The 72,089-nt window shown below is 42.4% G+C and overlaps 2 protein-coding genes across 2 annotated transcripts; both read right to left on the minus strand.

Annotated features, from left to right (window-relative positions):
• Positions 1-2,941: 2,941 nt before the first annotated feature.
• TMIGD3 (transmembrane and immunoglobulin domain containing 3) lies at positions 2,942-9,869 on the minus strand. Its single transcript, XM_068537563.1, has 5 exons — positions 9,749-9,869; positions 7,530-7,877; positions 5,653-5,719; positions 4,832-4,932; positions 2,942-3,033 (listed from the first exon to the last, which is right to left on the minus strand). Exons 1-5 carry the CDS (start codon positions 9,786-9,788, stop codon positions 2,942-2,944), a joined length of 648 nt encoding a protein of 215 aa, XP_068393664.1. The 5' UTR covers positions 9,789-9,869.
• A 17,311-nt stretch (positions 9,870-27,180) lies between these two features.
• Positions 27,181-29,862, minus strand: ADORA3 (adenosine A3 receptor). Its single transcript, XM_068538129.1, has 2 exons — positions 29,513-29,862; positions 27,181-27,787 (listed from the first exon to the last, which is right to left on the minus strand). The coding sequence occupies exons 1-2, from the start codon at positions 29,860-29,862 to the stop codon at positions 27,181-27,183; spliced, it is 957 nt and encodes a 318-aa protein (XP_068394230.1).
• Between the last annotated feature and the right edge of the window lie 42,227 nt (positions 29,863-72,089).

Genomic DNA, 72,089 nt, shown 5'->3' on the forward strand with positions numbered 1-72,089 from the left:
ACCAAGCTGTCCCAGAGTACGTATAGTGGCAGAGAAACTAGAAGGGTAAAGCCAGGGGACGTGTTCGAGAGAGCATGTTCACTCTGAGATGGAGCGGCTACTCCTGACAGCTGGATATGGAGGGGAAGATAGAGGAAGAGAGAGTTGATAAAGGAGCCCCCATCACCACCCACAGTGCAGCCAGCCGCACAAGGTCAGCAGAGCGCCAGGAATGCCCTTCTCCCCTGGCTGGCTGTGGCGTGCATCCTTGGGTAGGACTCTCTCAGTTTCAGCTGAAACTCTGAGCTGACATCAAGCAATTCTACCAACATTGAAGCTAGAAGCCACATCAGCTTTCCAGTTCAGGGCCCGTACCTTATGAGCAGCTACAAGAGGAGACATAAACATCGTCCTATGGCCACACAATACGTGAAATATCAGATTAATTGCTCCTCCGTCTGTTTTCTTGAAGCTTCCCAGTTTTAATAGCACAGCCTTGCATTTACAAAGTCTTGGTTTTTTGTCTCCTTATCATGAAAACTGGTGCGTGGCTAGCCTTGCTGGAAGATGAAATGAGTAATTAAATAATTGACCACAGATTCAACAAGTCTTTGCTTGGTATGGGAAGAAAAATGGTTGTGGATGCTGGATCATGGAACCAGAGCAAACCTGTAGGATTCTCAGGGGAAATAGTTTTCCAGATAGGTAAGTGTAAACCTTCCAAGGCATCTATGGATGTCTTCATCTGTTGTGGAAGATTGCTGTCTACTATCTTGCCTTGTGTAGTGGGATGTACAAGCCCACTTGTACATCCAGTGTACAAGGCCAGCCCGGGCTGCATTGCTATTTGCAGAACTGGTGGGCTAGTGGCTTCTTTATGCAAATTCAATACATGGCCACAGGGGAAGGATTGGGGTTGTTTTGTGGCTGAGGCGAGAGACAGCACTATTTTTTTTTTTAAAACATCCTTATTGGAGTAAATTGCTTTACAATGGTGTGTTAGTTTCTACTGTATAAAAAGTGAATCAGCTATACATATACATATATCCCCATATCTTCTCCCTCTTGCGTTTCCCTCCTACCCTCCCTATCCCACCCGTCTAGGTGGTCACAAAGCACTGAGCTGATTTCCCTGTGCTATGCGGCTGCTTCCCACTAGCTATCATTTTACATTTGGTAGTTTATATAAGTCCATGCCACTCTCTCACTTCATCCCAGCTTACCCTTCTCCCTCCCCATGTCCTCAAGTCCATTCTCTACATCTGTGTCTTTATTCCTGTCCTGCCTCTAGGTTCTTCAGAACCATTTTTTTAAAAAAATTTTTTTAGATTCCATATATATGTGTTAGCATACGGTATTTGTTTTTCTCTTTCTGACTTACTTCACTCTGTATGACAGACTCTAGGTTCGTCCACCTCACTACAAATAACTCAATTTCATTTCTTTTTATGGCTGCGTAAAATTCCATTGTATATATGTGCCACATCTTCTTTATCCATTCATCTGTCGATGGACACTTAGGTTACTTCCATGTCCTGGCTATTGTAAATAGTGCTGCAATGAACATTGTGGTGCGTGACTCTTTTTGAGTGATGGTTTTCTCAGGGTATATGCCCAGTAGTGGGATTGCTGGGTCGTATGGTAGTTCTCTTTTTAGTTTTTTAAGGAACCTCCATACTGTACTCCATAGTGGCTGTATCAATTTACATTCCCACCAACAGTACAAAAGAGTTCCCTTTTCTCCACACCCTCTCCGGCATTTATTGTTTGTAGATTTTTTGATGATGGCCATTCTGACCGGTGTGAGGTGATACCTCATTGTAGTTTTGATTTGCATTTGAGAGACAGCACTTTTGTTGTTGTTTGATCTGAGACTCTGAGAGGGAGGGGGACCAGCTGTGTGGGAACACGGAGGATGGCAAGAATGGAGTGGCATCCACACTCCCTCCTCTCCCCATCAGGGTGCTGAGTAGCTTTGAGTTCCCTACCTATGGAGAGAAGGTTTAGGGTGGAAGCTGAAGGAACTGTGCTCATAGAAGAGTCTGTGAGAGCCTGGACCTACACGTGCAGGGCATGTGCAGAACCCTCTCCCAGCCCTGCTCAGACCAGAGGGCCACTGAGTGTCCTGAGTGCAGAGACTGGCCAGCACCATATCAGAAGAGACTGGAAGAGCAGGGTTTTTATGAGAGCAACGGAGGCAGTGGTGGGGAGCTGCCAGGGTCTGAAATAGCAGGAGAGACACTCTATGGGAAGAGAGGGTGCAGACATTCAGGTAGGAGCTAAGAGTTTGGGTAATTCTGCCATTAATGACAATATCACCTCACCTGCACCCACAATTGCTGATGCCCCCGTATTGATTTGTGTTTGCTGAGGTGAATGAATATTTCTCTTAATTTATCACACCTTGGTTTCTCACTGATCAGAAGCAGTATCCATTCAGTCTGGTGGCAGTTTCCCATACAGGACTGTCTTTGCGCCAAGAGAATCTAAGAACTCCTGATTTAGCCTCTCTCCCTTTCTTTGGGTAGAACAGCATGTAATACTAATTCAGAAGTAAATTGGAATACTATACTTTAAAAGAAACTTTTCCAGAAATACTCTCCCAGTGATATCCTGAGAGAAGTTAGTCACACCTTGGAGTTCATTCAACACTGGGTCAGAAATTTATTGGCTAAGGAATACAACACAAGTGATCTCCTGGCCCCCTGACCAAGATCGGGCCCTCTTCTTCACTTCCGACAAGCTGAGTGCGTGAGAACTAAGATCTTGAGATGTTATCTGACCGTGGCCTTGCTTAGGCGTGGCCTAGCACAGCCCCTCTGGCTGCCACTGTTCTTATGTAACTGCAAATGATCGCTGGCAAGGTTAGAGGGACCTTCAGAATGCCTGAGATCAGAATCAGTCCTCAAGATGTGGGCCGGTTGTCATGGTGACTCTATTGTAGCATCATTTTATTTTTCAACTAAATAAAAGAAATCTTCAGTCCCATCTGTTCAGTATGAGCCATTGCCTTTGGAGTCAGGACATGAGAGAGGGGCTTCAAAGAGTCATCTACTTTGTTGGAAACAGAAAAGGAAAATTGAGTTGAGATTTGTTGCCTACCTCTGCTGGGTGTTTCTGCAGCAAAAGTGGCAAACTCTGTCATGGGTGCTTCATGGAGACCAAACACCAAAGTTTGTTTTCAGGGTGGAAATCAGACGTCATGACTTTAAAGGTCATCAGTCAGTCAGCAGGAAAGCTTGGTGCGTGGGGCCTGCGTTCACCTCTCACCAAGCTCTGGTGACGTGAATGCAGCTGGACTCCTTCAGAGCCCATAAAGGCCCCTGATCTCGGCTGTCACATTCCCATTGCCTAAGTGTGAGGAAGCAGGCCGTGGCTAAACCAGGTTGTACAACTCCTTGCTAAAAAAGAATAGGGTTGGGTTCCATTGTTTCAGCTTGCATAGCACCACGCATCTCTCCTTCAGAGTACTTACTCTAGTTGATGATCTCACGTGTGTTTGTGTGTGTGTGTGTGTGTGCCTGAGATGGTTTGCCTACTTCCCACTCTACATTATATGCTCCATGAAGACAGATGCTATTTCTTTGGCTCAGCTGCGTATCCCAGAATCTGGCATGGTACTTGTTTATTGAATGAATGAATGAATGAATGAATGAATTAGTAAAAAATCCTGGGGAGTATGGGGTCCTCAATTTATAGAGAAGAAAACAGGCCCAGAGAAGTAACAAGTTTCCCAAGGTCATGCCTTAAGGAAGTGACAATGGTTTTTGCAAAAACCTAGACTCAAATTGTGTCCCAAAGGGAGGGGTCTTGGGTAAAACCAAGCGAGATGTTGCTTTGTCTGCTTCCCCCACCTCCACAGTTCCCACAGCTCTTAAACGGCAAAAGACCAGAAATGCCATGGGAGCCACTGCTTTGATTTCTTAGGGCTTCCGCTCTGCCCCCAGGGCCAAATTATCACAGACAGAGAATGAGACCTCACAGCCTTAGCTTTGGATTTCAGATATGTCTGGCTGTAGACCCTTGTGTTTCATTAACAGGTGTTTCTGGTTTGTTTGTGTTCCCTCATTCTCTAAAATGTTGTTTTCTACATTTCCATACCCAGAGGAGGTTGGGGTCTGTTTTGTAATTATGCCTACAGTCTCTCCATTGCCCAGGGTATTTCTGTGGCTTCTGAGCATAAAAAGAAAAAAACAAAAAACCTAGTAGACAAACAGTGGCACTTGTCTGTGATGCTCTCTCTACCCTGTGTCCACTTGAGAGGTTAGCCAATTCACTACATGGTGGCCTTCTTCTATTTAGGAACAGGGTGCCCTACAGATCAGGGAGTGGTGGGCACAGGGCCCAGGATAGAAGAGTCAAGGAGGGAACCTACCAGAAGTGTGGGGATCACAGAGGAAGCTTGGCTTCTTTTCTGGCTTCTGGCTAGGCCTTTACCTGCAATCGCCCAAGGGCAGAAGGAGGCACAAAGCTGAAAGGCCACTCCTCCCATGGCTCAAGGCTGGGCCTGAGGCCCTTGGGCCTGTCCTCTTCCTTTCCTGACCCTTCTTCTCAAGGAGACCTTTCTATGCCTGCTTACCCAGGGGCCCCAGAAGCTCCTCTGACGTCTCAGCCTCCCTCCTCTCTGGTCTACACACACCTCCACTTATGAGGGCTACAGTGCTCTCTCTGCCACCTCTCAGGGAGCATTTGTCACTGTGAAACAGAATTGCCCCTAGCCCATGGGCAGGCTGCACAGGATTCCAGGGGTCCAGGCAAAAAGAAGAGGGTCACATTCACCCATTTGAAAGCTGTTCCTTGACCCCTTTCATTTTCCCCAATTCCCACCCACACCACCCCAACTGCTACCTACCCCTTCTACTCATTTGACCTCTCTTTCTTCTGGACAAATGACTGATTATAGAGATGATCCCCAAGCCCGTGATCAGCATGCAAATGATGAGAATGGTCATCCTGGAAGGAATCACAGACAGCATCCATGGCCCTTGGAAGACACCATCTTTTGGTTCTCTGCTCAGGATCCCCTTTTCTGGCACCCGTCCCCTCTCCCTGCCCCTGCTCTCGCCCAGTTCCAGCAGCATCTGGCAACCTGGATTCCTTCAGAGCACCCGTCTCCTCCAGACCACACTTGATTGGACCTGGGGTGGGTGTCTGACCAACCTGGGCCCAGCCCCCTCCTCGGGAACTAACATGGGACTGGGAGTGGGAGGATGCAGCCTCAGGCTGGCGAGTCTCTTGAACAGGAGAAAATTAAACTCGGCAGCTAGAAATGGATTATCTTCTCCTATGGCAAAAACGAAATATAAAAGGGCAGTGGGGAGAGAGAGGAAGCAAACACACATAAGCGTAGCAGATTAGAGATGGAGATAAATACTGATGGCGTTCCAGACCCTTTCTCAGGGCTACCACATCCCTGCCCTCGTATTTCATCAGACATTGCTCTCTCCTTATGAAGACTTTCCCTCTTTAACTAAAATAGCCAGAGAGCGTTCTTGCTGCTTGTGATCAAGAGTCCTAAACTATATTCTTTTGAAGGAAAGTAAATAGTCACACTGAAGACAGTTCAGGAAGAGAAACAATACACTGCTGTAAAGGAGCAGGTGCAAACCCACCGTCAAGTTGTGTTGTTACTGCCCGCCCAAAGTGTGCTTGTCTCCTAAAGTCATGACTCACCTGGAGTGATCTGCCTTGTGGACAACTTTGGAAGAATTGCAGCTTCTGTTCTTGTTGCCTGATAGGTCTGTGTCAGAAAGGATTTGTTGATAGTCAAATAAGGCCCATCCCCAGGCCCTTCCTTTGCTTTCTGTATCTCTGCACCTCTGCCTGTCATTCCCTCAGTCTCCAGAGAATTAGTGCCCTGGGTGACTGCTGGGTCAAGTCCAGCTGTTTATGTGTGCCCTGCACAGGGCAGAAGGCGGAGGGAACAAGCAGGGCTGTAATCCAGCCCATATACTCTGTTTGCCAAACCATGCACCTTGCCACTGGGATCCATGCACCTGGAGGAAGGGGCATCTTTTTCAGATTTGCACAAAGGCACTGTGTTGACTAGATATGGCCTGTGGTTAGAGAGTGCCAGGCTGAGTGCCAGTCCTATCCTTAAGGAACTGATCAGTAGGTAACATAATTGCCACATCGTGCGTCTGACAGCCACCAAAACCCAATGGGAGAAGGGCCACCATGGTCACCCAAATTGCCACCTGTGATAAGACTGGGGTGTGGGGGGTGTGTCTGTGTTTCATTTAAACTAAGGAGCACACTTAGGTGGGACTTCTCTCATCCTGAGCCTAAAACTCAGGACAGACTACACAGTTAAGTAAAAGCAGAACCACACAAAGTAGAAACACTGTAGGCGTGAAGGGTATCACACATTCAGTAAGATGCTTGCTGAACAAATAACCAGTTGGTCAAGTGTGAGCAAGGCCCTCTAGCACCAGGAGGAGGCTTCCCGGAGCTTCCCTTTAGTCCTCTGTTTTCCTACTGACATTGTGCTCTGGATTGCACTAGAAAAAGACATCCCTTCTAGAAATGGAAATAATGAGAAGCCACAGGAGCAAGAGAAGGAGAAAAGAAAGGTAGTACTTTCCATAAGCAGTGTGCCTGAGAGAGGTTTTCAGCATTGGACAGAAGGATTTGGGGGAGCGTCTGGAGACCCTATGCCTTCGCCCTGGCCCAAAGGAGCAACACACTGGCTTAGACAGACTCACCCCTCCAGGCTGCTCCACCCACACCCTTCTGGCAGCCTCTTGGTGCAAACTGTACTCCTTAAAAGAAAACACTGACCTCTTGGACCATATTTATCCCTGTAAATTATGAAATTATTTAAGTGGACACTTTTTTTTTAATAATACGTTTATTTTATTTTATTTTTTTAAATTAATTAATTAATTAATTTTATTTTTGGCTGTGTTGGGTCTTCGTTTCTGTGCGAGGGCTTTCTCCAGTTGCGGCGAGCGGGGGCCACTCTTCATCGCGGTGCGCGGGCCTCTCACTGTCGCGGCCTCTCCCGTTGCCGAACACAGGCTCCAGACGCGCAGGCTCAGTAGCTGTGGCTCACGGGCCTAGCCACTCCGCGGCATGTGGGATCTTCCCGGACCGGGGCACGAACCCGTGTCCCCTGCATTGGCAGGCGGATTCCTAACCACTGCGCCACCAGGGAAGCCCCCTAAGTGGACACTTTTTAAGGGTGCTTGTCTAGGTGCTTAGACCACTTTTTACAGCCTCAGTCACTCCTCAAGAAGTGAATCTTCAAGATTCTAGACCTGCAAGGCAATGCTCTCGCACCTGTCAGCCTCCCAAGTTCCATCAGCCAGATGGCTGTGAGGGGAGAGAGGTGCCAAGAGCACCCCAGGGCAATGGCACCTTCCTCTTCCCCGAATTCCAAGTCAATTGTCAGCATCATCAGCAGCTACCCTACTATGGAGGGAAGGAGAGGCCAGGTTACCCCAGAGAACCTAGGGGGAGCCCGAGTTGTTGCTCTCTGAGTATTTACCACACCAGCTAACATGCACTGCTGTGGGTTACCCCCAGCTGGACCCCCAACAGGCTCTTACCTCTCCCAGACCAAAAATTGTTGGCGAGGGCTCTTCTGTTGTCAGTGACAACCAGCTCTGTAAAATCCATGTCATCCCTGACAAAGTCCCGCTGGATGCCGCACCAGTACCAGCCCGTATCCTCCTTGGTCAGGCAGGACACAGTGACAATAAGCTGGTTTCCTATGTCCCTCAGGGCCACGCAGTCAGTGCTGTTGGGTGTGAAGGCAATGATGTTGCAATAGTCCTGGAAATAGCCTCGGCACCAGTATTTGGGGTGGTCCTTATAGTGGGCATCGTAGTTGCAGATGGCAGAAGCTGTGTCCAGCACAAAGCTTTCCTTGACCTTTTTGTCCATGACCATAGCAACTGTGAAAACACACATAGACAAACACTATTGTTCTTTTAAACACATTGCAGTTCCTGCACCCTGGAGGAAAATTAATTAAAACATTGGAGGCCGATTTTTGCCTGCATTGGGGTTGGCAACTGTTATGGGCCGAATAGTGCCCCCCTAAAATTTATACGTTGACGTGTTAGCCACCCAGTACTTTAGAATGTGACTACATTTGGATTTAGAGCCTTCAAAGAGGTAATTAACTTAAAATGGGGTCGTTGGAATGTGCCCTAATCCAGTCTGACTGGTGCCCTAATAAAAAAGGAGATTAGGATACAGACAACAGAGGGATGACCATGTGAGGACACAGTGAGAAGGCGGCCTTCTGCAAGCCAAGGAGAGAGACCTCAGGAGAAACCAAACCTGCCAACACCTTGATCTTGGACTTCTGGCCTCCATCACTGAAAGGAAACAAATTTCTATTGTGTAAGCCACACAGTCTGTGGTTGTTACAGGAGACCTAGCAAACTAATACAGCAACCCTGGAGAAGACTTCTTCCCTAGCCTAAGAGTGGGTAAAATATGTCTCCCCCTCTGCAAGAATTTAGGCGGCTTCTCATGTTGCTTGGGGGGGAGGGTAGAAGAACCTGAGGCTTACTGTTAGTAGATCCTCTGCCCCTAGCCCCCCACTCCACCTTGGCATCCTCAAAAAGAAAATAAGGAGGTTTGAAAGAGAAACAAACTCACAGACATAGAAAACAAACTTATGGTTACCAAAGTGAAAAGGGCAGGGGGAGGAATAAATTAGGAGTTTGGGGTTAACAGATACACACTACTATATATAAAACAGCTAAACAACAAAGACCTACTGTATAGCACAGGGAACTATATTCAGTATCTTATAATAATCTATAATGGAAAAAAACCTGAAAAAAGAATATATATATAAATAACTGAATCACTTTGCTGTACACCTGAAACTACACAACATTGTAAATCAAATATACTTCAATAAAATTTTAAAAAATAGAAAATAATTATAGAAAAAGAAAGTAAGGAGGTTTAGAGGCTTCTGATGGATGCATAGGGCTGAAAACAGAGATGTCTCGTTCTGTCTGTCCTCAGGGGCTAAGAGCTTCATGTTTCCTCCATACCAGACCAGTGTGGTCATATCAGTCATCTCAGGATGTTGCATAATAAGGAAGTCGTGTACTTCACATCCAGCTTGACGGTGGCTGGGGAAGTGTCTGACCAAGGAGACGAGATGGGCAACAGACACCACTCCTCCCTCAGCCTTCCAGATGTGCACTGGGGCCCCCTCAAATGCTGCCTCAAGTGTAGCTCACAGTGGGTGCGACCAGCCTACAAAACAGGCTCACATCCTTGATATCATTTGACATGGTATGATATTTTGTTCTCAGATGGACCCCATAAGAAAGATTGTGTGATACTCAGTTTACTGGCCTGAACACTGACCCAGAGAGAGGTGCAGTGACTCTCAAAGGTCACAAGGCTGGACAGTGGCAGAGCTGGGGCCAGCCCGGTCCTCTGAGTCTCATCTTCGGGGTCAGGCATGGGCAGAAAGTGGAAAGTCCCTTCCTCATATATCAGCACAAATGTTTTTAAGGGGAGAAGGGGGAAAGGAAGGGGGAACTTAAACTGAGAGAGAGAATCCAGAGCCCTCATTTTAGCTGAGGGCCTCAAATTCCCCCACAACCCCTTCATCAGATCAAAGAACAAGGACTAATTTGGACAAGATCTATTTCCACCTCCTTTTATTTTCCCATCCCACTCCTTAAGTGGTTTGAGCTAATAAGCAAGAACTCCAGGTAGGAAAGGAAAAGAAAATGCACAGTCTCTGGGAAGCTTGGAGGGCTGGAGATGTTCCTTCCCCATCTCCTACCTGAAAAGACAGTCAAGGAGAGCAGAATGAAGAGCCTCATGACTGGAAGGAAGTGAACCTTCAACTGGGATGACCAGATGGACCCAGGGGTCTTAGGAATCCTAGATCTGTTTTCAGGAAACAGACATCTTTGAGTTTAAGATGGTTTTATCCTGTTTGGAGCGACCAGGGAAAAGAAGGACCAACCAGCTAATCCAAGAAGTGCTACTATGTATAGGTACCCAGGTTGTGCACTGCACAAGGGTACCTCATCAGAGGGATGCCATTTGCGGACATAAACTTACTTATATAGTAATATGAGAAAATTCTGGGCTTCCCGGTAGAGCCCAGAACAGCAGTGAAGATCCCCCTCCTGGATAAATCCACTCTGGCACACAAGGCACACTCAGAAGGGCACATGCACACACACCATCACTGGCACACATTTGTCTGTGCTACAGTGCCCTGTTCTGCCAATGGTCCAGGTATCATACGAGGCCAGGCCTCTTGTCTGTTCACCACTCTTGGAAGTCCAATTCCTATTTAGCTGAGAGGAAGACTAGTAAGGAGATTCATAACTATCCTGCCTTCTGAGTGGACACTGCAGCTTCATCCAGGGAGCGGGGCTAGAGTGTGGAGCCTGAAGCAGATGTGCCTGGCATCCGGAGCATGTGAGCAGGTGAAAGTGTGGGTTTTTGGGCATCAGTAGACAGGCTGCAGCCTAAAGACATCTTGAAAGCTTTCCTGGGACAAAGCAAGGCTATCTGTCCATGCAGCAGAAGCTTCCCCTTATTCCTAATGGGACTCATATGGCCTGGCCACTGATTTTTAAAGTTTGAATTATGGAACCACCCTCAGTTGAATTTAAGCTGAATGCTTACTTATCACATCACAGAGCTAGCACTTCTCATCAAGGGCTGGATGTGGGTGATTGTCCAGGTTTTCAATAATGTCCTCTCTTGAGGAAGGAGAGCCTTTCTCTAATTCACACCAAATCAGCATATGGGCCAGCAGCAGGCCTGCATCATGGTACATGTTTTATCTGCATCATGGTAGGTGTTTTGCTTATACTGCCTCATTTATTCCTCATGAAACCTTTATGAGTTCAACAATTAAACTGCACGGGGAAAAAATGAAGCAGGAATCTATAGATTAAAAGGGCTTAAGAGACATACTGATAAAATTGCAATATATGGAATTTATTTGGATTCTGACTGAAGGAAACACTTGAGAAAATTTGGACAGTGACTAGATAGTTGATGATATTCAGAAATTATTGTTGGGGGACAGAGTCAAGATGGCGGTGTGGGAAGATGCTGAGTTAGGCTCTCCCCACAACTAGGGCACCTGCTGGCCGCTGGTGGGGGACCCTGATGCCCAAGTAGACAGGAGGAACCCCCAAGTGAACCAGTAGGACATGGGGGCATGGAGGGGGGAGGAGAATCGGAAGACAGACAGGATCGGTGCCCCTGAGGCTGGGGAGATCAGGAGAGGCAGGCGGGAGGGACTCTCTGAGAGGAGCAGGAGAGGAGCGGAGGATGATCGCCTGGCCCACTCAGGCCCAGGGAGGCTGCTGAGCTCCCAGGCCAGTCCCCTGCCCTGCAAGGCCCCCCAACCCCACTCCGGCCACATTGGTCCTGGGGTCATAGAAAGGAGGCTGAGGGGAGAATAGGAGAGACAGGCAGGAGGGGCCCTCCGGGACCAGGGGAGCAGGAGAGGAGAGGAGGGCATTTGCCCCACCCACTCAAGCCCAGGAAGCCTGCTGGGCTCCCAGGTGAGGTCCCCCATGCTCTGAGACCCAGGGTGGGGGACACTTCTGGGCCCCTTCTGTTCCTTGAGCCTAAGCCCCACGCCCACAGCCCCCAGGGCCTTTTCCAGCCCTGTGGGTCCTAAGCATAGGCCCCGCCCAGCACCCAAACCTCTCTCTTGCTTAGGCCCCGCCCTCCACAGCCAAGGCCTTCCCCTCCCCTTTTTTTTTTCTTTTCTCTCCTCCTCTTCTTTACTATTGTGATACTGATGTACCTTCCGGTTGTTCATTCATCTATATTTTTATTTTTATATTCTTTCTAACATATCTGTTAGTTTCCTAGTCTAATTTTATTTTTTACTTTGTTATTGTTCTCTTTTTTTGATTTTTTGCCACCCCATGCAGCGTATGGGATCTTGGTTCATGACCCGGGGGTTGGGCCAAATCTCCTGCAGTGGGAGCTCTGAGTCTAAAGCACTGGACTAACAGAGAACCTCAGACCCCAGGGAATATTCATCAGAGTGAGGTCTCACAGAGTTCTTCATCTCAGCACCAAGACCCAGCTCTACCCAGTAGCCTAGAAACTCCACTGTTGGAAGCCTCAGGCCAAACAACCAGTAAAACAGGAACACAATCCCACTCATTAAAAAAAAAAAAAAAAATGAGATGGCAAAAAATATGTCACAGATTAAGGAGTAAGGTAAAACCCTACAACCAAATAAATGAAGAGGAAATAGGCAATCTACCTGAAAAAGAATGCAGAGTAATGAGAGTAAAGATGATCCAGAATCTCGGAAATAGAATGGAGGCATGGATTCAGAAAATACAAGAAATGTTTAACGAAGATCTAGAAGAACTAAAAAACAAACAAACAGAGATGAACAACACAATAACTGAAATGAAAAATACACTAGATGGAATCAATAACAGAATAACTGAGGCAGAAGAACGAACAAGTGAGCTGGAAGATAAAATGGTAGAAATAACTGCTGAGGAGCAGAATAAAGAAAAAAGAATGAAAAGAATTGAAGACAATCTCAGAGACCTCTGGGACAACACTAAATGCACCAACATTTGAATTATAGGTGTCCCAGAAGAAGAAGAGAAAAAGAAAGTGTCTGAGAAAATATTTGAAGGGATTATAGAAAACTCTATAATCTCTTCCTTAACATGGGAAAGGAAATAGTCACCCAAGTCCAGGAAGCACAGACAGTCCCGTACAGGATAAATCCTAGGAAAAACACACCAAGACACATATTAATCAAACTAACAAAAATTAAATTCAAAGAAAAAATATTAAAAACAGCAAGGGAAAAACAAAAAATAACATATAAAGGAATCCCTATAAGATTATCAGCTGCTTTTTCAGCAGAAACTCTGCAGGCCAGAAGGGAGTGGCAGGGTATACTTAAAGTGATGAAAGAGAAAAACCTACAACCAAGATTACTCTACCCAGCAAGGATCTCATTCAGATTTGATGGAGAAGTCAAAAGCTTTTCAGACAAGCAAAAGCTAAGAGAATTCAGCACCACCAAACCAGCTTTACAACAAATGCTGAAGAAACTTCTCCAAGTGGGAAACATAAGGGAAGAAAAAGACCCACAAAAAAAACCTCAAAACAATTAAGAAAATGGTAATAGGAACATATATATTGATAATAACCTTGAATGTAAATGGATTAAATGCCCCAACCAAGAGACACAGACTGGCTGAATGGATACAAAAACAAGACCCATATATATGCTGTCTACAAGAGACCCACTTCAGACCTAGGGACACATACAGACTGAAAGTGAGGGGATGGAAAAAGATATTCCAGGCAAATGGAAATCAAAAGAAAGCTGAAGTAGCAATACTTGTATCAGATAAAATAGACTTTAAAATAAAGACTGTTACAAGAGATAAGGAGGGACACTACATAATGATCAAAGGATCAATCCAAAAGAAGATATAACAATTATAAATGTTTATGCACCCAACATAGGAGCACCTCAATACATAAGGCAAATGCTAACAACCATGAAAGGAGAAATCAACAGTAACACAATCATAGTAGGGGACTTTAACACTCCACTTACACCAATGGACAGATCATCCAAACAGAAAATAAATAAGGAAACACGAGCTTTAAATGACACAGTAGACCAGATAGATTTAATTGATATTTATAGACCATTCCACCCAAAATTGGCAGAATACACATTCTTCTCAAGTGCACATGGAACATTCTCCAGGATAGACCACATTTTGGGTCACAAATCAAGCCTCGGAAAATTTAAGAAAATTGAAATCATATCACGCATCTTTTCTGACCAAAACGCTATGAGATTGGAAATCATTTACAGGAAAAAAACTGTAAAAAACCCAAATACATGGAGGCTAAACAGTGTGCTACTAAACAAACAAGAGATCACTGAAGAAATCAAAAAAGAAATTAAAAAATACATAGAAACAAATAACAGTGAAAACACGATGACCCAAAACGTATGTGATACAGCAAAAGCAGTTCTAAGAGGGAAGCTTATAGCAATTCAATCTCACCTCAAGAAACAAGAAAAATCTCAAATAAACTATCTAACCCTACACTTAAAACAACTAGAGAAAGAAGAACAAAGAAAACTCAAAGTCAGTAGAAGGAAATAAATCATAAAGATCAGAGCAGAAATAAATGAAATAGAAACAGAGAAAACAATAACTAAGAACAATAAAACTAAAAGCTACTTCTTTGAGAAGATAAACAAAATTGATAAACCATTAGCCACACTCATCAAGAAAAAAAGGGAGAGGAAGTAAATCAATAAAATAGGAAATGAAAAAGGAGAAATCACAACTGACACTGAAGAAATACAAAGGATTATAAGAGACTACTACAAACAACTATATGCCAATAAAGTGGACAGCCATGAAGAAATGGACAGATTCTTGGAAAGGTACAATTTTCCAAGACTGAACCAGGAAGAATTAGAGAATATAAACAGACCTATCACAAGTAATGAAATTGAAACCATAATTTAAAATCTTCCAACAAACAAAAGTCCAGGACCAGATGGCTTCACAGGTGAATTCTATCAAACATTTAGAGAAGAGCTAATACCCATTCTTCTCAAACACTTCCAAAAAATTTCAGAAGAAGGAACACTCTCAAACTCATTCTACAAGGCCACCATCACCCTAATACCAAAAAAGACAAAGATACTTAAAAAAAAGAAAATTATAGACCAATATCACTGATGAACATAGATGCAAAAATCCTGAACAAAATGCTAGCAAACAGAATCCAGTAGCACATTAAAAGGATCATACATCATGATCAAGTGGGATTTATCCCAGGGATGCAAGGATTCTTCAATATATGCAAATCAATCAATGTGATACATCACATTAACAAATTAAGGAATAAAAACCATATGATCATCTCAATAAATGCAGAAAAAGCTTTTGACAAAATTCAACACCCATTTATGATAAAAACTCTCCAGAAAATGGGCATAGAGGGAACCTACCTCAACATAATAAAGGCCATATATGACAAACCCACAGCAAGCATCATATCAATGGTGAAAAACTGAAAGCATTTCCACTAAGATCAGGAGCAAGACACTCTCGCCACTCTCATTCAACATAGTTTTGAGAGTTCTAGCCATGGCAATCAGAGAAGAAAAAGAAATAAAAGGAATACAAATTGGAAAAGAAGAAACAAAGCTGTCACTGTTTCCAGGTGACATGATACTATACATAGAAAATCCTAAAGATGCCAACAGAAAACTACTAGAACTAATCAATGCATTTGGTAAGGTTGTAGGATACAAAATTAATGCACTGAAATCTCTGGCATTCCTATACACCAACAATGAAAAATCAAAAAGAGAAATTAAGGAAACACTCCAATTTACCATTGCAACAAAAAGAATAAAATACCTAGGAATAAACCTGCCTAAGAAGGTGAAAGACTTGTACTCAGAAAACTATAAAACACTGATGAAAGAAATCAAAGATGACATAAACAGATGGAGAAATATACCATGCATATTGGAAGAATCAATATTGTGAAAATGACTATACAACCCAAAGCAATCTACAGATTCAATGCAATCCCTATCAAACTACCAATGGCATTCTTCACAGAATTAGAACAGAAAATTTTACAATTTGTGTGGAAACACAGAAGACCCCGAATAGCCAAAGCAATCTTGAGAAAGAAAAACGGAGTTGGAGGAACCAGGCTCCCCAACTTCAAACTATACCACAAAGCTAGAGTAATCAAGACAGTATGGTACTGGCACAAAAACAGAAATATAGATCAATAGAACAGGTTAGAATGCCCAGAGATAAACCCATGCACATATGGGCACCTAATTTACAACAAAGGAGGCAAGAACATACAATGGAGAAAAGAGAGCCTCTTCAATAAGTGGTGCTGGGAAAACTGGACAGCTACATGTAAAAGAATGAAATTAGAACACTACCTAACACCATACACAAAAATAAACTCAAAATGGATTAAAGATCTAAATGTAAGACCAGACACTATGAAACTCTTAGAGGAAAACATAGGAAAAACACTCTTTGACATAAACCACAGCAATATCTTTTTTGACCCACCCCCTAGAGTAACAGAAATAAAAAGAAAAATAAACAAATGGAACTTAATTAAACTTCAAAGCTTTTGCACAGCAAAGGAAACCATAAACAAGACGAAAAGACAACCCTCAGAATGGGAGAAAATATTTTCAAATGAAACCACAGACAAAGGATTAATCTCCAAAATATACAAGCAGCTCATAGAGCTCAATATCAAAAAAACAAACAATCCAATTAAAAAATGGGCAGAAGGAAGACCTAAATAGACATTTCACCAAGGAAGACATACAGTTGGCCAAGAGACACATGAAAAGATGCTCAACATCGCTAATTATTAGAGAAATGCAAATCAAAATTACAATGAGGTATCACCTCACGCAGGTCAGAATGGCCATTATCAAAAGCTCTAGAAACAATAAATGCTGGAAAGGGTGTGGTGAAAAGGGAACCCTCCTGCACTGCTGGTGGGAATGTAAATTGATACAACCACTATGGAAAACAGTATGGAGGTTCCTTAAAAAACTAAAAATAGAACTACCATATGACCCAGCAATCCCACTACTGGGCATATACCCTGAGAAAACCATCATTCAAAAAGAGACATGAACCACAATGTTCATGCAGCACTATTTACAATAGCCAGGACATGGAACCAACCTAAATGTCCATCGACAGATGAATGGATAAAGAAGATGTGGCACATATATACAATGGAATATTACTCAGCAATAAAAAGAAATGAAATTGAGTTATTTGTAGTGAGGTGGATGGACCTAGAGTCTGTCATACAGAGTGAATTAAGTCAGAAAGAGAAAAACAAATACAGTATGCTAACGCATACATATGGAACCTAAAAAAAAAAAAAATGGTACCGATGAACCTAGTTGGAGGGCAGGAATAAAGATGTAGATATAGAGAATGGAATTGAGGACACAGGGTAGGAGGGGGAAGCTGGGGCGAAGTGAGAGTAGCATCGACATATATACACTACCGAATGTAAAATAGTTAGCTAGTGGGGAGCAGCAGCATAGCACAGGGAGATCGGCTGGGTGCTTTGTGATGACCTAGAGAGATGGGATAGGGAGGATGGGAGGGAGGCTCAAGAACGTGGGGATATGGGGACATACGTATGCATATGGCTGATTCACTTTGTGTACAACAGAAACTAACACAGTATTGTGAAACAATTATACTCCAATAAAGATCTATTAAAAATTTTTTTTAAAGAAAGAAATTATTGTTACATTTTTTTTCAGATGTGATAATGATATTGTCATAGCCAGCTTCTAAGATGGCTCCTGGTATTCATGCCATTGTGTAATCCCCTCCTAATCTGAATCAGGGCTGGCCCATGTGATCAGTAAAATATGGTAGAAGGGATGGCATATGACTTCCGAGGCTAGGTCATAAAAGGTGTGCAACTTCCACCTCAGAAGTCACACTGCTCTTTCTTTCTTGCAGAAGTCAGATGCCATGTTGTGAGGACTCTCAAGCAGACCTGTGCAAAGGCCCATGTGGAAAGGGACCAACTTGCCAGACATGTACGACCCACCTTGGGAGTAAATCCTCTGGCACCATCAAACCTCCAGATGACTACAGACCCAGCAACCTCGTGAGAGACCTCAAGCATGACCCACCCAACCAAGATGTTCCTGAATTCCTGACCCACAGAAAGCACAAGAGATAATAATTATCATGTTAAGCCTTTAAGTTTGGGAGTAGTTCATTACATAGCAATCAATAATTAATATTGACATTGTGGTTATTTTTTTTAAATAGTTCCTATTGCTGAGAAAGCGGAATGTAAAACAAACACTCAGTATTGTTCAGAGATGGCACACCATGAAACCGAAGAAAGTACCAACAGAAGGAGATTATACACAGATATCGGGAAAATGCCCAAGACATGAAAAAGTAACATTCTAAAGCAAATGACAGGCTCAGAGTTACAGAGAATAAACAGATGTGTCCATTAGCATTCTGAGTATTATCTGGTGTTATTAGTTCTGTTGCTCCCTCTTAAGGGTAGAATTAATTTTCACTCTATTTGATGTGTAAATAAAAACATAAATGGGTAATAAGGATAAACCAAATTTTTAAAATATCTTTTTTTTTTACTTTTTATTTTGTTTTTAGTTATTTCTGAGATATACATTTTAAAGTAATAACTAGAATTATGACTTTTAACATTATATCAGAACATACAAGATTTTTAGAATTTTCATGTAATGTCTGAAACATTTATATTAACATATTTCCATATAAATAACCCAAAGAAAGTTTAGTATTAGTTGTTTGTTTGTTTGTTTATACCGCAGGCTCTTATTAGTCATCAATTTTATACATATCAGTGTACACATGTCAATCCCAATCACCCAGTTCAGCACAATACCATTCCCACCCCACCGCGGTTTTCCCCCTTTGGTGTCCATACATTTGTCCTCTACATCTGTGTCTCAATTTCTGCCCTGCAAACCGGTTCATCTGTACCATTTTTCTAGGTTCCACATACATGCGTTAATATACGATATTTGTTTTTCTCTTTCTGACTTACTTCACTCTGTATGACAGTCTCTAGATCCATCCACGTCTCAACAAATGACTCGGTTTTGTTCCTTTTTATGGCTGAGTAATATTCCATTGTATAAATGTACCACAACTTCTTTAACCATTCGTCTGTCGATGGGCATTTAGGTTGCTTCCATGACCTGGCTATTGAAAATAGTGCTGCAATGAACATTGGGGTGCATGTGTCTTTTTGAATTATGGTTTTCTCTGGGTATATGCCCAGTAGTGGGATTGCTGGGTCATATGGTAATTCTATTTTTAGTTTTTTAAGGAACCTCCATACTGTTCTCCATAGTGGCTGTATCAATTTACATTCCCACCAACGGTGCAGGAGGGTTCCCGTTTCTCCACACCCTCTCCAGCATTTGTTGTTTGTAGATTTTCTGATGATGCCCATTCTAACCGGTGTGAGGTGATACCTCATTGTAGTTTTGATTTGCATTTCTCTAATAATTAGTGATGTTGCGCAGCTTTTCATGTGCTTCTTGGCCATCTGTATGTCTTCTTTGGAGAAATGTTTATTTAGGTCTTCTGCCCATTTTTAGATTGGGTTGTTTGTTTCTTTAATATTGAGCTGCATGAGCTGTTTATATATTTTGGAGATTAATCCTTTGTCTGTTGATTCGTTTGCAAATACTTTCTCCCATTCTGAGGGTTGTCTTTTCATCTTTTTATGGTTTCCTTTGTTGTGCAAAAGCTTTGAAGTTTCATTAGGTCCCATTTGTATATTTTTGTTTTTATTTCCATTACTCTAGGAGGTGGATCAAAAAATATCTTGCTGTGATTTATGTCAAAGATTGTTCTTCCTATGTTTTTCTCTAAGAGTTTTATAGTGTCCAGTCTTATATTTAGGTCTCAAATCCATTTTGAGTTTATTTTTGTGTATGGTGTTACGGAGTGTTGTGATTTCATTCTTTTACATGTAGCTGTCCAGTTTTCCCAGCAACACTTATTGAAGAGGCTGTCTTTTCTCCACTGTATATCTTTGCCTCCTTTGTCATAGATTAGTTGACCATAGATGCGTGGGTTTAACTCTGGGCTTTCTATCTTGTTCCATTGATCTATGTTTCTGTTTTTGTGCCAGTACCATATTGTCTTGATTACTGTAGCTTTGTAGTATAGTCTGAAGTCAAGGAGTCTGATTCCTCCAGCTCCGTGTTTTTCCCTCAAGACTGCTTTGGCTATTCGGGGTCTTTTGTGTCTCCATACAAATTTTAAGATGATTTGTTCTAGTTCCATAAAAAATGCCATTGGTAATTTGATAGGGATTGCATTGAATCTGTAGATTGCTTTGGGTAGTATAGTCATTTTCACAATATTGATTCTTCCAATCCAAGAACATGGTATATCTCTCCATCTGTTGGTATCATCTTTAATTTCTTTCATCAGTGTCTTATAGTTTTCTGCATACAGGTCTTTTGTCTCCCTAGGTAGGTTTATTCCTAGGTATTTTATTCATTTTATTGCAATGGTAAATGGGAGTGTTTCCATAATTTCTCTTTCAGATTTTTCATCATTAGTGTATAGGAATGCAAGAGATTTCTGCGCATTAATTTTGTATCCTGCAACTTTACCAAATTCATTGATTAGCTCTAGTAGTTTTCTGTTGGTATTTTTAGGATTCTCTATGTATAGTATCATGTCATCTGCAAACAGTGACAGTTTTACTTCTTCTTTTCCAATTTGTATTCCTTTTATTTCTTTTTCTTCTCTGATTGCCGTGGCTTGGACTTCCAAACCTATGTTGAATAATAGTGGTGAGAGTGAACATCCTTGTCTTGTTCCTGATCTTAGAGGAAATGCTTTCAGTTTTTCACCATTGAGAATGATGTTTGCTGTGGGTTTGTCGTATATGGCCTTTATTATGTTGAGGTAGATTCCCTCTATGCCCACTTTCTGGAGAGTTTTTATCATAAATGGGTGTTGAATTTTGTCAAAAGCTTTTTCTGCATCTATTGAGATGATCATATGGTTTTTATCCTTCAATTTATTACTATGGTGTATCACATTGATTGATTTGTGTATATTGAAGAATCCTTGCATCCCTGGGATAAACCCCACTGGATCGTGGTGCATGATCCTTTTAATGTGTTGTTGGATTCTGTTTGCTAGTATTTTGTTGAGGATTTTTGCATCTATATTCATCAGTGATATTGGTCTGTAATTTTCTTTTTTTGTAGTATCTTTGTCTGGTTTTGGTATCAGGGTGATGGTGGCCTCATAGAATGAGTTTGGGAATGTTCCTTCCTCTGCAATTTTTTGGAAGAGTTTGAGAAGGATGGGTGTTAGCTCTTCTCTAAATGTTTGATAGAATTCACCTGTGAAGCCATCTGGTCCTGGACTTTTGTTCGTTGGAAGATTTTTAATCACAGTTTCAATTTCATTATTTGTGATTGGTCTGTTCATATTTTCTGTTTCTTCCTGGTTCGGTCGTGGAAGGTTATACCTTTCTAAGAATTTGTCCAGTTCTTCCAGGTTGTCCATTTTATTGGCATAGAGTTGCTTGTAGTAGTCTCTTAGAATGCTTTGTATTTCTGCAGTGTCTGTTGTAACTTCTCCTTTTTCATTTCTAATTTTATTGATTTGAGTTATCTCCCTCTTTTTCTTGATGAGCCTGGCTAATGGTTTATCAATTTTGTTTATCTTCTCAAAGAACCAGCTTTTAGTTTTATTGATCTTTGCTATTGCTTTCTTTGTTTCTATTTCATTTATTTCTGCTCTGATCTTTATGATTTCTTTCCTTCTGCTAACTTTGGGTTTTGTTTGTTCTTCTTTCTCTAGTTCCTTTAGGTGTAAGGTTAGATTGTTTACTTGAACTTTTTCTTATTTCTTGAGGTAAGCTTGTATAGCTATAAGCTTCCCTCTTAGAACAGCTTTTGCTGTATCCCATAGGTTTTGGATCATCGTGTTTTCATCGTCATTTGTCTCTAGGTATTTTTTGATTTCCTCTTTGATTTCTTCAGTGATCTCTTGGTTATTTAATAACGTATTGTTTAGCCTCCATGTGTTTTTGTTTTTTACGTTTTTTTCCCTGTAATTGATTTCTAATCTCATAGCATTCTGGTCAGAAAAGATGCTTGATATGATTTCAATTTTCTTAAATTTACTGAGGCTTGATTTGTGACCCAAGATGTGATCTATCCTGGAGAATGTTCCGTGCACACTTGAGAAGAAAGTGTAATCTGCTGTTTTTGGATGGAATGTCCTATAAATATCAATTAAATCTATCTGGTCTAGTGTGTCATTTAAAGCTTATGTTTCCTTATTTATTTTCATTTTGGATGATCTGTCCATTGGTGTAAGTGAGGTGTTTAAGTCCCCTACTATTATTGTGTTACTGTCGATTTTCTCTTTTATAGCTGTTAGCAGTTGCCTTATGTATTGAGGTGCTCCGATGTTGGGTGCATATATATTTATAATTGTTATAGATTCTTCTTGGATTGATCCCTTGATCATTATGTGGTGTCCTTCCTTGTCTCTTGTAACATTCTTTATTTTAAAGTCTATTTTATCTGACATGAGTATAGCTACTCCAGCTTTCTTTTGATTTCCATTTGCATGGAATATCTTTTTCCATCCCCTCACTTTCAGCCTGTATGTGTCCCTAGGTCTGAAGTGGGTCTCTTGTAGACAGCATATATATGGGCCTTGTTTTTGTATCCATTCAGCAAGCCTGTGTCTTTTGGTTGGAGCATTTAATCCATTCACATTTAAGGTAATTATCGATATGTATGTTCCTATGACCATCTTCTTAATTGTTTTGGGTTGTTTTTGTAGGTCCTTTTCTTCTCTTGTGTCTCCCACTTAGAGATGTTCCTTTAGCATTTGTTGTAGAGCTGTTTTGGTGGTGCTGAATTCTCTTAGCTTTTGCTTGTCTGTAAAGCTTTTGATTTCTCCATCGAATCTGAATGAGATCCTTGCCGGGTAGAGTAATCTTGGTTGTAGGTTCTTCCCTTTCATCACTTTAAGTATATCATGCTACTCCCTTCTGGCTTGTAGAGTTTCTGCTGAGAAGTCAGCTGTTAACCTTATGGGAGTTCCCTTGTACGTTATTTGTCATTTTTCCCTTGCTGCTTTCAATAATTTTTCTTTGTCTTTAATTTTTGCCAATTTGATTACTATGTGTCTCGGCATGTTTCTCCTTGGGTTTATCCTGTATGGGAGTCGCTGTGCTTCCTGGACTTGGGTGGCTATTTCCTTTCCCATGTTAGGGAAGTTTTCAACTATAATCTCTTCAAATATTTCCTCTGGTCCTTTCTCTCTCTCTTCTCCTTCTGGGACCCCTATAACGTGAATGTTGTTGTGTTTAATGTTGTCCCAGAGGTCTCTTAGGCTGTCTTCATTTCTTTTCATTCTTTTTTCTTTATTCTGTTTCACAGCAGTGAATTCCACCATTGTGTCTTCCTGGTCACTTATCTGTTCTTCTGCCTCAGTTATTCTGTTATTTTTTTTTTAAGTAATCCCTATTGCTGAGAAAGCTGCATGTAAAACAAACACTCAGTATTGCTCAGAGATGGCACACCGTGAAACTGAAGAAAGTACCGACAGAAGGAGATTATGCACAGATATCAGGAAAATGCCCAAGACCTGAAAAAGTAACATTCTAAAGCAAATGACAGGCTCAGAGTTACAGAGATTAAACAGGTGTGTCTATTTGCGTTCTGAGTATTATCTGGTGTTATTAATTCTGTTGCTCCCTCTTAAGGGTAGAATTAATTTTCACTCTATTTGATGTGTAAATAAAAATGTAAATGGGTAATAAGGATAAACCAAGTTTTTAAAATATCTTTTAGAACTACAAACTAAAATGTTTACAGATGAAATAGTTTGATGTGCAAAATTTCAAGATAATCAGGGTAAGGCAAGTTGGTGGGGTCATTAATGAAACAAGGTTGGCTGTAAGTTGATCATTATTAAAGCAGGATAATAGGTATATGAGCCTTCGTTATTCTAATCTCTCCACTTTTGTGTGTTTGAAATTTTTCATAATGAAAAGTAAAAAGCAAAAAACAAACAAAACAAAACTTTGACACAGGTGTTACTAGTCTCCCATTTTACAGATGAGAAAAATTGAGGCTCAGTTTAAGTAACTGCTAAATTTAAGTTCATACAGCTAGTACAGCCACCATGAGCTGATGCTAAATCTGAAAGAAAACATTGTTCTTTCCATCGCTCAATTCTGCTTCCCCAATAGTAACAATATCGCAACACTGTAGAGAACTTTACAGTTGAGATTTTACATTATGCCAGTCATCCGAGTGGTTGGGGCAAGATGCAGCCTAATTTTTCTCATTCCCATTGTACCCAGTATAGTATCTAAGGGCAGAGTTTCTCAGAAAATGTGAATTTAGTTGTAAGAAACTGAAGATACAAACGGACCATGACCAGACCATATATAAAAATAGAACTCTGGTCCACTACCAGCCCAGGAAACCAGCCCCTTATCTATAGTAACTGGCCCAGGAAGCCAGCCTGATATAAACCAGACTTATAGGAAGTCAGACCATTATTCCTAGTAACAATCCAGAAAGCCAAACAATAATCCCTGTAACAATTGGCCCTGAATGGCCAGGACTTGATGAATAACTGACAGCTTCCCTAATTTTTGTCCTGCTTCCATCTAGGAACCAACCAGAGAAAGTCAAATATGCCCCCTAACCCATCACACAGGATGCCCCACTTCTAGTCGGCCTGCCTACAGCCTCCCCAGGCCAACGGTCTCCAGTCGGGGTGCACCTGAAGCCTTCTTTTTTCCACTATAAAAGTATCCCGCTCTTCTGCCTGCCTTTAAGTCTCTGCCAAAAAGCAAGGGGCAGTGGCTGACTCCTTTGCTATAGAAAGCTCAGAATAAATAGGGTTTGTTTGTTCTCATTTGTTTGGTCTTCACTTATTTCTATTGTTGATTTGATTTTAAAAATTGAGTAAATAAGCCCAGCTACTCAGCATCTACCTTTGTTCCAGCGAATCTGTATGGAGGAGGAAGAAGGAAGCAAACCTCAGTTTTGTCTGGGTGGTCTTTTTACCTTATTCCTTTAAAATGAAAGCCCAACAGCCACCTTTGACAATGTTTAGCTGAAGGGAGCTAGCCAGGAGACAGACTCAGGGAAACTCCAGTGACATTAATCTCTAAACCTGAAACCAGGGTAGATCTCGTCACTTCCAGCCCAACTCCTCACCAGTGAGTCTTGGTTCACCTTTTTTGAGTTCACGCCAAAAGACATTTCACTGTAAGGGCCTCTTCTGGGCTGGTGGAGCCCCTTAGCTCAAGAGATTCTCATTGACTCCCAAGCCCCCAAAATACAACTTCCTACAAGCCTTCAGTGGATTTGCTAAGCAGTGACTGTCAGAAAGGAAGAGAGAGAGAAGTAGGGGAGGAGGAGAAAGGGAGAAAAAAAAAGTTTTTCTGAAACTCAGGAGCTACAGCTTGTCTGATGACACCAAATGACTCAGGACAGACCGCTGTTTTTCTTGTGAGGCAAGCGGTCCCTTTAAATCAAGTTTCCTAAAAGGGCACATGCCAAATGTTGCTATAGAAACTGGGTTAGAGGCCAAGAACCAACCAGCACTTCCCTCAAGTCTCCAACTGGGCAAAGGTGAGTCCTGGGCAGCACAGTGTGCCAGGAGCACCCAATGCCCCAGAGTAGACCCAGGGCCTCATCCTGGAGGGGCATTTTAACTAAACACAAAAATTAATTTGGGGGAAAATGCTGAAATCAAAAGAGGGGATACCATTACGAAAAAATCGGAGGTGGGGGAGGCCTGTCTTTTGAAAGAAAAAAGATCCCCCAAAATGTTGATGGGGAATTTGTCAGGACAAAAGTCCCCTCCCATGTCCAGGGACCCCTAGGAATGGGGGGCGGGGGTGCGTTGCAGTCCTCTGCCTCTAACATAAGATTGTGAATGGCGTCAGGAAGTGGGTGGGCGGGGTGACGCACTCGGTTTGGCATTAGTAGAAAATGCTATGTGCGAGTTTTTCAACGTCGCACATAGTGTTGATTATTCCTGGGCTGACAAGAGAAGACACGAGGACATTTCCCTGAAGTGAAATGTTAACAAGATAAATAGGGTTATCAGGCTCTGGTCTAAGATTAGGGTCAGGATAACCTTTCAAGATTGGCTAAGAACTAATAAGAAAAACATTTTCAGTACACTTATCCTCTTTGATGTGGTTTAACTGAAATCCCCATCCTGCTACTCTCATCAAGTTAATATATTTATTGTCTTGGGAGTGAGAGTCCACAGCTGCAAGGTTGGATAGCCCAATCAGAGATGCCACCTCGAACTTCCAGAGCCACACTCAATGCCCGAATGACTTGACTAGAACGCCATCCCTGTCTGGTGTCCCAATTGGCAACAGCAGTTAAGGCAAAAAACCCAGCAGTCCTTGAGTATACAAATCATAGTTTGTACCCATGATTCTGTTAATTGTACATAAGGTGAACTTAAGAGTTTGGACTTTGTAGAAATTACAAGTCACTCTGCATGTCTAGGGATAGGTAGCAAGAATCTTGGGTTCTCCCATAAGGCAAGACTGCCTTGAAATCCTGGCTCTCATACTTGTTAACTGTGTGATTGTGGACAAGTTACTTAAAACCTCTGTGCCTCAGTTTTCTCTTCTGCAAAATAGAGATGGTAATAACGGTGGTACCTAAAAGACTGTCAGGACCAAAAGAGAGAATGCATGCAAAATAGTACATAGAAAGTGCTCAACAAATAATAACTATCTGGTGTCTCTTTTTGCCCCACTCCCGCTATTCCTATTAAATAATAAAATACCAGAGGAGATGATTAAGACTCAGCTCTAAGAATTATTTCTTCTCTAACAAACACTTGATGAATGGTTCATAAAGTTGACAAATGCTCTGATCAGCCCTGGAAAAAGGAGCAGGGTGTTCTGGGGCCAGGGGTGAGGGTCCTAGAATTTACATAGGCAAACATGCCACATGGCATCAGGTAGAAGCAGGCTGAGTGCCAGGAGCAGCCAGCTAGGTCTTCAAGCTCCAAGTGACCCTGGCCCTCAGCAAAGAGCTACACAACAATTAGTTATTATCTTTTATTTACTCAAATACATTTACAGGTGAATCTAGCAAGTTAAGTCCCTCTTAAACTCAGTTCACTCCTTGCATTCCATCCATCCTCCAGGCATCTGCTGAGAGCAGGGTTCTCTGCTTAATTCCATAATGGAGTAGAACTGAGTCACCATTATGTACACGTCCAGCCCAGTTGGGACCCTTTGGTCAGTAAGTCAATGAGGCATCCTTCAGATTCCGTGACTTCTGTTTGGGAAGGAGGAACACAGGCAGTAGTAACAATAGAACATTGTCCTCAAGTCAGACACCCAGAAAATTGAATTAGAAAAGAAGGACAAGAAAAAAATTTAATTAGAGAAAGAGGGTAGTAGGGAAGATACAATTGGAGGCAGCCAGCCAAATGCTTCCCACATCACTGGAAGGAATCAAACATGTGAGAGCCCATGGCCCAGGTGGATAGGCCCTCAAGTGTTTGTCCATGCTGAATCTGAAGGTCAATGGGACGGAGAGTCATCTTTCATGGATAGCTACTCAGAAGTCTGCTCAGTGCTTGAGTCCAAGGAATTAGAGGGCTGGCAGATCATATAGGCTTTGAGGATCAAGAGATAGGTTTCCTTGAACTTCTTTATTTTATAAGCATAGACGATAGGGTTCATCATGGAGTTAGCATGGGACAGCAGGATGCCCAAGTACAGCACAACTTGTGGTACTTCACCATTAAAGTAGATGATACAATTGATGACGGATAAAGGCAGCCAGGACAAAGCAAACAAGAAAAGAACCAGAAACAGAGACTTGGCTGTCTTGAACTCCCGTCCGTAAAATGCACCTGTCTCTTTGGAGTTAGAAAAGTTCTGATTGAGTTTGTTCCGGATGACATAGAAGATGTCAAGGTAGATGGCACACATGACAACCAGGGGAATGAAAATCCAAGTGAAGAAGCTGAAGTAGACCATGTAGTCCATCCTCATGACGGAACGGAATTGGCAGGAAAGGAAGGTGAGATTTTTGTGGTACTCTGAGTTCAGTTTCACGTTCCAGCCAAACATGGGAGTCAATCCCACCAGGAATGACACCAGCCAGCAAAGGCCCAGAGCCAACCATATTCTTCTTTGAGTGGTGACCCTCTTGTATCTGTTTGAATTGAAGAGAGTTGGTGAGTTCACAGCAGGAATTGCTAATGGGTGGGGGGAGTTGGAGCTGGAGGGTGTTGGTATTCTATGGTGATTTCAGCTAAACTCTACTGGATATGAAGACAAGATGAGCAGACAATGATTAGAGAAAACTCCAGCAAAGTTCTCTGGGAACTTTTCTAAAGAAGTACAACCTCCAAAGCAGCAGGAGTACGTTGCCTAGAGTCAGGGGCTTGTGTACCCCATTCACAGTTCCATTTCCAGCCCAAGAATTCTTCAGTCCCTGGGAGGTAAGAGTTATCAATCAAAGTCTCCTGGGATCGCCTTACTTGGGGAGAAATAATCTGCTCAAAGCATGTTTACCTGCTGTGCTCTGCACTGGTTTTTTTGTTTGTTTGTTTTGTTTTTTGGCTATTGTGCTGCTGTCCATAAATTAGACTCTGCCTGTCCCACACTTACCCCCTACCTGTGTCTGCCCCTGCTTCTCTATTTGCACCACACTTGGGGTTTGAGTTAGACTCCACTCTCATGGAGTTGCAAAAGTCATGTTGAGGTGCAAAAGTCATGTTGAGGTGCTTCCAGGACCTTAAAAGACTCATCCAATCAAAAGTCACCATTTCTCCTTAAACCATTCTTCCTGACAACATTCTACACAGGCTATAAGAAGGAAGCAGATTTTGTTAAGTACTGGCTATGTACTCAGTAGACTTTCTCTCAATAAAATCTCATGATAAACTGGAGATATTTTTATGACAGTCTCCATTTCATTGATGGTAATGGTGAAAATCATAGTAGTTACAGCTACCATTTACTGAGCACAGACTGTGTGCTGGGTATTTTTCTAAGAGCTTTACGTGTATTAACTCATTTGATCTTATGGGGAAGGTGCAATTATCATCCCCATTTTATAGGTGAAAAAAATGAAACAGACAAGTTAAGCAACTTGTAGAAGCTAAAAGTGTTGGAGCTAAAATGGAATGGAGGTGAATCTGAGTTCAGAGCATCTTAACACTATGATGAGGAACTGAGACGCAGAAAGCTAAATAACTTGCCCAAGATCAGACCTCAAGATCTGGGATTTGAACCCAGGCTCATTTGTATCAAAAGTTGTCTGTAGCTCCCTCACCATGCTCTTTCCCCAAGAGAAGAGAGGAGCAACAAGATACCAATGTAATTCAGGACACCTGGGGAATTAGGTTTCTTCATTTGGCAGTCTGTTCTGTTCACATGGTCACATGAAAAGTTGTTACTACTTTCTGCAATGGAGAACTTTTTTGGTCCCCTTCTCAACATGGAAGAGGAAGCAAAATTAAAATAACTTTAAAATAGCCTACATTTGCAAAGAAGAGAAACATCAGTTTACCTCCTTCTTTTCTCTCTGCTTATGTTATCATCTAGTATGTTTCTATCATTTCTAAAAGTCAAGAGCATTTTTCACTAATTAAAGATGCATCGAATTTTTATCATCTTTAGCCCGCCAGGGTACTGAGCATATACTCCTGTAGTCAGTGGGGAGGGATTGGAGTGTTCCTCTGTTTCTAGTTCCCAAGTCTCTCCTCATCGTTGTTAAACCCTTCACACACCAAATGGTGAAGAGAACCTCTTTCAAGCTAAGAGGCCAATTTGGATTTGTTTCCACTCAAAAAGCGTGAGATCTGGAGGTTTTAGCCCCATTTCCCAGGCACCTCTATCACTGCCCCACACCACCCCTCTCCAAGCAAGTTACCTGACCGTGAGCTTGACCCGCAGGTATCGGTCCACGGCAATGGCTAGCAAGGACATGATGGAGGCGTGGGTGAAGATCAGCAGCAGGCAGGTCATGAGAAGGCAGCTATAAAAGTGGATTGTGACACCCAGGCTGATGACAATGGCCAAAGGCATGACCAGCACCCCGACAGCAATGTCAGCCAGGGCTAGGGAGACAATGAAATAGAAGGTGGTGTTCTGCAGGCTGGGGTTCAGTTTGACCACCCAGATGACCAGCACATTGCCCACTATGGCACAGAGCCCAATGAGAATCTCCACAGTGATGTAGGTAGCATTGGCCAAGGACACGGCAGTGCTGTTGACAGGCATCTCGCTTTCCAAGTGGAGCCTCCCAGGTGAGATGTGTGCCAACAAGATCCGTGTGGACAAGTCAGCCTAGCTCTTGCCAGACATCTTGCCAGAGGTCCAGGTGCAGCAGCCACAATCCAGAACTCACAACTCGCCCATTCCTTCTCTTCTCTGGTGGAACCCCCTCTCCCCCTCTCCTTAGAGACAGTCCATTACAGGGCCATCACTTTCAGCCCCAATGCAGGCCGTACACCCCTGGGCTCCCAGAAGACTGGAGAACAGTTCTAAGTGGGCTGAAAGTGAAAATGATGCTGCTCTTAGTTCCCCTGCCCCTGGAGGGCTACTAAAGCTCCATCAAGATAAACAATGTTCTTCAGTGGTGTTTCAGGAAGTGAGATGGGCCAAGAGGAAGCACAGAGCCAGGAACACTCAGCAGGAAGATGGAAAGAATGGGGGCTGGGTGGGGGCATGTTCATGGCATGGAGAAGACTCAGCATTCATTTACTCAGGGACTAGATAAGAATGTCACTCTGGGTGAGAGAGGAGCCGGGAACACTGACTACGTAATATTCTGGCTTTCTGCTAGCTTATCAGAAAGATCGTGCAATGAGGAGGCAAACAGAACACACAGAAGAGAAAGAAATAGACTTTGGTGGCAGGCTCCTAAACTTAGCCAGAATGTACTCTTTCTAAAGAGTACATGCCATAGACTGACTGTGTCCCCCCAAAACTCATAGGTTGAATTCTGACCCTCAAGTCAAAGTAGTTGGAGGTGGGGGCTTTAGGAGGTTATTAGGTCATGAGGGTGGAGCCCTCATGAATGGGATTAGTGTCCTTATAAGAGAGACCCCACAGAGCTCCCTTGCCCCTTCCACCATCTATGTACCAGGAAGTTGGCTCTCACCAGACACAGGTTCTACCGATGCCTTGATCTTGGACTTCCCAGCCTCCAGAACTGTGGGAAATAAATCTCTCTTGTTTCTAGTCACTTAGTCTTTGGTAATCAGTTATATTAGCCCAAAGGGACTAAGACAGCGCATAACAGTAAGGACTGAGAATTCGGTCACATGAGTTGACTCTGCTGGGGCATAGCTGGAACCCAGCCTTTGTATCAAAGATTTTTTGCCAAAGAGACAAACTAAGATTCCCTGTTCAGATGAGCAAAACTTCAGCACCTCCCGTAAGCATCACATCTGCTGACCCTCATCTTCCCTTCTCAGCCCACACACCCACCATGCCCTCACACTAGCAACCAGCCTGTGTCAAATCTGTTTGAGGGACAACGGGATGACCAGCCATGCAGAAAGGAGGGAAAGGGCAACATGTACACATGATCACACAGCATACCTCCTGCCCTCCGGCCCCAAGCCCCACCCCTACCCTGCAGGAACAGCCATCTATCTGAAAATCAGACCCTCTCCCTGAAGTTGCTCACCTGGGAACTCCTGGGAATCAGACACTTGAATGCAATTTTTATTTGGAGTCCACCTGGTTCAGGTGTTTCTCAGTGCCGCCCAAAAGGGGTTATTTAGAGAGACAGCAAAAGGAACAGTTGGACCTAAGCCCACACTGTGGACTGAAGGGTTGATAATACTTACTTCTAAGCACCAATCTCTGTAGAGCCAAAAAATAAAATTTGACGATCACAGGAGTGCTGTTCTGGTGTTTACTAACAAGCACCTCTCACTGGGGCACTGGCGAGATGCCTCAGCATGGGGCCTGCCAGGGTCTTCTTTAGTTGTTCTGCTTCGGCATCATCCGTCGACACCCCTACCCCCCCACTCCCCACCCCTGCCGCATCCCAAGTCTGTCTGGTGTACCTTGCTCATCTCTGCTAGACTTGCTCAGGGAGCTGAGCCAACTCCCCAGACATTAAGAGGCAGTCCTCTCCAACTGCATTTCTGTCGCTCCAGCATTTTCCAGTGTTAGCCGTGCCCACATCCTTGCACTTTGGGAACATGAAAGTTGTCACCGGCCTCCAACGTGACCTCTCATAAATGTCTTTACTGCAGCTGCTCTCTTTATCTCTGCTCGGGAGAAGGAAGACAGAGAGAGCGATTTCTAGGAGGCTGCGTGCGACCAAAACAAGTCCTTCTCGCTATAAAGCAGTTGTTGAATCTTGGTAACTCACTGCCAACAAGGTACCCCGGCTCCCAACCCTCAGCTGCCCAGTAGCACCAAAACCTTATGTGAGAGAAAGACCCTCTGGGGTAGGGATGAGTCGTGTTGCCTGGCGGTGGTGATGGTGTAGCTAAGGAACATTTTTCCTGGAGGGTTTGGTAACCCCGGGTCCGCCTGGGGTGGCCGAGGACAGAGCGAGTGGGCTCATGGCAGAGTGGGGCACAGACAGCTGCTCTGTGTTTGGGAGCTGGGCAGACAGTGGACAGCTCCTGCATTTAAAGAAAAAAGCCTGTGGCCCTTGTGCAGCTGTGGGCCAGAAGCTCGGGGGAGGGAGAAGGAGGTGGAGGCCAGGGAAAGTCCCTGAACCACAGATCCATCCTACTGGAAGTGAGCCGAGCTGTTAGGGATGGAAGTGACAGCTGGAGCTGGAAACCTTACTGGTGTATGTTTTCAGATTTCAGCCTATTTCCCCTCCTTTAAGACCCAGGTGAGTCCTTCCAGAATCAGCCCATCTCATCTGGGTTAGAGAAACTAAGTAGAAGGGTTTTGCTCCAGGACCGGTCACAAGGGCAGCGTGGTGGGGACAAGGTAGCCTGTGAGACCGTAACACACAGGAACAAGGAGAGACAGGGGACACACTTGGGGCCACCGACCCAGCCACCTCTCCCCAGCCCCTCCCCAGGAATTGTTCCCAGAATCCTCTGCACAAACCTGGGGCATTTCCTCTCCATGAATAAAGGAAGCCCTTCCTTTATATTTTCTGAGTAGACAGAGCCCATCGATACTCAGGGGGCTGATCTGAGGGGTGAAGAGGAAGGCTTTCACAGCCACTTAGCATTTTGGCGTAAGATGGGGCCCTGAGTGTCCTTTTCATTCTAGACCGAACACCAAAGGGCAGCCAGGGAAAGAGGACAGAGAAACCAGGAGGAATTGTCCCCTTTCCCCATCCCCCCACCCCAGTCCACAGCCACTCTTAGTCAGGGAACTGCCCTCATTACCTCTGAGCCCCCTAACCCAGCCCCAGGTGCAAGTCCCCCTACAGCCTCCATGTTGCCCCCACGATCTAGTCCAGACTCCTTGGAATGGCGTTGGAGACTCTCTGTGTTGGGGTCTCCCAGCCCCTGCAGTCTCCTGTTGCCTGGTCCATCCATAAGTGCCACTGGGCCACGTGTCCCGGGGCTCAGAGCGAGCTCTTTCACTTCCTCTCCCCTACGCACATGCTCCTTTCTGGCTAGGAAAGCCCTTCTCCTGTGCATCCACCCAGAAAACAAGCACTTTTCCTTCCAGACACTTCTCAAACAGAACCTTGGAGAAAAATTTGCAGACCCCACCCGCCCCTGTCCCATGCTGGGTTTATATAATCCCTCCCCTGTTATTCTTTGAGCTCCTGGAAGGCAGGGATCTCCCCTTTTCATTTCTGCATTTCTATGCCTTGCCACAATGCCTGGCAGCTACTAGGTGCTCTGGATATTGACAAATGAATGAGTAGGAACCTCAGTGAACCAGGGGCATAAACTTAGCACTGGGAATAGAATACCAATCAGCTAGGACCTGTGAAGCACTTTCCATTATACCAGCTGCTGTGTTGAGCATTTTATACATCTGATCTCCTTCGATTCTCTCTGATGAAATAGATACTGTCATTACTGTTGAGGCTCAGAAGGGTTAAGTAACTTGCCCCCTGGGGTGCAGAGCTAGGAAGTGGCAGAGCTGGCATTCAAACCCAGGCTCCTGGCTTCGGTAAATGCATAAGCAAGTGAACAAGTTTTCACAAGTACAGGGTGTCCCTGGATTTGATGTTGCCACATTATCAACTAGAGGTTCTAAACCCAAGTCTGGAAAAGAAAGTGGCGACCAAGACTATGGGAACAAAACACAATTATAACCTAGGTCCAGCACCAACTCTGAGCGAGGAAGAGATGGAGGCACCAGAGAGACACTTGTACGAGCAGACCGCAAGAAGGGCTTGGGCCCCAAGGGGAGCTCTGTACCAGAAAGAAAACCTTTTGTTGGACCAAGGTGCCCCACACACAAAAAATTTAATAATAAAATAAATTATAAGTGAAACATGGCTCAGCAGATTTTCCCATCTAAAAGAAAGCCCATGTCTGTTTAGGTTCTACTGAAAAAACCTGAAAATCTGGAGGAGGGAAGGGTCTGGGAGGAACCATGAGCCTGAATCAGAGAAAAAGCAACTGGAGTCCTAGGGAAAGGCCTCTCGCGTCCCAAACCCTGGCCTGGAGCCACCGTGGGCTGAGGCAACTGGACTCAGATCAACCGCAAGGCCGCAACCTGGCCCTTGGGTTTCTGCTTAGTAGCCTAAGAGCCTGGCCAGAGATGGTTCATCTGATCCTTTGCAGCTTCTCAGAAAAGCCTGAGAAATCCCAGCACCCAGCCTGCAGTAACAACAAGAGGCAGTGTTAGCAGGGGCCCAAGGAAAGGACTCTGCAGCCCCAGAACCGGTGCAGGTGGCTGCTGAGACAGGATGTCAGGCAGGCGGAAGGTGCTGGCTTCTGCCAGGGGGCTGGCTCTCACTGACTCGACTGCTGCCTGCAGAGTTGCACAAAATCATTTTGCTCACTTCCTCTTGGCCCCATCGCCACTTCCCCAAAGATTTATATTTTTATAGAACTTGATGCTTGCTAGCCAGCAGCAGAGGCTTAGAAAGAACAAGTGATCAGAGTCACTCCAGGACCGTGGTCTGCTCTCACTCCCCCTCTGCCAGCCCCCCTTCCTTGTCTGCCTCTCAGTCAAGCCAGAGGGAGGAGGCTGGGCTGATCTGGAGCCACTGTCCCCAGGGGGCTTCCTACTAGGACTTCAGCTGTGACCAAGGAGCCAGGGACTCCCTATAGCCTGAGTTCAGGAGAGACTCACTTAGAGCCAGTGTGATGGGGGAGGAGAGAGGTCAAGGTTCCTTCACTCTGAGCAACAGGAAATCCTGCCCAGCCAAGGGGAACTGTTGGTGGCACCTACGCCCCACCCACCAGACCCTCCACCCACACTGAGTGTGTCAGAAGGCCTCTGAGCTCTAGTGGAGAATCCAGAGAAGGGTACAGCTAACTCTATTTTGTTCCAGGTTCTAGGCACTTAGAAAGTGAGGAGGTGCTCCAACTACCGGAGTCTTAGCGGCTAAGAGGCTTTTATTCCTGTGTCCCTGTGGGGGCGCTATGTGCAGCAGTGACCACCAGGTGGCAGCACATTTCCACTGCCACTCAGGGTGCAGGCTGAGCAAGAAAATCCCTGAGAATTTAGCAGCACAGCCTTGGAGCACCACCTAGCCAGCCCCCTCAGATCGCGCAGAAAAGGAAAGAGAGAACTAAGGGGAAGGGAGACACAGAGAGATTGCCATCTGCCTAAATTCAATCCAATCCCAAAGAATATTCCTGGGCAGTACCAAATTCCATCCTCTTGACTCAAGGGGCTGAGAAGCAGTTTCTCCTTTCAAACCCGTGAGTGTTCCAGTAAAAACAATATTTGGTGTTCTTCATAGCGTGCAAAACTCCTCACACGGTCCACGTCAGTAAGTGAACACAACAACCCCGCAAGGTAGCTATCATTCGTCTCATCTCCCAGCAGAAGAAACTGAGGCAGAGAGACAGAGGGATCTACTCAAGGTCGCCCATCTGGTCAGAGGCAGTGTGAAGATGGAGCCATCTCTGGCCTCCTTGACTCGGGGGGCGGGGGGGACAGAAACCCCCCGCGGAGGTCCCACCGAGATGTTTCGCTCCCTATGCCTATGTCACCAGGCCCTCCCTCGGTGCCTGCCAATCTCTGACCTGTCCTCTCCCCACTGGTGCATTTTGCCGGCCTTTGCTGGAGTGCTTCCTGTCTTTTGGTGCACATGAGTTCTCAAACCACCTTGGGTCTCTTCGCAATCCAGCCTCCTCTTCATCACAGCCCCAGGCTTCTGACCATCCATGCTGGGTATCTCCACAGTCCCCAGGGTGGCCAACTGTACACCCTGCTCTCGATCCCCACGCCCTTTGTCTATAAACACCAGAAGGTGTAGGAATGAACTCCGGATAGAGCAACTGCTGATCCTAAATGTTGCCAGCAGGACCATGCCCCGGGCCCTGCTTTTTACCTTCTACCTAACAAATGTGATGACACTCCTGCAGGGATTGGGTGGGAACGCCCCTGTTTTGAGGACATATGTGTCTTCCCCTCCTACTCCACAAGGCCTGTCATATTTATGATCATGAGAGCTGCATGATTGGATGCCAAGCAACCTGTGCCAGGCACTCTGCCAGGGGTTGTACACACATCATTCACAAGTCTACAGCAACCCTGCAAGTGAGTATTATTAGATCCATTTCACAGATGAGGAAACTAAGGCATGGTAGCCAGTGAATGACTTGCTCTGGGCAACACAGCCAGTAAATGGCAGAACTGGGCCCAAACCCCAGTCTGTCTTGCCTTCAAAGCCCTGGCTCTTCTCGATGAACCCCATGAGGACAGTTACACATCAATTATGCCAAAACCCAAATTGTCATTTGGGCAGAAATACTTCAGTGTCCTAATTGATAAGACTTGCTTCAGAAGTCAGGCCAGCTACTAGGGGCAGTGTGTTATTGGGCCAATTGTCTGCGTTCCAGCACCTGTCAAAGCTCAGCTCAGCAGGGGGGTATCCTGGGCCTCGAGATCAGCCAGTCCCCTCCCCCTCCACACTCTCTGCGTGCAACTCCTGCAGTGGGCCATATGAGACAATGGTGTCCTGGAACCATATTACTTTAGTTCCCTGCTGAGACACGTTCCCAGATAACCTCAGCCTCTCTGCGTTTTATTAAAGGTAAATACAGAAAGCTGTCAGAGGAAGTATGTACTGCATTTCATCATGACCGAAGATACTATCTGCTGCTATGTTCCCTGTAGAAAGTTTCTCAGGATACATTTCTCCGAGGAGTTTAGTGCCAGAAAAAAAAGAAAAAAAAAAGTTGCTTTTCTCAATAAACTAGCCTGCTTTGTTGAACTGCTTAGTGGTAGAGCTTTGTATAATTTGGTTTCATGTGGGCAGCCAAGAGGCTCCGCACTGGTGTTCTGTCTCAGTAACCACACTCTGCTGAGGTATCCCACGGCATCTATAGGCCCCGCGTCAGCCCTTGGCACCTGTTGTGTCAGGGATTCCATCGTGCCTTGTTTTTTTATTATGAACGGCTCCCATCCTTTTCTGGAAGTAGGCAAGGTGTAAATAATGAACACACAGAACTAACATTAGAAGGCCCGTTAGCGTTTATTCTGAAGGCAGGTCTGCTGGTTGATTAACCCATGTTCTTAAACAAAGATTCTTGTCAGTCCCCCCATGACTTGGAGGTGAGGATTTTTCCCCGGACAAGTGATCCACAATCATATTTTAGATGATCAGTTTGGGCAAAAGAAAAAATATGTTGACACTGGAAATGCGCTCTGGGGTTCAGTGAGTCCTCTGAGGAAAGCTTTCAATACAATACTTGAAGCATCAGTATCCGGCAGGATCTAGTAAATGCTCCCTTAGGAATGATGCTGTATAGAGCATGATATAATGATTCTCCAGGTGGAACTTATTTTTATTTATGTAACCCCACCCACTTCCACAAAGGATTGAAGTTACTACCAGGCTGAGTCAACAGCTTCCCCCTCTGTACTCCCACGTCATCTCACACATTCCTCTGTTTGAGCACTTATTACACCACTTTGTAGTTATTTATTTACATGACTGCTCCTCTCATTAGCTAGCAAACCCCAGTAGCTAGTAAACTCCTTAAGTAAACTCCATAAGAAATTATACCTTATTCATCTTTATATCTCCCTCCCTCTCCCCTTCTCCCAAAAGTACCAAGAGCCTGAAATAGTACCTGGCACATAAGAGACCTACAATAAATTCTCACTGAATGTGTGGTGTGTTATTCTCAGGTCTCTCTGCTCCTCACCTTGCAAGAATGCCGACCATATGTCTCTACGTCCACTGAGGAGTCAGGAGGGATCTAGGAAGACCTCTTCCTCACCAAAAATAGCTTTTTGCATCTAACTTCAATTGCAAACCAGTACAGATAGAGAGCAACATTTTTCTGGTCAAAGTTTGGGTCTGGTCAAAGGCACCCTCAGGGAGAATGTCTGCTATTTACATTACAGTTTGTGGTTTCAGCATTTTTATATACAATAGCCTATTTCGTTCTCTCATCTCTGTGATTTATCTAAAATGGAGCCCTCTACACATACACACACACACACACACACACATGCACTCTCCGTCATCTCACTCTGTTTATTTCCTGTGTTACCCCTTTCACAACCAGAGCTCTTCATCAGAGTTTATTCCTTTCCTCACTTGGCTTGTCACTGCTCTATCTGCAGGACCCAGAACCACCTCTGGTCCTGGTTAGCCCATTTAGTGTGACACATGATGTAATGGGGCTAAGAAGCCCCAGATCACTGGGTTTGGTATGGGGTTTCCAGAATATGAGGATTTGGGGTGGGAGGGAGCACCAGAGGAATCTGATGCCCAGAGTGGCTAGTTCAAGGTCAAACCTGGAGCAAGCAGCCAGGGTTCTTCGCTAGCAGAAAGGCTGGGAATCCACATGGCTGGGAATCCATAACGATGGGCTCCCCAGTTCCTGCATTTTCTTAGGGTTGATTCTCTCAGTCTCTTGCTGGAGGGGCTCTATCCATGTTCTGCTTCGCTGGCTCCTTTGTCATTCTGGTCCCCCTCTCTCTGAATCCCCAGTCAAAGCGCCTAGGACCCTCCCACCAAGTCTGTGGTTGATTTTTTCTTCTTTCATGGCTGCACTTGATCCTTGACCAGTCTGCCTGTCAACCCATGCGGATGGGTGCAGTGGTGGGTGCTAACGAGTTACACCTGGAGCACCCCGGCTGTGCCTAATGGATGTTCAGCTACAGTGAGATGCTTGACAGCGCACATGTCCGTGCCTCTCCATCCAGGTGCCAGGCCCGCCCTGCTCCGCCCTCACCGACATGCCGCAGGGGAGAGATCACTGTCAGGCCCAGTCCTGTGCTGCAAGACACGCTCCTCTGTCTTCTTTAGACTCTGTTTCTAAATGGATGATGGTGGACAAATTGTTCATTCTGTGTCTTCATTTCCCCCTTGATAAATGACAAAGATAGCTGACTGAGGGCTGAGGGAAGCAACGTGGGCCCAGCAGCTGGTCCATGAATTTGCTCACCTCCCCCTCTGCCAGTGTGTGAGTGCCACAGGGGAGGGTCCTTGTTGCACGGTCAGGGCCACTCCAGCACCCAGCCCACGGCTCCACCTAAGAGGTGCTTGATAAATATTGACTTAAAGGAAAATCATTTCACACCTACCACCCTCCCCAAAGCGTGAGATACAGGCTTTTTGGGAATCCAAGAGGAAGGACTCCCGAGATGCTGGTCTCTTCGGCACTGACTCTCCCAGTTTCTCGGTGGAGCGACTCTACTCCTGTCCAAATCCCCCAGCAGGGCTCCCGGCTTCTGAAACAGGAAGTGTCCAAAGGAGATTTGGAGGAGGCAGTATCATCTTCCTCTCCCTTCTCCGCAGTTGCCAGGGGAACTTGCTTACCCCGTTCTGAGTGGTTTGTCAGCATTGGAGATGGCGCCCGCCTCCCCGGGGAAGCAGAAGCAGGTGACCTCGGTGGGTTCCCAACAGACCCATCCATGACTCCTCTGTGAGCCTGGGGAAAGGCAGCTCAGATCTGAAGATGCTCAGTTCCAGACATGCCGCCTGCCAGGTCACTGGCCCCTAAGAGCCACTCTGGCCCCCGACGTGCCACAGGTGACAGTCTCCCAGCACTGGTCTCAAGAGCCAGATTATCCCAAGCAATAATCATAGCTTCCATTTCTCATGTGTCATTCATTCTGGAGGGCCTGGCACATCACTCGACACTATTCACCACTGGGAAGGGCCCCCTCCTGCGCAGGGTGTAAAGGTTGCTGAATATTACAGCCAACTCCTGCCAAAACAGCTGCATGGCAAACCTGGGGGCACGTGAGGCCCACAATTTAACTTGAATTACATCCATTTGTATTTGCTCTCAACCCTTAACACCAAACATCATCCAATCTTTCATTAACCCTGGAATCTTTCCTGATTTCAAAGCAACAAAGAAATAAGTTTGTTTTAGGTCAAGGGTTTAGGCTCAGAGGCGGGCTGTGGAGCCCGCTCCAATCACTCCCGGCTTCCAAAATAGCATCTCATTCTGTCCTTGTCCCTCCAAGATGAGTCAACTGGCCTGCTCTGGCCAGTCCCAGTGGAAGGCTAGACCTCGCTTTAATGACCATGACTTCAGCTGGGGCAACAGAACTCTAGGTCACTGCAAGACAGTCCAACCCACGCCCCTTTGTCCCCCACCCCCGTGCCCCGCCCAGTGCCCATGACTAGAGCTTTTTATGTGATTCTGGAGTTGGCACACTCTCCCTTTCCTGCCAATAATGCTGGCTGTTGTTTCTGAGCAAATGGAACAAATGACCAACGTGAACTCCACGCAATCTATGAACTGGAAACATCTGCAGGGAGGCAAGGGCAGCTGCTGCCTAGGGTGGGACTGGGGGAGATGGAGGAGGGGTTTGCGAAGGAAGATGAAAGAACCTCAGGGAAGAGGGCAAAGGGCGAAGCCTCAGCAGAGAACCAGAGAGGCACAGGGGCCTTGGTGTAATGGCCCAAGACTGCTGCAGGCCTCACAACTCCTCCCCGATTTTGCTTCCAAAGATGAACTCGGCTGCGTCTTGACCAAATGAACGGAGTATATGCATAGCCTTTTATAAATGCCATTTTAAATGTTAAATTCTATGTTAAAGCTGAAATGGATCTGAGAAAACAATAGGTCAAACTCCCCATTTCACAGGTGATAAGAAAGCTTCAAAGACAGAATAGATGTGTAAGTTAGAGGCCAAGTCTAAACTAGTACCCAGCAGCACCACTGCCCCGCTGCAAGTGTGTGTGCAGTGTGGGCACACACGCACCCACACACACACACCCTATACCACACCGCCTCCAAGTCAGGTGGATGAGGAAGGAAAAGAAAAAATAGCAAGTAGAGATCGCCTACTATGTGTCAGGAGCCACAGTAATACAGCGACAGCCACTAACCCTCCTGTGGGCGCTCTCCGGGCCTGGCACAATGCTTAGTGCTCTGTCACACGCTCTCCCTTGATCCCTGCCATGGCTCTATCGCAGAACACATCCTTTTCATCACATCTGCTCTTTGCAGTAGGGAAGTTGCGTTTAGAAAGGTTATGTAGGGGCTTCCCTGGTGGCGCAGTGGTTGAGAATCTGCCTGCCAATGCAGGGGACACGGGTTCGAGCCCTGGTCTGGGAAGATCCCACATGCCGCGGAGCAACTAGGCCCGTGAGCCACAACTACTGAACCTGCGCATCTGGAGCCTGTGCTCCACAACAAGAGAGGCCGCGATAGTGAGAGGCCTGCGCACCGCGATGAAGAGTGGCCCCCGCTTGCCACAACTAGAGAAAGCCCTCGCACAGAAATAAAGACCCAACACAGCCAAAAATTAATATAAAAATAAATAAATTAATAAGAAATTGACATTTAAAAAAAAAAAAAAAAAGAAAAAGAAAGGTTATGTAACTCAACAAGGTAGCACTGCTTGTAGACAGTAGAGCCAACATCCGCCTGGGTCAGTCATCTGCCCAACCCCTGCCCCGGGCTGCTCGTTCAGTACCGTTGCAACCTTGAGAGGCGGGTTTTGCCAGTCTCTGCAGATGAGAGACGGAGGTGAGCAGCTCGAATCCAGAATTCAACAGTAAGACAGCCCCAGGATCTGCTTTTCCCCTAAAGTGGGAACCTCTAGAGGGAAGGGCTAGTTCTTGACCCCAGACTCTAACCTGGAAAGGCCTTTCTGAGCATCGCAAGGGCTGGCTACCGGCACAGCTGGTGGGACACAGACTAGGTCACAGAGGCTGCCCAGCCAGGACTCCCACCGAGTAAGCCTGAGCCTCATTCCCTGGGTCTGGAAGAGGAAACACCAGTTTCCTAAACTGCCCCCTGCCGGTCCGCAGCCCTGCTTATTTGATGAAGGAAACACCAGCGGAGAGGAGTTTTCAGCCCCTGGATGTTGTGCGAGGAAGGGGCTGTGTGCTTCCTCATGGGAGCGGGTGACGCTGTCAGTCTCCCCCGCAGCAGATGACAAGGAAGGAGGTCCCTGCGAGGAACTAAAGGTGCCCTGCGCTGAGGCGATGGGCCGGGTCCTCACAGGCAGCTGAGCCCAACCGCAGGGCTGAGAACTGGAGGGAAGCAAGGACGAGGAGGTGGAGCTCTCGGGGGGCCTTGGTGGGGGGCGGTACTGGTTCCCAGGCACGCCCAGGGGGTCACTGCGCCGTCAGCTCAGCTCCGCTGCTCTAACGCGGGGGTGGAGGGAGTGGAACTCTGGCGCTGATTCATCCGCCACACAATTTGAGGATGTTGGTGGTACACCCGGCCGGACGTGCTCCTCTGGAAGTCTGCGAGCAAGGGACGCGAGAGGGGGTGTTCCCCGCACACCGCAGACCTGAGCCGCTCTCGTCAGCACAGCCCGGCCCAGAGAGGGACGCCCCCATTAGGATCAGGTCCAGCTGTGATACCCATGCTCTGCGGCGGGCGTGGGTACCCCCCCAATTACACGCCCCAAGAGTCCCGGAACTGCAGCTTCCGCGATTCCCCCGAGGTGACTGATCTGGGGGCTGTGTCTCCCTCCCCAGCTCCCGTCAGCGGAGCCTGAGGCTGGGATTCCTCTGTCCTGTTGTAAGACGAGCCGGGCTTGGGCTCTGCCTGCCAGGACAGCGCCCTTGGCACGCGCCTTGGCACACAGCCCACCCTCACCTTCTGCGACCCTGCACACATCACCTGGGCTCGAGCTGGCCTAAGCAGGAAGGTGCTCTCAGGGCGTCGGCGAGAGGAGAGCGAGAACCAGGGCCAAGAGGAAGTCACAAAGATCAGCTGAAAAACAACCCTCCTTGCCATGTCAGTCGTGAACATGGAGCCAAGTTCTGACAGCCGTGGCTCAGGGCAGTGTCAGAAAGGCCCAAAGCAAATCAGCAGACGCCCATCTGGGAGCACACCCTGTGTCCTTATCAACCTTAGCAAGCCCCCGCCAAAACCCTGTCTCCTCAGAAACTTCCGCCCAGCCAGCAGCTGTTTCCTCTCCTATATTTAAACAGCCAGGCTAGCGAACTTGAGAGAGCATGGCTGCGGGGGGAGGAACACAGCCTCCCATGGAACCCGCGGGCGAAGGATGACCCTGAGGCCTGGTGGCCTGTGCTTGGCTCCTCCTCCCCTGTGCTGGGGGAGTGCGGCCCAGAGTTCCCAACAAGGCCTCAAGCAGCATGGTCTGTGCAGTGAAGCAGGGGACCTGGAGGTCTGCCCAGACTGTTTTCTGGGTGCAAGCAGCTTGTAATACCTTCCAATAGCGACAGGGTGAAGGGGACCCGCAGGAGAGCCAGAGATCCATGAAACACCTATTTCACAGCCCCAGCCCTGAGCAACGGTGGGTGCGACTCTTTAACACCATTAGTCCTGGGGTACATTCAGGCCTCTTGGCTATTTTTAGGTGCCATTTCCACCCTTATCTAAACAGAGCTGTTTGTTTAGAGGAAGGCCACCGTTTTACCAGAGACCTTTTCCTGGTTCTGCCGGCTCCCCAGGCCCAGGCTATTGTGGTCTCATCTCACTAGACACACACACACACACACACACACACACACTGCACTAGCTTCATGAAACATTTAGTGAGAGGAGGGGCATTTCAGGAATCCTCTAGAAAATATCTCCTTGTGGCGGAAACTACCAACAGGGAGTAACCTATCGGCCCACATCCCTTCTTTCAGGCTGCCAAGCCTCGGCCATTACCAAGAAATGTTCTCCATGAGCAGCTTTACGCTGCTCTGCAAGGCAAGGAGGCGTTCCTGGACTTAGTAGTTGTCACTGGACAAGAGCAAGGACTGCTCCTGTCACTTGTGTCCTGCTCCTCTTGCCTCATCCCCCTATACCGCAAGCCACTCATCCCAGCCGGTACTAGAGACAGGGGCTTGGCTGTACATTTTTCCTCCCTTCCTTAAACACAGAACACACCAACCAGCTGAATATTTTATATCCTGGAATCTACCCTGACGTGGGCATTTCTGAATTTCAGCCCACAAAAGCACAGGCTAGAGTCCTACCTGGATTCAGAACCCTAGCTCTACCCCTTAGGGCGGTGTGAGTCTGGGCAAGTTACTTTGTTTGGAGCCTCTTTCCACATCTGTAAAATAAGCCTGAAATAGGTTAATGAAAGCCATTTCAAAGAATTGTCAAGGGGATTCAATGAGATGATATTTATAAAGACCTGGCAACTTGCCCAGCAACACATACTGGGTCCTTAGCGGGTTGATGAACTTTCTATTGCTGTGTGAATTATCCATTTCTGTTTGGTTTGTGTTCCTCTTCATAGTTCACATAAAAAAAGTTCAGAGCTTCTGATTAAAATCAGTGCCCCTCTCAGCACTGGCTCGTAACTACTCCCCTTGTAATAATAGAAAGTATGAGTTGAGCAGCTGCTAAGCTATGCAGACCCATCCTTTGTGTGTCTTAACACATCTCTGTGAGGCAGGTATCACTGTTGTCCCCATTTTATAGATAAGTAGACTGAGGTTAAATGACTTGAGCAAGAATACACATGTAGTAAGTGGTAAAGCCAGGATTTGGATCCAAGCAGGCAGGCTCCAGAGCCCCCACTTGGAACCTCTTTGCTACACCTGCATTAACTGTTGAGTGGACTGCAGGTAGCACTGTTGGGGACTTTCCCAGAACCTAAGGCACACTTGCACAGTCCTTGCGTCCCCAGAATCTGGTTTTCCATTAGCCACACTGAACTGATCGTTTGGTAACGATAGTACCACCGATTCAGCACCTGTTTTATGCCAGACACTTGCATACATTATCTCTCAACAAGGATTTCCCAACCTCAGCTCTATCGACGTAACTCTTTACTGTGAGGAGCTCTCTGTGCATTGTAGGATGTTTAGCAGCATCCATGGCCTCTACCCACCAAGTGCCAATAGCACCCCCTCACCCCCAAGCCGTGAGTCGTGATGATCAAAAATGTCTCTAGATGTTATGAAATGTTCCCTGGGCGGGGGATGCTAAATCACTCCCAGTTGAGAGCTACTGCTCTAAATGGGAAGTCTGAAGTTCAGAGAGGTTAAGCAATTTTCCCAAGGCCACAAGGCTGGCAGGCAGCAGAGACAGAATCTGAATCAAGGTGTGCCTGACACCAAAACCAGGTATTTGTCACTCTGTCATGCTCTCTCCTCGTTCTAAATAAGGAAGGTGTGAACTCGATACTGAAATCTATTTGCCCAGAGGCAATAGCATCAATAAACTGATTCCCCACCCCGGAGAGTGTTCAGATTCTGAACTTACAACTTCTGGCTACTGCTTCTCTGAGCAGACTCTAGATCTAGACTTTGGGAGCTAAATCAACTGAGACCTAGGCCACTCTGCCAAACCTGGAAATTTAAGCTCTTCTTTACAATCCTGTCTCTCCTATGTGTGCCATGAGCTTAGTTTGGACATCTACTGCACTGGTTCTTCTGGAACCATGGAAAGGCTGCGGTCTTGGGAAATAATAGCAACTCTTCCAGTAGCTTGTCCACAGCCACTTTCTAGAAACATGCTGAGGCCAGAATCACAACCCAAACTTCTGCCTGAGTTCCATCTTCTTTTGATTCCAAGTTCATTGATTAAAAGCTTCATGGACATATTGTCATACTGAGTGAAGTAAGTCAGACAGAGAAAGACAAATATCATATATCATCGCTTATATGTGGAATCTAAAAAATACGGTACAAATGAACTTATTTACAAAACAGAAATAGTCACAGATGTAGAAAAAAAAACTTATGGTCACCTGGGGGGAAAGCGGGGGGGATAAATTGGGAGAATGGGGTTGACATATACACACCACTATATATAAAATAGATAACTAATAAGGACCTACTGTATAGCACAGGGAACTCTACTCAATACTCTGTAATGACCTATATGGGAAAAGAAACAAGAGAGGATATATGTATATGTACAACTGATTCACTTTCCTGTACACGTGAAACTAACACAACATTGTAAATCAACTATACTCCAATAAAAAATAAAATAAAATCTTCATGGCCATAAAATGGACTGAATTTGCACATTATACCACTTCCTGTGACATAAAACTGTGCGTAATTGAAGAGAGACTGCCAGGCACATGAATATAAAGTTGCATACGGGAACCTAAGTCACAGCAGGAATTGAACTACCCCAAGCTTAGATTTCTTTCATCACTTTTTATTCTCTGCTCCCCTCTCCTAGTTTTTTCTCTTCTTTGCTAAACCCTGTTGTGCACAGACAGCTACCGCTGTTAACGTACTAGATGTTAGGAAACAAGGAACCACTTTCCATATGGCCTTCTTCATGCACGGACAAAAACAAAAACTAACAGTAAATTCTGCAGGAAACTAAATAAGTCATCACAAAGAGTAGGTTCACTGCCAGAGCCTGCTAGCTTTCTTTTATGAGAGAAATGATAACTAATAGCAGCTGCTACCCATGTTGGTAAAGTCCAAAAGCCTTGGCAACCACAGTAACTGTGTGGTCTGTAGCTGCCATCTCACTGTTCCTCAAAAGCCCCCCATAGTGTTCCTTTTGCCTACAGTCATCACAGAAGAATTTTCATTATGAGCTCATAAGATCAACAATCTCCCGAACAAGTCAGTGGCAGATCATGGCAAAAGGGGGAGTGTAAGTCTCAGTTTCCAATGCAAGAATTTGAAAGATTAGGACTTCTACTTTAAGGTTCTATAATTTCTCAACCACATTAACAGAAGGGGAGATGAAAGTTAGTGGTCAAGACATAGAAACTGACTCAGAGAGGCTTGTCAGTGTAAGAGACTGTTTTGGACTCAAGCCATTCATTTTTCAAACATATTTTAAAGCCATGTTTTTCAAACTACAGATCTCAATCCACTATAGAAGTATGAAATCAACTTTGTAGATCATGATCAGAGTATATTTTCAATTAAATGGAATGGAATGAAATGTATATATCAGATTACATTGCACATTGTAATTTCGTTTCAGTTATGTTTGAGTGTACAGTGGATAGCATTCAAAAATGAATTCCTTTGGTTTTACACCCTTACTGAAGTATAAGTAACATGCAAAAAACTTCACATATTTAATGTATGTAATTTGATAAATGTTTACACATGTATACACCTGTGAAACCATCACCACAATCAAGGGAACATACCCATTGCTCCCCAAACTTTCCTCATGCCCTTTGGTAATCCCTCCTTCCACTTAACTACTGATCTGCTCTCTGTTACTATAGTTTGTACTTTGTGCAATAGAAAATTATATAAACGGGGTCATACAGTAAGTACACACTCTTTTTTATCTGGCTTTTTTCAATCCGAGTAATTACTTTGAGATTTATGCATGTTGCTGTGTGCATCAGTGGTTCATTCATTGTCGTTGCTGAGTAGGATTCCGTTGTGTAGCTCTATCACAATTTGCTTATGCATTCACCTGTTGGTGGACAACTGGATTGTTCCCAGTTTGGGACTATTACAAATAAAAGTGCCATGAACATTTACATACAAGTTTTTATGTGGACATAGTTTTTCTTGGGTAAATACCTGGTTATGGAATGAGTGAATCATATGGGAGATGTATATTTAGCCTCCTCAGAAACTTCCAAACCATTTTGTAAAATGATTTTACCATTTTACACTCCCACCAGTAATGAATGACAGTTCCAGTTCCACTACATGGATCTTTGCCAGGGCTTAGAAAGGTCAGTTGATTTAATTTTAGCCATTCTAGTGGTTATACAATAGTATCTCATTTAATTTGTGTATAGTGAAGTGACTATTAAATATTTTGCCCATTTTTAATTTGATTACTCATCTTCTTATGGAATTGTTAGAGTTCTTTGTATATTTTAGTTACAAGTCCTGTGTCAGATATATATTCTGTAAATATTTTCCCCCAGTCTCTAAAGACTAACTAACCATTCCATTGTTTTAACAGTGTCTTTTGAAGGACAAAAAATTTAATTTTGATTATTTATTTTTACTTGTATATCTAGTTTACTTATTTTGGGTTGTATAGTTTGTGCCTTTTTCATCATATTTAAGAAATCTTTGCCAAGCCCAAGGCCACTAAGACTTTCCCCTAGGTTTTCTCTTAGAAATTTTATAGTTTTAACCTCATATTCAAGTCTATGGTCTACTTCTTCTTTTTTAAGATTTTTTTTTTTTTTTGATGTGGAACATTTTTAAGGTTTTTATTGAATTTGTTACAAAATCACTTCCATTTTATGTTTTGTTTTTTTTGTCCGTGAGGCATGTGGGATCTTAGCTCCTCAAGTGCACCCCCTGCATTAGAACGCAAAGTCTTAGCCACTGGACCATCAGGGAAGTCCCTATGATCCATTGCAAGTTGGTTTTTGTATAAGGTGTTAATAAGTGTTGAGGGTCATTTATTGCATATGGCTATCCAATTGTTCCAGCACCATTTGCTGAAAAGATTGTCCTTTTCCCATTCAGTTGCCTTGGCATCTTTCTTGAAAATCAATTGACCATTATGTGTGGGTCTATTTCTGGACTCTATATTCTGTTCCATCAATCAATTCATCTATTCATACACAAATACCATACCATCTTGATTGCTGTGGTTTTATAGTCAGTCTTGAAATTAAGTAGTGTTAGTACTCCAACTTTGTTCTTCTTTTTCAAAGTCGTTTTGACTAGTCTGGGTCTTTTGAATTTTCATATACATTTTAAAATCAGCTTTTCAATTTCTTCAAAAAAATCTCCAGGAATTTGATTAAGGTGGTGTAAAATTTGAGAGATCAGTTTGGGAGAGAATTGCCATCTCAACAACACAGCACCTTACAATGTATGAAGACAATGTATCTCTTCATTTCATTAGGTCTTCTTTAATTTCTTTCAGCAATGTTCTGTATCTTTCAGTGTTCAGATTTTACATAGTTTTCATCAAATTTATCCTCAAGTATTGTTTGTTGCTATTGCTGTTGCAAATGGTATTGTTTTTAAATTCAAATTTCTGATTGTTCATTACCAGAATAAAGAAGTACAATTAATTTTTGCATATTGAATTTATATAAGATTTTCTACATAGACAGTCATGTCATCTGCAAATAAAGACAATTTACTTCTTCTTTTCCAATCAGAATGTCTTTTATTTCTTTTCCTTGCCTTATTCCACTGGCTGGAAACTCCAATACAATGTTGGATAGAAATAGTGGGAGTGGCCATCCTTGCCGTGTTTCTGATCTTAGGAGAAAGATTTTAGTCTTCCAATATGATATTTGTTGTAGGTTTTTCATAGTTGCCTTATATCAGATCGAGGAAGTTCCCTTCTATTCCTATCTTACTAAGAATTTATATCAGGAATAGTAGCTTTTTGTCAAATATTTTTTATGCATTTATTGACATAATGATAAGATTTTTATTTTTTAGTCTGTTAACCTATGAATTACAGATTGGGTTTTGAATTATAGATTGGTTTCTGGGATAAATCCCACTGGACATATATGTTATCTTTTTCATGTATTGTTCAATGCACTTTACTAAAATTATTAAGAATTTTTTTTTATTAATTTCATGAAGGCTATTGGTCTATAGTTTCTTGTAGTGCATGTCTGATTTCAGTATCAAAACAGCACCAGTTCTGCAGACTCAGTTAGGAACTATTCTCTTCATTTTGCTGGAAAAGTTTTGATGAAATTGATGATATTTCATCCTTAAATATTTGATAAAATTTTCTCATGAAGTCATCTGGCCCTGAAGTTTTCTTTATGGGAAGATTTTTTAACTAGAAATAAAATTTATTTAGCTTTGGTAGTTTGTCTTTCAAAAATTTTTAAAAATTTCATCTAAATTGTTGAATTTATCAGCAAAGTTATAAATAATTTCGTGTATTCTTTTAATGTGTGTGGGACCTGTGGCGATGTCCCCTGTAACTTTGTCTTCTTTTTTCTTGATTAGTCAAACTAGAGGTTTGTCAATTTTATTGATATGTTTAAAGAACCAGCTTTTGTTTGATTGATTTTCTTGATTATTTTTCTGTTTTCTATTTCATCAATTTCTGCTGTTATCTTTATTATTTTCTTTCTTCTGCTTGCTTTGGGTTTAATTTATTCTTCTTTTTCTAGTTTCTTTTTTTTTTTTTTTTAATTTATTTATTTTTATTTATTTTTTTGGCTGTGTTGGGTCTTCGTTTCTGTGCAAGGGCTTTCTCTAGTTACGGCGAGCGGGGGCCACTCTTCATCGCGGTGCGTGGGCCTCTCACTGTCGCGGCCCCTCTTGTTGCAGAGCACAGGCTCCAGACGCGCAGGCTCAGTAGTTGTGGCTCACGGGCCTAGTTGCTTCGCGGCATGTGGGATCCTCCCAGACCAGGGCTCGAACCCGTGTCCCCTGCGTTGGCAGGCAGATTCTCAACCACTGCGCCACCAGGGAAGACCCTCTAGTTTCTTAAGGTAGAAGGTGAGGTCATTGATTTGAGACCTTTCTTCTTTTCTAATAGAGGTGTTTCATTCTATAAATTTCCTTTTGAACACTGCTTTAGCTGTGTCTACAAATTTTGATGTTATATTTTTATTCTTATTTATTTCAATATACCTTCTAATTTACCTTTTGATTTCTTCTATGACATACATTATTTAGAAGTATGTTAATTTCTAAATATTTGGGGATTTTCCTAATATCTTTCTATTATTTATTTCTAATTTAATTCCATGTGGGCAGAAAACAGTTTGTATGATTTAAATTCTTTTGAGTTTATTGGGATTTGTTTTATGTTTTATTGGTAAATGTTCTATGTGTACTTGGAAAGAGTATGTAGTCTATTGTTGTTGCATGGATAGTTCTATAAATGCCAATTAGGCCTACTTAATTGATGGTTGTTATTCAGTTTTTCTATATACTGGCTGACTTTCTATTTATTCTAATAACTATTGAGTGAGGGGTGTTAAAAATTCCAACTATAATTGTGGATTTGTCTATTTCCTCTTTCAGTTCTATCAGTTTTGTTTCATGTATTTTGAAGTTCTATTATTAAGTGCGTAAATGTTTAGGATTACTGTGTCCTCTTGATGAATTGACCCTTTTATCACTATGAAATAACTCTCTTTATCCCTAATAATATTCTCTGTTCTGAAATCTACTTTGTTTGATATTAATGGAGTCTCTTCAGCTTTCCTTTGATTAGTGTTTCCATGTTGTATTATTTTCCATCTTTTTACTTTTATCCATTTTATCTTTGTATTTAAAGTGGATTTCTTTGGAGGCAATATATAGTTCATTCTTGCTTTTGTATATAATCTGACAATCTCTGCCTTTTAATGAGCATTTAATGTAATTATTGGTAAGGTTGGATTTAAATCTACTATTTTGTTTTCTATTTGTTCCATTGTTCTTGATTCCCTTTTTTCCTCTTTTTATGCCTTCTTTTGGACTATTTTTTAGAAAGTTTTTAAAAATAGACTTTACTTTTTAGAACAGTTTTAAGTTCACAGCAAAATTGAGCAGGAAGTACAAAGAGTTCACATATATCCCCTGCCCCACATATATACAGCCTCCACCATTATCAACAACCACAGTGTGGGGTCTTTTTTGTAGTTGTTATTGTTACAATTTGTTATAATTGAAGGACCTACATTGACACATAATCATCACCCAAGTTCATACTTTACAATAGGGTTCACTCTTGGTGTTGTACATTCAGTGGGTTTTAACAAATGTATAACAATATGTATCTACGATTATAGTATCATACAAAATAGTTCACTGCCCTAAAAATCCTTCGTGTTCCACATATTAAGCTCCCCTCCCAACCCCTGGCAACCACTGATCTTTTTACTGTCTCCATAGCTTTGTCTTTTCCAGAATGTCATATGGTTGGAATTATAGTAGTCTTTTCAGATTGGCTTCTTTCACTTAGTAATATGCATTTTAGGTTCCTCCTTATCTTTTCATAGCTTGATAGCTCATTTATTTTTAGTGCTGAATAATATTCCATTATCTGGATGTACCACAGTTTATTTATCCATTCATCTACTGAAATTCATCTTGGTTGCTTCCATGTTTTGGCAAATCTGAATAATGCTGCCATAAAAATCCATGTGTAGGTTATTGTGTATACATAAGTTTTTCAACTCATCTGGGTAAACACCAAGGAACACAATAGCTGGATCATAGGGTAAGAGCATGTTTAGTTTTACAAGAAACTGCCAAACTGCATTTCAAAGGGACTGTACCATTTTACATTCCCACCAGCAATGAATGGGAATTTCTTTTGCTCTACATCCTTCCCAGCATTTGGTGTTGTCAGTGTTTTAGATTTTGGCCATTCTGTTAGGTATGTAGTGGTACCTCATTGTTGTTTTAATTTGCATTTCCCTGATGACATATGATGTAGAACATATTTTCATATACTTATTTGAAAATCTGCATATTTTCTTTGGTGAGGTGTTTTTGCCCATTTTTAATCTCATTCTTCCTGCTGAGTTTTGAGTTCTTTGTATATTTTTGTTAATAGTTCTTTAACAGAACTTTATCAGAATAGTTCTTTCTCCCAGTCTGTGGTTTGTCTTCTCATTCTCTTGACAGTGTCTTTTGCAGAGCAGAACCTTTTCAATTTAACAAGTCCAGCTTATGAATTATTTCTTTCATGGATTGTGCCTTTGCTATTGAATCTAAAAAGCCATCCACCACACCGAATGTCATCTAGATTTCCTCCTATGTTATCTTCTGGAAGTTTTATAATTTTGCATTTTACATTTAGGTCTATGAGCCACTTTGAGTTAATTTTTGCAAAGGGTATATGATCTATGTTTAGATTTACTTTTTGCATGTGGGTGTCCAGTTGTTCTAGCACCATTTGTTGAAAAGACTGTCCTCTATTGTATTGCATTTGCTCCTTTGTCAAAGATCAGTTGACTATATTTATGTAGGTCTTTTTCTGGTCTCTCTACCCTGTTCCATTGATCTATTCATCTGCTCTTTTGCTAATACCATGCTGTCTCAATTACTGTAGCTTTACAGTAAGTTAGGTAGTATGTCTTCCAACTTTGCTCTTCTTTTTCAATGTCGTGTTGTCTATTCTGGGTTTTTGCATTTCCATATAAACTTTGGAATTAGAATGTTGACAAAAAACTTGCTGGGATTTTGATTGGGATTATGTTGAATCTATAGTCCTAAGTAGGAAGAACTGATACCTTGACAATACTGAGTCTTCCTATTCATGAACATGAAATATCTTTCCACTAATTTAGTTCTTTTTTTTATTTCTTTCATCAGAGTTTTTGTAGTTTTCCTCACATAAATCTTGTATATATTTTGTTAGATTTACTCTCAAGTATTTAATATTTTTAAGGTGCTAATGTAAATGATATTATGTTTTTAATTTCAAATTCTGTTTATTACTAATATATAGGAAAGCAATTGAGTTTTGTATATTGACCTTGTATCTTGCAACCTTCCTATAATTGTATATTAATTCCAGGAGCTTTTTGTTGATTCTTTGGAATTTTTTACATAGATAATCATTTCATCTTCAAAAATTGACAATTTTATTTCTTCCTTCCCAATCTGTATACCTTTTATTTCCTTTTGTCTTATTGCATTAGCTAGGACTTCCAGTACAAGGTGGAAATGGAATAATGAAAGGGGCATCCTTGTCCTCTTTAATTATTAAAATTATAATTCTAATGATTCCATTTTATATCCTTTGTTAGCTCATTAGCTGTAACTCTTTTTATAAAAAAGGTTTGCAATATACAGTCTGCCTTCAAATAATATACAATTTAACACATACTATAAGGACCTTGAAACAATATATATCCAGTTAACCCCTTCCCGGACTTTGTGCTATTGCCATACATTTTACTTTTACATATGTCATAAACCTTTCAATACATTGTTATTATTTTTGCTTTCCAAAGTCAATTATTTTAAAGAGTTTTTTAATAATAAAAAAGTCTTGTATATTTACTTACATATTTACCATTTCTAGTGCTCATTGTTCCTTTGATTTCCATCTCATATCATTCTCCTTCTCCCTGTAGAAATCCCTTTAACATTTCTTGTGCAGGTCTGCTGGTAATGAATTCCTTCAGTTTTTGTATGCCTGGAAAAGCTATTTTTGAATTATCTGCAAAAGTTATTTTTGAAAATATTTTTTGCTGGGTTTTGACAGATTTTCTTTTCTTTCCACATTATGAAGATGTTGCTCTATGGTCTTGTGTCTCACACTGTTCTTGACATGATGTCTTCTTTCATTCTTTGTTCCTCAATACGTAATGTGTCTTCTTTTTTTCCCTTTCTGGCAGCTTTTAAGATTTTATCTTTATCTCTGGTTTTGAGAAATTTGATTGTCTCTTAGTGTAATTATTCATGGTTTTTTTGCGTGGGATTCATTAAGCTTCTTGGGCCTATGGCATTATAGTAGTCATCAAATTTGGAAATTTTCAACCATTACTTCTTCAAACATTTTCACTCTTCATTCCTCTTTCCTCTCTCCTTCAGGGTCTCTATTTACGTGTACATTGGGCTGCTTGAGGTTTTACCACAACTTACTGATGTTCTTAGATTTTTTAAAATTCCTTTCTCTCAGTTTCATTTGGCATCATTTCTATTGCTAAGCCTTCAGATTTACTAATCTTTTATAGTGCAGTGTCTAATCTGTTAATCTCATCCAGTGTATTTTTCATATCAGATATTTTCATTTTCCTCACTAGAATTCTATTTGGGTCTTTTTAATATTTTCCACATCTCTACTTAACATGCTCAATCTTAGCCTTCTTGAACATATAGAATGTATTATAACTACTATTTTAAACTTTGTCTACTAATTCTATCATATGTGTTATTTCTGGGTCTGTTTCTTTTGACTTTATACCTCATTACTGGTCATGTTCCTGTTTCTTTACATACTAGGTAATTTTTTGATTGTATACCAGGCCTTGTTAATTTTACCTTGTTAGTGCTAGATATTTTTGTCCTCCTTGAGCTTTGTTCTGGAGCACAGTTAAGTTACTTGGAAACAGCTTTATCCTCTCCAGGCTTGCTTTTAAACTTTGTTCAGTAAGACCAGAGATGCTGTTAGTCTAGGACTAATTTTATCCTATGCCGAGGCAGTATCTTTATAAGAACTCTAACCAAAACCCCATTAATTTGAAGATTTCCTCTCTGGCTAGAAGAAACATGAACTATTCTGGTCCTGTCCTCTCTCCTTTTGGGTGGTTTTCTCCAGCTTTAGGCAGTTTCCTCATATGCATGTGCTGACCAATATTCAGCCAAAGACTAGAGGGAGACCCTCTGCAGATCTCCAGAGCATTCTCTCTGTGAAGCTCTCTCCTGTTCCGTGCTCTCTTCTGCAGACTCTAGCCACCTTGCCCTCCCTAGGCTCCCACGTCTATCTCCTCAATCACCACGCTCTGCCTGGCTTTCTCCTCCCTGCTTTGCAACTCAGGCACTCTCCCAGAAATAAGCTGGGAGTAATTGTGGGGCTAACTTCATTTGTTTTCCCTCTCTCGGGAGCTTGATATTCAGTGTTCAAATATTGTTGTTTCATATATTTTGTTCAGTTTATTACTTATTTCTGGCAGAAAACTAAATCTGGTTCCTTTTACTTCATCTTGCCTGTAATTAAAAGTCTAACATGTATTTTTTTTGGTATGGGTTGTGGGGTGGGGGGAAGTGTAAAAAATGCTGTCTTTGAAGATACATTTCCATGAATAATGAAAATTCCATCCATTGCAGAGTTCAGTCATGCAAAGGTCAACCAGCTTTAGAAAATCACCTCTTTAACAGAATGCTCCCAAGTTGCCTTTGTAAAGGCACTCAGTAACTTGTATAAAGATTGAGAACTTAAATTCAAATAGTGTAAATAATCATTCAGATCATGTACAGGAGACAATGGGAAATCAATGCCAGCCCTAACAAACCACCCAGAACAATTTCACCATGAGGAGATACCATGAGCAGAGAAGCAACTCTCAGATGCCAGTTAGCCCTGAAAGATAATCAATGATTCTTCCTTGGAGACCTAGCCAAAAGTACTGGGACAGTAGTTCCTACCTCCCCTGTGGGCAGTGATGTGCTCAGAGAGCCAGCCATTGGCCTTGGAATGGGAGAGGGATGCACCAGCTTGGCTTATTCTACAGGCCTCTGAACACAATCAGAGCAAATCCCCCTTAGTGATAGAGTTATATCCTCATCAGAAATGAGGAACTTTTGGGATACAGTAACACTCTTCTAGGACCTCATGGTATTTAGTAGCTGAGTAAATGTAGCTTCCAAAGATTCCATATGCAAGTGCCAGTCATACCTAGTAAGTTAGAGGAGAATCTGAGGTGTCAGGCAAGGTACAACTCTGCATTTATGCTGCAGCTCTGGCAACCTGTTTATTAAGGAGCTACTTGATTAAAAAATAGTTTCTATTTGCACTTGAAAGAGCAATCTAGCATAATGCATAATGTACACATTTAATGTATAAATTTACCAGCTTTGGAGTTGAACAGACCTGGGTTCAAATCCCACCTCTGCCACAGATGAGTGGTCCTGGATAAGACTCTTAACTTCTCTGATGATCAGTTTCATCCACTTGTAAAATGGTGATAATATTCCCTATTGCAGCATTTTGTTGCGAGAAGTGTACAAGTATGATTCCTGGCATGTAATATTCATTCAGTAAATATGGCTATAATTACAGTTATGGTAGCTATCTGGGGATGAAACAGGAAGAAAATAGGAAGGTGGGACCTCTTTATACTAGTCAAGATGAAAATATGTCATGCTCTAAGTAGAAGTCCATCCAAGCCTAGGGAAAAAAAACTAAGAAAATCTCTTTTGTACTCCCCAAACTCTAAATTGTCAGAATTATCTCAAGTGAGGATGATTTTTCTTGGCCCTGACTGACAGTCCTTTAGAGGCTACATTTTCCAGAGACTCAGTCTTTCTAATGACAGCGCCCAACTCATGAGACCCTGGGAGCCACTCAGGGCTGAGCACTGCCTGTCCACTGTGCATCAGGAAGGCCCTGATATGAAAGGCAATAGCACGCTCCTTCCTCCAGAGACCTTGGCTCTAGCTCAAGGGTAAAGGTGGTGGAGCTGATAGCAGACCTGGCAAAGGAGCTGCTGGGGTCTGCTGGAACAGGGCCACCTCACAGAGGCCTGTCACCAGGCCAGCAAGGTGTCCCAGCAGCTGAAACCTGATCCCTTCCCTCTCACACTGGTGTGGTCTTGGGTGGCCCCGTTTACCTGAACTGCTCTGTAGAGGGGAGGATCAATCTGCATTTGCATTTTTCAGAGACTGGGAGCCCACTCCTGCTTTAAAACAGCAAACTTTCCTCTAAACCGGGACACTAGATCTCAGGATGGAGACAACTGCACTATGCTTGGAATTCTTCCTGGGACCCTCCGGACCATCCCCCAAAAGGACAGTTATTGGTTAACTTATAAAGTGTGTAAAATATTTCATTTCTGTACATGGAGAAAACAGGTTTTTCCCTCTGCTGAGACCTTATATTTAGTGTGGATCATTAAAGTCGGCAGGGCTAGATGCCCAAGTTCCTTGTCACACTTCCATGCACTGATTTCCACTCCTTTCCCTTCTTTGTTGCTTCTACTGGCTCCTCAGTCACCTTTCTCCCTCTTCTCTCTTTTTTTCTCTTCAGTTTTTTTTTTTTTAAATTATTTATTTTTGGCTGTGTTGGGTCTTCGTTTCTGTGCGAGGGCTTTCTCTAGTTGCGGCGAGAGGGGCCTCTCACTATCGCAGCCTCTCTTGTTGCGGAGCACAGGCTCCAGACGCGCAGGCTCAGTAGTTGTGGCTCACGGGCCCAGTTGCTCCACGGCATGTGGGATCTTCCCAGACCAGGGCTTGAACCCGTATCCCCTGCATTGACAGGCAGATTCTCAACCACTGCACCACCAGGGAAGCCCCCAGTTTTTTTTTTTAATTGTAGTAAAATACACAACATAAAATTTACCGTCTTAAGTGCATTACCATTTTCAAGTGCGCAGGTCAACGGTGTTAAATACATTCACGTAGCTGTGCAACCACGACCACCATCCAATTCCAGAGCTCTTCATCTGGTAAAACAGAAACTCTATACCCATTAAAAAATAACTCCCGATTCCCTCTCTTGCCAGCCCCTGGCAGCCACCATTACACTTTCTGTCTCTATGAATTCGACTGCTCTAGGTACTTCATCTCTCCCCCTTCTCTTTAAGCCATATCCATACTCTTTCCTTTTTACTTATAAACCCAACCCAGTTCCCATTCTCTCCTCCTAAAAACAGAATTTTCTTACATCTCTTCTCTTGACTAGGCTACTTCAAATTCAATGGTTGCCTGCAGCCCTTAAAGGATTTTTTAAACTTGTAAACAAATAATCAGATAGTTTAAGAATAATGCCCCAAAGAACAGCAGTGCGTATTATAAAAATAAAATGTCCTCTCTTGTCCCTCATCCAACCCCAAATTTCCACATGTCTTTGCTAACCATTGTTAACAGTTTGCTGTGTATTTGTCTAGAATTGTTCTCTGCTTCCATGGCATTTAAAGTACAGCATACTGGTTAATAGTAGACACTCTGGGGCCAGGATGCCTGGGTTTGAATCCTGACTTTGCCACTTAGCTGGGTGACCTTGAGCAAGTTACTTAACTTCTCCATACTTTGATTTCTTCATATAAAATTGAGCTAATATTAGTATCCATTTTATAGGATTGTTCTGAAGATTAAGTTAATAAATGTAGAGCACTTTGAATAATGCTTTGTGTATAATAAGCATGTGTATTATTGTTATTATGCATGTGTTTTTATCTTGGTTACGCAAATGGGAGTATACCATGCATATTGTTCTGCAAGCTTATTTCACCTAATGAACACACCAAGGGTAACTTTCAATGTTAATGCATCCTCATTCATTGTAATGACAGCACACCGTTCCACACTATGGTTGTAAGAGTTGGACTTGTTTTTAAATCCAGAGTACAAGAAACTATAGAGTACATGATAGCATGCCACAGAATATGTCCCAAGATGACAGTCTTGGGGTGTGGGGGATGACACACCAGATCTGGGGTTTGCTTTTGTCAGTGCTGAGCTCCTCAAGGGCAGGACTGATTTCCTTCTATGCTCGGAGAGCTGGTGTTTGCACCGTCTCACTCATAGAGGTTTGTCCTTCACAGTTGCTATTCTTTTTTTTTTTTTTTAATATTTATTTATTTATTTTATTATTTTTTAAAATAAATTTATTTATTTATTCTTTGGCTGCATTGGGTCTTCGTTGCTGTGCACGGGCTTTTTCTAGTTGCAGTGAGCGGGGGCTACTCTTTGTTGCGGTGCACGGGCTTCTCATTGTCGTGGCTTCTCTTGTTGCAGAGCATGGGCTCTAGGCACGCAGGCTTCAGTAGTTGTGGCATGTGGGCTCAGTAGTTGTGGCTTGCAGGCTCTAGAGCACAGGCTCAGTAGTTGCAGCGCACGGGCTTAGTTGCTCTGCGGCATGTGGGATCTTCCCGGGCCAGGGCTCGAACCTGTGTCCCTTGCATTGGCAGGCAGATTCTTAACCACTGTGCCACCAGGGAAGCCCACAGTTGCTATTCTTATTGATCAAATCTTACAAGCGTGCCTCTCCAAACATGGTTTTCCAGCAGGCCCTTGGAAAGGAAGTCATCTCCTTCCCGCCCCTTCCCATGACCTGGAGTGGAAAGGACTGAGCCCTCAGGGAAACACTATGTATAACCTGGCAGGAAAGGAGCCTCTGAGAGCACATGAGTGATGTGAGGATAAAATAAATAAATTTTATTGTGAGTGTGTGTGCATGTGTGTGTGTGTGTGTGTGTGTGTGTGTATGGTCTTGATGCCATGACTTCTTCCCTTCCTCTCCACCCCTATTGACTCTCCCATGACTTTCTGCTCATCTTATGTTGCAGAACCAGAGTATAAAGAAAATGAATAGTCAAAACTTGTATCTAGAATGAAAATACAACATAGCTGTCAGGAAACCAAGAGGCATGAGAGTTAGGGAAACACCCTGCTCACAGGAAATTAGTAAAATGTCCCACTCTAAGGACCACATTTGGGAGCCTGGCTCAGCTACCTATCAGCTTCATGATTTAACCTCTCTATGCCATGGCTTCCTCATTTTTTAAAGTGACAGAGACAATAATATCTATTCTATAGAGTCACTTTGAGGATTAAATGAATTAAATTCCTAAAATACCCCCACCAGGGTAAGCTCTGAATGTCAACTATTATTATCATTGTATCTAAATGTATTCTACTACCCCCATCTCTAAACCCCAGTTTCCTTTTGTGTCGTCTCCTTAGGCTTCATCTGTTTAAAGAGAAATCACAGAAAAACTATCACAGAGGTTTAGCAGAAGAAATAATTTATCATTTTAGAAATGTTTCCCAAAGAGAGGGTCAGAGGCATTTCAAGGACCATCTGATTAGATCCCGTAAAGCAGTAGGCACAGAAATCCCTCCAGACTTTTTAAATCAGATGGGCATTTATTCAACACATTCCTGTACAGGGTAGTTTACAAAATTAAGCTAACACAGCAAAAGGACCCAGCACTGCAGGAACTTACCCACCTAAAATGGTCATCAGAGGCAGGGCAAATGTTCAGGTGAGTGGAAAGTGTTTAACGTTCTTTGCTTTACTGAAAGTCATTATTCACATATTCACTGAGGCCTCACGCTAATGAGAGCTGATAACTCCTGCTCATGATGTGCTTCTTGTTTTCTAGACTTTACAACATGGGACTGACTAGAATTTTATTCTCCAGACTAATGTGTCCTGTGGGGTATCTCCAAAAGAGGAGCATCAAAGGGGAATAAAAAAGATGCTGGCTGTTGAGCTCTAGAAATCCAGCTGCCTTCTCCCAGCTTCTGGACACACAACAGCTTCATTGTGTATGGAGAAAAAAAATTGAACTGAAGCTTTCCTGCAAGCATTTTTGAACTTGGACCTTCAGTGCATAGATTAGCAGCCAGCTCCCAGCGAAGGCCCCCTCCTCTTCTCCCCTCTCCTTTCCATCTTTGTAAGAGAATTTAGTTCCATTTAAGTACAGGGGACATGGCAAAAACAACACTCCAAACACCACTTCCATTTTTGGCAATGGGATCCTTCAAACAGTGAGAAATAGCCCTTCAGTTCGCAGGCCCTTTAGATTCTGTACCTCGTACACTAGTTTCCTCTGCTCACTTCAGAGGGAAGGGATGGATCTGAAGAGTTGAGACTCATTTTCTGAGTTGTTTTTTAAGGAAAAAGATACTAGCAAAAAGAACAGTCCCTGATTCTTAATGCTGGAAGGATGTTAGCTAGCCACCAATCAACTCCCCATTTTGCAGATGAGGAAACTGAAGCCAAAGAGGTTAACAACCCGAGCAGCACTTTGAGAGGTAGCCCCAGGACAAGCCATCTTAGGACACCAGAGATGCTGAAAGCCATGCCCTCATCTCCCCATTTACTTGCATTATTAACATCCTATTAACACTTACTGATAAATTGTTATATACTGAGTCCTGTGCTCAGGAGAAGGAAGCAAAACTCTACCCTGCAGGAGTTTATAGTGATTAGTTCATTTTCTTTTCTTTGAATTCACTTCATCTCTCATATTTCTCATTCTTGTCAATGAAATAATAAACCATTCTTTTTGTCCCTTTGGTTCAAATTTTTAGAGTCATAGACATGTCTCGTGTTCACTCCTTTTTGATACACCAAGTGCTATTAATTATTCATGTAAATATTCCATCTTTCTCTCAACAGACATTTATCATCCCCTACCATGAGCCAACCACTGTCCCTTTCCACTGGGGTACATTCTTTTTCTCTCTGTTCCTTCTGCTATCACCTCAATCCCAGGCTTTATCAACTTCCAATTGACCGGTATTTACAAGAACTACCTGGCTGCCTCCAGGCCAACCTCTCTGTCTGCAACAGGTCAAGTCTGATGAATTTTCCTTGAACAGTCACTGGTCACATCGTGCTTCTGCTCCTCAGCCTACAGTTGCTTGCTTCCTATTACCAATCAATTTGGGTCCAAATTCTTCCCCCTGGTTTTCAAATTTTCCTGCAATCACTTTATCTACCCAAATTTATTTCCCCTTTATTCTCACCTAACTATTCTTTACTTTAACTGGTGAAATTTCACTCATCCTTCAAGGCCTGGGGTCAGGTTTCATCTACTCTCTGAAAAGTTCCTCTTCCCCAGCATCACAGTAGTCACTCCCTCTTAGACCTCCCTGGGCACTCACCTCTAGTACAAGACTGCTCAGATTGCTGTAAGGTTATTTGTTCATCGGCTATCTCCTTACCTGGACTCTGAGCTCTTGGAACACAGAGACCATCCTTTTGATGTCCTATTCCAATGTCCAGCAGAGCATAGGTGCTCAATAAATGTCCTGCATGGAGTGAATGAATAGCTCCTAGCACAGCACTGAGTTCTCTGCAGGTGCTCAGTGAAGACTTGCTGAGCACCTGAAGGTAACCTGACATCAGAGCTCAACATCCAGTGATGCAGGCAAGGATGTAAATAGCAATTGTGACACAAAATTATGCTCATAAAAGCATTGTTGCTAAAGGGAAACTTCCCTTTTTGGGTAACCTAGGCCAAAGAGACTCAAAGTCCAAGCAGCACTTTGAAAGTTATCCCCAGGGCAAACTGTCCTAGAACACCAGAGAGTTCTCCTTTCAAAGGGAAGCTTCTCTGTTGACACATGATTTTAAAGAATTAGAAAGAAGGGAGTCTGAACTCACTCGTAAATGCTAAGGAATAAAAATATTATATTTCCGAGGGAAACAATCTCCCTTCACCAAGCCTAAGGAAGACATATCTAATCTGGAATTAATACATTTTAAGAAAAAATTAAAACAGTATAGTTAGCAACATGAGACACATGGGAGCTATGATAACCAGGATGAAAATAGATGTGATCTTTTTTATTGAACGACTTTACCATTTATTTATTCAAGAGGATGTTTATTCAGGAGGATGTTATCTCCATGCCTTTACTACAAGAATGGCCCTCTTACTATTTTCTTTAAATACTTTCCTTAAATACCTAAGCATTTAAAATTGTCAGTGACTTGTTTGCTATTTGTCAGCTCATACAGCATTTTCACAATTTTTAGAAGAATGATTGCGTCAGAAAATTGAACATATTAGGATGATATCATAGATGATACCAGCCATTAAAAATACACTTTTCATGATATGCAGAAAACTGGAGCAATTTCACTGGAAAATATAATTTGTGCTCCTGGAATTAGCTCTTGTTACAGACATTATCAAATACATATTATGGACAAGATGCTGTGCAGAAAACCAAGCTGTACCTGAGCAACTCCTTGCTCTCAAGTTTACCAAATACAGGAGGAGGATTTGAGTTGGGAAGTTCATCACTCAACACCCTTCATGTGTCTACAGAAATTGAAAGGTCTTTCCATTACCAGGCTCATTGTTTAGACACGCCACATGTCTGTGTGTAACTAATGACTCTGAGAAGGCTGTGAGAAGGAGGCTCTCAGTGAGGATGTCTCTGTTTCATTGGGGCTGCTGAATCGATCTGCTCCCAGCATCTGACCCTGCGTACTGGGCAGCACCTACTACTACTTCACATTTTGTCCTAAATGCACTGGCCCATTTTTGATCCCAGGAACCGAGTTCACTGGGTCTCCTTTGGGTTTAGAACCATATTGTCTACAAAATAATTGCAACATCTACAGCCAATGAAATGCATATTGAGAAACATTCTCAAGAATTAAAGAACTGAAGTTTCACAAAAACATTTTTCATTCTAAATGCACTGGAGAATAAAAAAGCTTCCCAGGACCTCTGGCATTCCTCCAGGAAAGGACTACCACACCACAGAGGAATTAGACTTTTGCCTAGTGGCCTTTGGATGGCCTGAAATTTATATATTTTTTCAAATAGATGCCCTGCATGGTGACCTGGCAGCAGGAGCATTTTCCCAGTCTATGATTCAGAAGCCATGTGATACTCATATTCCCCTGCAAGGGTCCATATATTCTACACCCTAGTGAGCCTGATCCTGAAGACCAACGCTTGAGAATTTCTCCCACTTGAGCCTCTCTTTGTCAATGGCAGAGCTATCCCACTCTTAGCAGCAGCCCCTTGCCCTGAAGATACAAAATTCCCTTTGGTTCTGTTAAATTAATTTTAACAGATGTTATCTATGTGCCAAAAATTGTGTTTAGCCACTGGAAGTTAAACAAAAGAAGAAGATCTGGTCCCTGATCTTGAAGAGCTTATAGACAATTACTATACAATATAATGTCTTAACCAAACAACAAAGACCAGGTCGGGGTGGGGGGCATTGGAATTCAGAAGAGAGAATCATAGCCCAACATGGGGGCTTGGGAAATGCTTCTTGGAGAAGATGACATATAAGATGATATTCTTAAAGGAAGAATTAGGGGGTGTCAATCATAAAAAGGGAAGGGTGTTCTTGGCAGAGGAAACAGTATAAGCAGAAGTACAGAAGCATAAAGAGAATGGGCTGTACACATAGTTAGGCACTAGTTAAGTAGTTATAAAAGAACTACAAGGTGGAAGGTGGGGACAGAGGTGATACAAGGGAGAGTAGATTTATAGAAGATAGATAGGATACAGAGAACCTTGGGTGACATGCTAAAGAGTTTGGACTTTATTCAGTACATAAGGGATACCCATTGGTGAGTTTTGTTTTGCTTATGTAGGGAGTTGTTTGGGTGGATAGTATTTTTTAAATTTACCTTTTGATGTTTTATTATCAATAAAATTAGCATTCATTTTATTAAAAAAAAAAAACTAGGAACAACAAGCCCAAATAGCCAAAGCAATCTTGAAAAAAAAAATTAAAATGTTGGAGATTTCACACTTCTTGATTTCAAAACTTAATACAAAGCTACAGTAATCAAAACAGTGTGGTACTGGCATAAAAACAGACATATAGATCAATGGGATGGAATGGAGAGCCAGCAATAAACCCTCACATATATGGTCAAATGAAAAGCTGTAGAGACCATTCAATGAGGAAAGGACAGTATTTTCAGCAAATGGTGATGGGAAAAACTAGATAGTCACATACAAAAGAATTAAGTTGGACACTTACCCTACCCTATAAAACAAAAATTAACTCAAAATGAAGCAAAGATTTAAACATAAGAACTAAAATTATAAAACTCTTAGAAGAAAACATAGGGGAAATTTTCGTGACATTGGATTTGGCAATGATTTCTTGAATATGACACAAAAGCATAGTCAATAAAAGAAAAAATGGCTAAATTGTACTACATCAAAATTTAAAACTTTTGTGCATCAAAGGACACTGTCAACAGAGTAAAAAGGCAACCCACGGAACTGGAGAAATTTTTGCAAATTATATAGCTGATAAGAGGTTTATATATAAATATATAAAGAAATCCTACAATTCAACAACATAAAAACAAACAACCAAATTAAAAAATGGGTAAACTGAGTTGAATAGACATTTCTCCAAAAAGATATACAAATGGTCAATAAACACATAAAAGGAGGCTCAACATCACTAATCATTAGGGAAATGCAAATCAAAACCACAGTGAGATACAACTTCATACCCAGTAGGATGGCTATTACCAAAACAAAACAAAACAAGCAAACAAATGAAGAAATCAGAAAATGACAAGTGTTGGTGAGGATACAGAGAAATTAGAATCCTTGTGCACTGCTGCTGGGAATGTGAAAAACAGTATGGCAGTTCCTCAAAAGATTAAAAACAGAATTACCGTATCATCCAGCAGTTCCACTTCTGGGTATATCTCCAAAGGAATTGAAAGCAGAGACTCAAACAAATTTGTACCCTCATGTTCATAGCAGCATTGCTTACAACAGCCAGAAGATAGAAGCAACCCAAATGTCCATCAACAAATAAATGGATAAAAAAAGTGCTGCATACGCAATATAATGGAATATTATTTAGCCTTTAAAAAAGGAAATTCTGATACATGCTACAACATGGCTGAAACTTGAGGATATTATGCTGAGTGAAATAAGGCATTCACAAAAGGACAAATACAGTATGATTTCACTGATGTGAAATATTGAGAGTAGTCAGTCAAATTCATAGAGATGGAAAGTAGAATGGTGGTTGCTAGGAGGTGGGCAGAGGGAGAAATGGGGAGTTAGTGTTGAAAGGATATGGAGTCTCAGTTTGGGAAGATGAAAAAAATTTGGAGATGGATGAGGGTAACAGTGTGACAACAATGTAAATGTATTTAATGCTTCTGAACTGCTACTTAAAATGGTTAATATAGTAAATTTTATGTTATTTAAATTTTACCACAGAAAAACCCCTAGGAACCCAGAAAACAAGGAAGTTACTCATAAGCTTACACAATATTCCCAATCTCCAGTACCAATTATATATAACACTCTGGAGTAGTGAATGGGAGAATACATGATGTGGTTCGATTTGTGTTTGAGGTAGTTTCCTCCAACTGTAGAAAGAAGGATGGCTTTAAGCAGGACAAAATGAAAGGCAGAGAGATTGGTTAGGTAGTGATAGAAATAAGGCAAAAGATAAGGAAGGCCTGAACTGGGGAAGTGATAGATCACTGCTATAGAAGAACAGACATTATTAGAAATATATTTAAGACCTGAAATGAGCAAGATTTGATAAGTGACCAGTGATGAGGATGGAGAGGAAGACATCCAATTTCAGAAATTTCAGAAATTTAGTGAATAGGGCACCATTTCAGAAATTTAGTGAATAGGGCACCATTACTTAAGACTACATACACAGTAAAAAACAGAAAGTATAATTTAATTAATTTAAATTAAATTTAAATAACTTAACTAAAATGCAATATAATTTAATTAAATAATTTATCTAAAATGTAATATAATGTAAAATTTTTAATAATTTAAAATGTAATATAATTTAATTAGAACTTTAAAAATTTAATTAAAAATTTAATAATTGGGAATGTGATTGTAGTGTTTGTATTTTGTTAACTTGGTTAAAATAACTATTTCCCAGAACTCTCTTCCCTGCATGTTTCTGTTTAGGGTGGACCATAGTTACATTTTGCGTGAGCTTTGGAAGGTGGAAGGGAAGCAGAAGCCATAATGTTTGGATGCGCAAAAGGTTGGTGCAGGAGCAGGAGGCACCGATGGAGCTCATGCACTTTGTCTCTTATCTGGGGGCTCAGGAGGAGCTGGCACACTTTGTAATGGTGTTAAATATTTACCTGAATGAGGAGTCAAAAAAGTTGAAGGAAGATCCAGGAGGAGGTAGAGCAGCTGCAGGACTGGATGCTGCCCTGAGCCAAGGAGATGAGGGGCCCATAAAAGAGCCTGAGATGCGTAAGACCCCAGGAAAAGAGGCTGAGGAAATGGAGAGTCTCAAGACGCTGGGAATGACTGCAATAAAACTGGGTCTGGCTGAGCCGGAGAAATTTGGTAAGTCAGAATTGAAAGAGACAGGAACATGGCCAGTGCCTTCAAAAGAAACATTTAAAGAGGAGAAGCAAGATGTGAATTTTTACAAGGTCTGTGTCACCAGAGCACAGTCATTCTACTAGCATTTCCTTCTTTATTATTTTTTAATCTATTTTATTGAAGTATAGTTGATTTATAATGTGTTAATTTCTGCTGTACAGCAAAGTGATTCAATTATACATATGTGTGTGTATATATAGGTATATATATATATATATATATACATTCTTTTTCATATTCTTTTCCATTATGGTTTATCACAGGATATTGAATATAGTTCCCTGTGCTATACAGTAGGACCTTGTTGTTATCCATTCTACATATAATAGTTTGCATCTGCTGATCCTAAACTCCCACTCCATCCCTCCCCCGGCCCTTTGCAACCACAAGATTGTTTTCTATGTCTGAGTCTGTTTCTCTTTCATAGATAAGCTCATTTGTGTCATATTTTAGATTCCACATATAAGTGATATGATATGGTATTTGTCTTTCTCTTTCTGACTTACTTCACTTAAGATAATCTCTAGGTCCATCCATGTTTCTGCAAATGGCATTATTTCATTCTTTTATGGCTGAGTAGTATTCCGTTGTGTGTGTGTTTGTGTGTGTGTGTGTGTGTGTGTATACCACCACTTCTTTATCCATTCATCTGTCAGTGGACATTTAGGTTGTTTCCATGTCTTGGCTATTGTAAATAGTGCTGCAATGAACATTGTAGCATCCCCTTCTTTAAATAGCTGTTTAACTTGGGGACGATGCAGAGGTTAGATACAGGAGAAATGGCTGTGCGGCTCCTTCCTTCCACAGGAGTGGAAAGGACCGTGCTGGATGAGAGGTAGGAGCCCCAGGAAGCTGCCTGGTGTCTTCCATTTATCTGATGAAGTACTAGGCACAGTCACTGAGAAAGGAAGTCGAGGGCTGCGTAGAGAGTTTGAAGGGAGAAGTAAAGTTTGCGAACAGTCCCCCGAGGGTGGGAAAATTTTATTTAAAGAAGTGCAGACTTCATGCAGCACCGTTATATGAATGCCCTTTCATATGTGATTTACAATGTGAAGGGAGCATTTCTCTTATGATCAGCTTAACAATATTGGGCATGTTTGACCACATCCAGATCAGTTCCTGGATCCAAAATGTATCATGAGTGGTCTTCTTTTTCAGTAACCATGGATAATGAAAGAACAAGAAAGAATTTCCCTGATCTCTAGCACTCTGAGAGCATCCTTTTAAATTCCTAATTCTCTGAACACTCACACAGAAGAGCTAAACAGACCTGCATTGATTCACAGTATTGACTCCCACCATATCTTACCAAAGTATTACTTGCAGATTTCTGTTTATTTCACTTGTTCTAGGAGACCTGCAACCATCCCTGCTGAAGTGCCAGATGAGTAACTTCATATGTCTACTCCTTCACAAACTCAGTTTCCTCCTGATAAAAGAAAACATAAAAAGTATAATTTGGGAGGCTTCCCTGGTGGCGCAGTGGTTGAGAATCTGCCTGCCAATGCAGGGGACACGGGTTCGAGCCCTGGTCTGGGAAGATCCCACATGCCGCGGAGCAACTGGGCCCGTGAGCCACAACTACTGAGTCTGCGCGTCTGGAGCCTGTGCTCCACAACAAGAGAGGCCGCGATAGAGAGAGGTCCGCACAGTGCGATTAAGAGTGGTCCCCGCTCGCCGCAACTAGAAAAAGCCCTCGCACAGAAACAAAGACCCAACACAGCCAAAAATAAATAAATAAATATATATATATATTTTTTAAAAAATAAAAAATATATATATATATAATTTGTAATGTGATGGGAAACTGAAATCAAAAGTCTATTTGCAGATTTCCCCTGTTGGGTTATAATATCTAGAACAATTCTAAAGAAATTATTTCTGCTAAATACACACACACAGCACAGGTTAAGAGTTCTTTGGTAACCCAACTGTGAAATGGAGTTTTTATGGGTATTTTTACTGATGAACCAAAAAAGATCAAACTAAATTTATTCTGTGTGAACTCAGGTGTACATATATTTTGAAGCGTACAATCAGAGAAGAACTTGATTTTGAAAGAAAAATCGATGAATTTCATTTCTGAGGAGATTCACTGCCCAGAGGGAAAAACTATATGTCTGGTCTCCCTGAATACTGTCTCCCATCCATTCAACACATGGCAACCAAAGTGACCTGAGAAATATAATTGGATAACATCACTCTTCTGCTTAAAACTCACAGTGGAGAGTGTTCCCCAAAATGTTAGTGCAATCACTTCTTGATGTGTCAATGCTTTGAGGAAATGAAAAGTGAATTTCCCTCTTTGAAAGACCAATCCCTACCTTGAAGAGGAGGAGGGAAAGAGCCCTACTGCAAATTGGAAAGCTTCATATAATAATAGAATTACCCTATTCTTATATTTGTCTTGCTAACCCAGAGTGAGCCATTTTTGAAGTTGGCGGGGTTTTGCTTGTTTTAAAGCACCAGGCCTTCTCAGAAAGAGATGGCAGATCATAGGCTATGATCTTCAAGGACGAGGTCCTTTTCTTGGAGAGGGCTTCATTCTCCCAGTAGCTGCTATATCCTATGCTGAAGATTCCCAAAGATTCCTAATTTCTGTTTTTTTTGTTTTAGCTTACGTTAGTTTTCTTTTTTGCTAGTAGTCATACTAATGGGTTTGAAGTGGAATAATGCCATCTTAACAATAATTTATTCCTAAGTATTTTATTCTTTTTGATGGTATCGTAAATGAAATTTTTTAAATTTAATTTTTGGATTGTTTATTGCTAATGCATAGAAATTTTATCTTTCAACTTTGCTGAACTCATGTTCTAGCTCTAATAGTGTGTGTGTGCATGTGTATGTATTCTAAAGAAAATCTGAAGGGTTTTTTTATATTTAAATTGTACCCAAATCACGTCATCTGTGAATAAAGATACTTTTACTTCTTTCTTTCCAAATTCAACGCCTTCTATTTCTTTTCTTTCCTAATTGCCCTGGCTAGAACTTCCAATAGAGTGTTGAGTAGGAGTAGTGAAAGTGGTCATTTTTGTCTTTTTCCTGATTTTAGGGGGAAAGAGTTCAGTCTTTCACCATTAAGTCTGATGTTACCTGTGGATTTTTCATAGGTACCTTTTATCCAACTGAGGAATTTCCCTTCTATTTCTGATTTTGTTGACTGCTTTTTTGGTGAAAGAACGTTGGGTTTTGTCAAACGTTTTTTCTATGTCTATTAAAATGATCATTTTTTTTACTTCATTGATTTTTGTATATCAAACCAATCTTTCACTTCTGGGATAATTTCTACTTGGTCATGACGTACAATATTTCTTTATATGCTGCTGAGTTCAGTTTGCTAGTATTTTATTGAGGATTTTCACACCTATGTTTATAAGGGGTATTGACCTGTAGTTTTCTATTCTTTTGATGTCTTTGTCTGGTTTTGGTATCATGGTAATACTGTCCTCTTGAACAAGTTAGGAAGTCTCTGCTGCTTTTTATTTTTTGGAAGTGTTTGTATAGGATTGGTGCTAATTCTTTGAGCACTTGGTAGAAATAACCAGTGAAGCCATCTAGTACCAGGTTTTTCTTTATTGGAAGTTTTTTGATTGTTGACTCAATTTCTTTACTTTGTATAGGTCTATTCGGATTTTCCATTTCTTCTTCAGTCAGTTTTGGTAGTTCACATGTTTCTAGAAATTTGTCCATTTCATCTGGGTTTTCTGATTTTTTGGCATATAATTGTTCATAGTATTCTCTTATAATTTTTTCATTTCTCTAAGGTCAGTGGTAGAGTGCCCGCTTTCATTCCTGATTTTGGTAATTTGAGCCTTCTCCCCATTTTTCTGGTCAGTCTAGATCAGGGGTCCCCAGCCCCTGGGCCACATAGCAGGAGGTGAGCAGGGGGCGAGTGATCAAAGCTTCATCTGCTGCTCCCATAGCTCCCCATCGCTCGCATTACCGCCTGAACCATCCCTCCCATCACTTGCATTACTGTTTGAACCATCTCCCACTCCCCCCAGTCCGTGGAAAAATTGTCTTCCACGAAACCGGTCCCTGGTGCCAAAAATGTTGGGGACCACTGGTCTAGATAAAGGTTTGCAATTTTGTTGCTCTTTTTAAAATACCAACTTTTGGTTTTATTGATTTCCTCTATTATTTTTCTATTCTCTATTTCATTTATTTCCATTTTGATCTTTATTATTTCCTTCCTTGTTGATTTGGGCTTAGTTTGCTCTTCTCTAGTTTCTTCATATGGAAGATTATGTTATTGACTTGAGATCTTTCTTCTTTTTTAATGAAGGTGTTTACAACTATAAATTTCCCTCTGAGTATTTTTCCAACATTCTCTGTATCCCATAAGTTTTACTATATTGTGTTTTCATTTTATCGCAAAGTATTTTCTAATTTCCCTTTTGATTTCTTCTTTCACCCATTGATTATTTGAGTGTATTTTCACATATTTGTGAATTTTCTAGATTTACTTCTGTTATTGATTTCTAATTTCACTTTATCGTGGTACGAAAACATACTTTGTCTGATTTCAATCTTTTAAAATCTATTGAAATTTGCTTGTGGCCTAGCATATACTCTAACCTAGAGAATGTTCCATGTACACTTGAGAAGAATGTTTATTC

This window comes from Eschrichtius robustus, chromosome 3, assembly GCF_028021215.1.
Source record: "Eschrichtius robustus isolate mEscRob2 chromosome 3, mEscRob2.pri, whole genome shotgun sequence".
NCBI lineage: Eukaryota > Metazoa > Chordata > Mammalia > Artiodactyla > Eschrichtiidae > Eschrichtius > Eschrichtius robustus.

Coding starts and splice junctions, on each gene's coding strand:
- ADORA3 (XM_068538129.1), bottom strand. CDS start 29,862: ATGCCTGTCAACAGCACTGCCGTGTCCTTGGCCAATGCTACCTACATC. Junction 27,788..29,512: donor CGGGTCAAGCTCACGGTCAG/GTAACTTGCTTG, acceptor CAATTCAAACAG/ATACAAGAGGGTCACCACTC.
- TMIGD3 (XM_068537563.1), bottom strand. CDS start 9,788: ATGAGGCTCTTCATTCTGCTCTCCTTGACTGTCTTTTCAG. Junction 4,933..5,652: donor CACAAGGCAGATCACTCCAG/GTGAGTCATGAC, acceptor GATTCCTTCCAG/GATGACCATTCTCATCATTT. Junction 3,034..4,831: donor AGGTCAAATGAGTAGAAGGG/GTAGGTAGCAGT, acceptor TTTCCAACAAAG/TAGATGACTCTTTGAAGCCC.